Here is a 66634-nt window from a genome sequence, read left to right on the forward strand (position 1 = left end):
GGAGGAGGGTGGGAGCGGCGGCGGGGATGGGGGGGGGTGGTGCGTGCGATGTTCGTTTCCAGGCGGCAGCGTCCGACAGTGACTCCGACTCCGTTTCCCTCTCTGTTCCGCCCCCTGACGTCATCATGTCAATGCGAGGGCAGGACAGAGAGGGAAGTCTCTACTGCGCACTTGCAGGTGAGTCGGTCACTTGCCGTTTATATATTTGATATGATCAAATCCAGTTCAGCCTTATATGAGATATGCATAAAACTGTACACAGGCACAATAAAGTAGCACATCTCATATAGGATGAACTGCAATTGATCACACATCTTATAACTGGGATGAGCTGCTGATATTGTGCTTGTGTACATTTTTTTTTATATCAGCAGCTCACCCCAGTTATAAGATGTGTGATCAATTGCAGTTCATCCTATATGTGACAAGGCGGTGGCTGTAGCTAGAAGGTTGCTAGGCTGTATAGAGAGAGGTGTGACCAGCAGAAGAAAGGAAGTGTTGATGCCCCTATATAAGTCGTTGGTGAGGCCCCGCCTGGAGTATTGTGTTCAGTTTTGGAGGCCGTATCTTGCTAAGGATGTAAAAAGAATTGAAGCGGTGCACAGAAAAGCTACGAGAATGGAATGGGATTTGCGTTACAAGACGTATGAGGAGAGACTTGCTGACTTGAACGTGTATAACCTGGAGGAAAGGAGAAACAGGGGTGATATGATACAGACGTTCAAATATTTGAAAGGTATTAATCCGCAAACGAACCTTTTCCGGAAATGGGAAGGCGGTACAACTAGAGGACATGAAATGAGATTTAAGGGGGGCAGACTCAAGAAAAATGTCAGCAAGTATTTTTTTGACGGAGAGAGTGGTGAATTCTTGGAATGCCCTCCCGCGGGAGGTGGTGGAGATGAAAATGGTAACGGAATGTGTGGGATAAACATAAAGAAATCCTGTTCAGAAGGAATAGATCCTCAGAAGCTTAGCCGAGATTGGATGGCAGAGCTAGTGGTGGGAGGCAGGGCTAGTGGTGGGCAGGCTTCTACAGTCTGTGCAAGTCAGTTCCTCTTCACACCAGAGCAAGTCTGCCAGACCTGAGTTTTTAATACAAAAACAGGGAATTTACTTATGCAGTAGAGATGCACAACAGTGGATGGACACAGTTGAAAATAGCTCACTGCACACTAACAAAGAATTGCTTATGCTCTACTTCCGTACACAGTAGATGATGGCAGAAAAAGACTAATTCGCACCACCTGCCTGCCTGCTATTACTTTCTAACCCAGCTCCTAGTGGTAGAACCTTGCACACTGATAGGATTGAGCGTCTTCTAGTGTTTCAAATTGTGTCCACTCTCCACCCGAGGAGCGACGCTTTGTGTTTGTGCCCCAACCTAATGGTAGAGTTTGTATCGTTATTTACTTTGACGTATCACCTTTATCACAAAAATCAAGTTGATATACAAAGAGGTGTATTTTCAAAGCAAAGTAAGTCTTACAAAATTACATAGGGCCCCTTTTTCCAAGCTGTGGCAAAAGGAGGCCTGCACTGGTGCATGTTTTTGGTGCACGCTGAGGCCCCCTTTACCACAGCGGGTAAAAGGTAGGTCTTTATTTTTTTGAGGAAAAGGCTGTGAGGCAAGTGAAGCACTTGCCGCGTGGCCATTTCGGGGGGAGCCCTTACCGCCACCCATTGAGGTGGTGGTAAGGGCTCCTGCATTAACCCAATGGTAACCGACCAGGCACACACTGGCGCACTTGGGGGTAAGTACCTCCAGGCCCAGCCATACTTCCTGTTTAGCAAGCGGTAAGCCCGCATTGGGCTTAGCACCACTTTGTAAAAGGGGCCCATAGTATCTTATGTACCTTTGTAAGTCTAAGTGCTTTGAAAATGAGCCCCAAAGTGAATTTTACCTCCATTAATTGAAAAATGCCTTCCCTCAATGTGGCTTAACAGTTTCATGGTGTGAAACAGCATGCATAATTTTAGCTGCATGTTTAGGTAGGGGAGAAAATATATAAAATGTATGTTGATTACATTTCCAAATCTTTATGCATATTTTGAAGAAAAATTCAAATTGCTGACTGCATATTCTTCCACGTTCATATTTTTGCTCAGAGAAATATGTAATATCATCACCAAGTGACCATTTTTAAAGTGGGCAGGAGAGGGGTATTCCAAAGGTAGAGCCAAGAGTTACGCAGGTGCTGGCAATATTCAGTGCCAGTGCCCGCATTGCTAAATAGGCATGTAGGACTGCGTAAATAGGAGTCCTAATTTTGCCCAGTTAACTATGCACCTGATAGTTTCTGGGTAATGGCCAAAGGTGTCATTGATCTTCCTCCCTTCTACCTCCCCTAACAAAGTCTGACCACAGAAGACTATCACTAGAGCATGTGGTGGCCATTTTAAAGATGGAGCCACTTAAAGGGCGACCACAATAAATTTTGGCTGAAACTGAAACCAGTATGGCACAATTCCCTCCCCCCCCTTGTGAGAAAGCAGGCCCATTGGCTTTTTAATGTTTTATTAATAAATTCATGTTGATTTTCTACTGATCTGCTCTGTTGTTTTCCAACTGCTTAGATTTGCCTTGCAAATGAGGCGGTTTAGCAAGTTTGAATAAAACAAAAAACCAGTCACACTTGTAAAATAAAAAAAAACTGAGCAGAGTAAATGGGCCTGTTGGACCTTATCCCATGGTGGAGGGTTATTAATCATTTATTTATTAAAAATGTATAGTCCGCCCCTCTGGAAGGATCACCTCCTTGGATAAATACAATAGTATATATTGTTTGTCCCATATGTTACTAAGGCAAACAGCACAGCAACATAACAACATTCATAAGCAAAACCGACATCTGTAGAGAACTGTATCACCCTAACACAGCCACAGCTAACCAGCAGCCGTTTAATAAAAGTTCTGCCTTTGCAACTTGACTCATCCTGTAATTCTTTTGTGTTCCTCTGGTCTTCCGTATACACAGTAACATAGTAGATGACGGCAGAAAAAGACCTGCATGGTCCATCCAGTCTGCCCAAGACAAACTCATATGTGTATACCTTACCTTGAATTTGTACCTGTCCTTTTCAGGGCACAGACCATATAAGTCTGCCCAGCAGTATTTCCTGCCTCCCAACCACCAGTCCCGCCTCCCATCACCGGCTCTGGTACAGACCGTACAAGTCTGCCCTCCCCTATCCTCGCCTCCCAACCACCACCCCCTCTTCCCCCCAACTGCTCCGCCACCCAATTTCAGCTAAGCTTCTGAGGATCCATTCCTTCTGCACAGGATTCCTTTATGCCTATCCCACGCATGTTTGAATTCTGTTACCGTTTTCATCTCCACCACCTCCCCGCGGGAGGGCATTCCAAGCGTTCACCACCCTCTCTGTGAAGAAATACTTCCTGACATCTTTCCTGAGTCTGCCCCCCTTCAATCTCATTTCATGTCCTCTCGTTCTACCGCCTTCCCATCTCCGGAAAAGATTCGTTTGCGGATTAATACCTTTCAAATATTTGAACGTCTGTATCATATCACCCCTGTTCCTCCTTTCCTCCAGAGTATACATGTTCAGGTCAGCAAGTCTCTCTTCATACGTCTTGGAACGCAAATCCCATACCATCCTCGTAGCTTTTCTTTGCACCGCTTCCATTTTTTTTAACATCCTTCGCAAGATACGGCCTCCAAAACTGAACACAATACTCCAGGTGGGGCCTCACCAACGTCTTATACAGGGGCATTAAAACCTCCTTTCTTCTGCTGGTCACTCCTCTCTCTATACAGCCTAGCAATCTTCTAGCTACGGCCACCGCCTTGTCGCACTGTTTCGTCGCCTTCAGGTCCTCAGATACTATCACCCCAAGATCCCTCTCTCCGTCCGTACCTATCAGACTCTCCCCGCCTAACACATACGTCTCCCTTGGATTTCTACTCCCTAAGTGCATCACTTTGCATTTCTTCGCATTGAAGAGTATGAAGAGTAAGGAAGAGTAAGGAAAAAAAATCTTTATTTTTCTACCGTCCTTGAATCCTTTGGAGAGGCAAAAACATTTTACATTACCTTGGATTAAAACACCAGAGACTGATATTGAAAAACATGTGCGATTTGTGGCTTATAAACACCTAAGAACAAAAATCAATGGCAGTCCTGTGGACAAATTTGGTAAAAGGAGCATGTTTTTTGGAGGAACACGTGTAGGTCAAATAAGTTCAGTGGTGTAATTCAGCCACTGAATTTATGTTATATCTCTAAGCATTGACAGAATTTCACAGCGGCTATTCCACTGCATAGATATTCCCTAAGATTTTTAAGTGTTCCCTTTGGATTTATATTCATTAAACTAAACAAGTTAGTTCTGACATCATTCAAATTCTGTGTACATTACAAATGAAAGCCCTCTGAAAACCATAATGCAAATCGTTGGGCTCTGCTCCTTCTTGGTACCAGATATGATCACAGCAGGTACAAAAACAGATTGTGAGCCCACTAGGGACATAGAAAGTATCTCCATATAGGGCCAGATTCTATATAGCGCACCTGAAAAATCCACGCGGAACACATTTCCACCTAAGCTTATTCTATAAGAGGCGCTTAGATTTATACGTGCTATATAGAATACGCTTAAGCAAAATTGCAACGCCTAAAACTAAGCACATCCATTTACACCAATGAAAACGTGGTGTAAATCCCAGCGCGTAGATTTAGGCGCACTGGGCCATATTCTATAATTCCGTGCGTAAGTTTGGGGCACGCCCATGGAACTCCCATTTCCCCGCCCATAGCCACACTCCTTTTGAACTGCATGCATGAGAAATTAGGTGCAGTTCATATACACTTAGCGAGTTGTGCGCATAAATTCTAATTGCCAATTAGTGCGCATTATTGCTTATTAAGTGCTGTTAAAAACGGTGATTAACATGTTAAACCAATTAAGTTATGCGTGTAGTTACAGAATACACCTGGATTTCCGCCCAGATCTCTAGGCGCGCTATATAGAATCCAGCAGATAATGTGTACAGTGCTGCGCACGTCTTAGTAGCGCTATAGAAATGATTAGTAGTAGTAGTAGTAACATTCCAAAGTCCACAGAACTTTTAATTTTATTGTAAACCAATTTGACCTTCTTTTAGCTAAAGCGGTACAACTATGTAAGCCACATTGAGCCTACAATTAGGTGGGAAAATGTGGGATACAAATGTAACAAATAAAATAAATATCATTCCTAAATAATTTGCTACTAAGCCTAGACAATGATTGATAGTTATTTGGACAGGCTCTCTTGAAAAGCATGCAAACTCAATCCCTTTCGGCAATGCTATAGGTTCCAGCTTGACTAACATGATGTGTAAATAATTACGATGAAATGTACCCTCAAAATCACATATTTAATTAAGCAATTCCTAATTTACTGTTCTTGTTTCAGACTGCAAGAGGGCAGGCGTCTCAACAGGAATGGAAAATTGTCCATATTGTGGGAAGCCATTTAAAAGGCTCAAGTCCCACCTGCCCCACTGTAAAATGGCTGGTGATGTGAAAACTAACTCTGTAGTTAACGTACAGTCTCCAGTGTTAACAGCTGACTCTAGGACAGTAACGGCGCACTCCACGGGAAAATGGAAGAAGCAAAATAAAGACTTACCTCTAATAAAGAATACTTCAAAAGGAGAAAAAAAGAGAATAAATTCAGATAGCCCAAGTGTTGGGACTGAAGGAAGGCTGCAGCTTTTACAGGAAGTTCATACAGCTGGGTCTGAAAGAGAGGAAAGCAAGGGAAAACCTATGAAAGGGGAATATCAAAAAAGACAGACTGACAAAACAAAGCAGACGATGACCCAAAAAAAGACCAAGTCACTCACAGAAACCATCAAGGGAGTTCAAGAGATGAAACATGTGAAGGATAGAGCCAACTCCCATAAGAAGAAGGGTCAAGTCATTTCAAGCCAAACAAATGTTTTCCCTAAAAGCACTTTAACACTCAATAAAGGAAAATTCCCTGTAAAAGGTTTGTTGGTCCAGAATCCAACCCAACATGCTGTAAAGTCCAGAGAAGTTAGACTGAAATCTCCAAATCAAGAAAGCAAGGCAGAACCATTGGACGTGTCCATTAGCGTTTTACAGAGCCTTACCTGGAATCAGAATCATAAAGACAAAATGACTGATGGGCAGCAAAGACAAACAGCACGGACCAGCATGGATGAATGCACGGAACTGGAGTATGGAGGAGAGCCCCATGTCAGTGCAAGTCACCATGAAATAAAGGGATCAAACCTGAAACCGTGGGTAGAAGATAAAGCAAAACAGTGGGAAGACTGCAAGAAGGAAAACAACCCAACAGAAAGTAGCTGCAGGAATGAAGGACAAGCAGAAGGCTTGGGGGATGCAGTGTGTAAAAACAGCAGGGGGAAGAAGCAGGGGGCTGTGGAAGAAGATAAGCACCCACCTTCCCACCCAAACTGCATTACGGTGTCAGCCAAACCACTCCCTGATTTCACAAGCACCCAGCCTTCACTTTTGACTAGTGAAAAGGAAGAGAAAGAAGGCGTTGACACAATACATGCAAAGGTGATGCAGACTCCGAGGAGTGAAGAGGATTCTTCATGGTCCATTCTAAGGAATTTAGAACTGAAAGTACCCGAGGAACATCCTGTGAAACAGAGTTCAAGTCTCACTTTGAATGATAAACAGACTTGTGCAGTTCTGCCTTCAGGCGGTAACACAATTCATTCTAGGTCCCTGGGGCTCCAGTACTTTCCAGAATTCTATGACAGTTATCTTAGACTGCGTGTCAGCTCAGAAAGACCTTTATGTCAGAACAAAATCGTCAGTGGGAGATGGCAAGGTATAAGGGGGCTGCCATTTCTGAGGGCAGCCATAGCTAGATTACTGAAAACAGATTTGTCCCCCACTGTATCATCTGTACCGTTTTTCACTAATGGCTTATTTTTAATTGCCTGAACACTCAAAAAGCTGCCTGATGCCTATGAGTTGTGTCAGGAAAAGCTGGCTGGTAGAACTGCTTGTGGGTGGAGACAAGTTGGGAGAGAAACCTTAATGTACTTCTAATAAATGTGTGATAAATTGCATATTCCTTAGCATCCATCCAGACCGGCCCAGAATCTGACTGATGGGTTGTGCACACCTTCCAGCAAGTGGAGACTGAAAGTTCTGACTCTAGAGAGAGCCAATAAGTGCCCTGGATAGCTAGAGATAGATTCAGTATTCTCAGTCTCCAGCAGGTGGAAGGTGATGAGACCTTTTGTCTCTTTTCACGTTACTCTTTGTAGTTAAAAAAAAAATACGGTGGACAGTGTCTTTTACAGACTAAGGGAATTATTTTTAGGTTGTCTTCACTGGTGTCTCTTGCATTTCTCTGGCGGCTGAGGCCTGCGCAGGTCTCTATATACCTCGGGGGTGTCACACTGGAGTGGCTGGGTCCCTCCCCCCCAATTCCTCCCGTTTTCCTCCTTGTAGTGCTGGACGCTGCCATGTATGTGGGAGCTTGCCTCAGCCTCTTCGAGGGAAGAGTGTTTTCAGTCCTGGGAGAGGTAGCAGCATTTGTTAAAAAAACTAAACTAAAGTGCTTGAAGCAGTTAGAGGTGCGAACGAGCAGGGCAGCTCTGTTTTCGCCTTTATTTGCGGCTGTGTCACTTCTCTTTTCCGTGGCCGTCAGTGCGCAGGTTCCCGCTGGAAAAAAAAAAAGAAAAGGAGAACCGCTCCGGTGCAGCAGAGGACCACGCAATGGCAGAGAAACTCTGCTGTTGTGCAGTCTGTCAGCAGTGGGAGCTGGCGGCAAGTTGTGCCTGCAAGTACTGCATGGTGGTGGAAATTTTAGCAGCGGCAGTAGGCCTCTCACTCTGCTTCCTCTTCTGCAACCAAGGTCCAGCAGGATTCGGGAGACAATAAGGAACAGGCACCAGCCTCAGTTTTGGCGGGAAACTCCACCATTTTATCCTCAGCCTGTGTCAGTGGAGCAGCCTGCTCCCCTACTGCTCCACTCTTCGGAGCAGTCTGCCACAGCTTTGCCTGAGCATTCAGGGGTCCTGGAGGAGGGTTTCCCCGCCTGTATTTGTCCTTCAAATGTACAAGGCCTTCTTATTACAAAAGTCGGGTCCAGCTTTGGCCCCTTTAGGCGGCTGTGTAGAGAGGCAGGTGGCCTCAAAAAAACGTCCTAGGAGGTCCTGGGATCTAGAGGAGGACCTGGTTTCTGAGCCAAATCATGAGATGCCCTTGCTAGAGGAGGCCGGATAGGTGAGGTACAGTTTTCTGAGGACTTTGGGCCAGAGAACCCAGATGCAGAGACTTTGCCCCCAGGGGAGGATCCTTCTGTGGTTAGAATTTTTCATAAAGAGGATTTACGGGAGCTTATTTCATTGGTGGCTACTACCTTGCATTTTGAAGAAGAGGAACCTGCTGCTGTGGAGGGCCATAAGGTGGATCTCCTGGTGAAAGGCATTAGAAGACCAGATAAGTCCTTCCCTGTGCACCGGGATATCAGAGCTATCATTCAGGCACAGTGGGATGTGCCAGATTCTCCGTTTTGGCTCGCTAGATCTATGTTCCGTTTCTATCCAATTCCTGATTCCAAGTCCTTTTTCAAGCCTCCAGTCATTGACGTGGTAGCCTCAGTGGTTACTAAGAGGAATACTGTCCCAGTGGATGGAGGTACAGCACTTAAGGATGTTTAGGATTGTTGTATGGAGGCTCTGTTAAAGAGTAGTTTTGATGTTTCTGCTTTAGCGGTTCAGGCACCCATCTGTGGTTCCTTGGTGGCTAGGGCTTGTTTCCATTGGTCTGAGAGAGTCTTGGATAGACCTTCGGATGATTTGGCTTTGATAGACACTGAAGTGGCTAAGATTGAGATGTGTTCTGCTTTCTTGGCAGATGCTTTACAGTGGGGGAAATAAGTATTTGATCCCTTGCTGATTTTGTAAGTTTGCCCACTGACAAAGACATGAGCAGCCCATAATTGAAGGGTAGGTTATTGGTAACAGTGAGAGATAGCACATCACAAATTAAATCCGGAAAATCACATTGTGGAAAGTATATGAATTTATTTGCATTCTGCAGAGGGAAATAAGTATTTGATCCCCCACCAACCAGTAAGAGATCTGGCCCCTACAGACCAGGTAGATGCTCCAAATCAACTCGTTACCTGCATGACAGACAGCTGTCGGCAATGGTCACCTGTATGAAAGACACCTGTCCACAGACTCAGTGAATCAGTCAGACTCTAACCTCTACAAAATGGCCAAGAGCAAGGAGCTGTCTAAGGATGTCAGGGACAAGATCATACACCTGCACAAGGCTGGAATGGGCTACAAAACCATCAGTAAGACGCTGGGCGAGAAGGAGACAACTGTTGGTGCCATAGTAAGAAAATGGAAGAAGTACAAAATGACTGTCAATCGACAAAGATCTGGGGCTCCACGCAAAATCTCACCTCGTGGGGTATCCTTGATCATGAGGAAGGTTAGAAATCAGCCTACAACTACAAGGGGGGAACTTGTCAATGATCTCAAGGCAGCTGGGACCACTGTCACCACGAAAACCATTGGTAACACATTACGACATAACGGATTGCAATCCTGCAGTGCCCGCAAGGTCCCCCTGCTCCGGAAGGCACATGTGACGGCCCGTCTGAAGTTTGCCAGTGAACACCTGGATGATGCCGAGAGTGATTGGGAGAAGGTGCTGTGGTCAGATGAGACAAAAATTGAGCTCTTTGGCATGAACTCAACTCGCCGTGTTTGGAGGAAGAGAAATGCTGCCTATGACCCAAAGAACACCGTCCCCACTGTCAAGCATGGAGGTGGAAATGTTATGTTTTGGGGGTGTTTCTCTGCTAAGGGCACAGGACTACTTCACCGCATCAATGGGAGAATGGATGGGGCCATGTACCGTACAATTCTGAGTGACAACCTCCTTCCCTCCGCCAGGGCCTTAAAAATGGGTCGTGGCTGGGTCTTCCAGCACGACAATGACCCAAAACATACAGCCAAGGCAACAAAGGAGTGGCTCAGGAAGAAGCACATTAGGGTCATGGAGTGGCCTAGCCAGTCACCAGACCTTAATCCCATTGAAAACTTATGGAGGGAGCTGAAGCTGCGAGTTGCCAAGCGACAGCCCAGAACTCTTAATGATTTAGAGATGATCTGCAAAGAGGAGTGGACCAAAATTCCTCCTGACATGTGTGCAAACCTCATCATCAACTACAGAAGACGTCTGACCGCTGTGCTTGCCAACAAGGGTTTTGCCACCAAGTATTAGGTCTTGTTTGCCAGAGGGATCAAATACTTATTTCCCTCTGCAGAATGCAAATAAATTCATATACTTTCCACAATGTGATTTTCCGGATTTAATTTGTGATGTGCTATCTCTCACTGTTACCAATAACCTACCCTTCAATTATGGGCTGCTCATGTCTTTGTCAGTGGGCAAACTTACAAAATCAGCAAGGGATCAAATACTTATTTCCCCCACTGTATATGATTTGCTGAGGGCCTCTTCTAAGTCTGTGGTCTTGAGTGCGACCACGAGGCGCTCTCTTTGGCTGTGAGGTTGGTCAACGGATACAGTTTCTAAATCTAAGCTGAGTCAATTCTCTTTTAAGGAATCCTTTCTGTTTGGGGAAGAGTTAGACAAGTTAGTCTGCAGTCTAGGAGATACTAAAGTGCCTCGACTTCCTAAAGATTGACCTAGGGCGTTGGGTCACGTTCTGCCTTCTGGGAGACCTCGGGGACAAGATTTTCATCAGTTTACAGCAAGTAGAGTGACTCTGGTTCAGCGGTCCTGGTTTTTTCAGAGGAATCAGTCCTTTCGAGGGGCTCAGTGGGGAGGCAGAGATGCAGGACCCTTTTTCCAGTTGGCAGCCCATCCTGCCAAATGAGCGTCTCTGGTGGGAGCTTGCTTAACACAGTTCTGTTGGAGGTGGGCCCGAATTACCTCCAATCAGTGGGTGTTAGTGGTTATTCGCAACAGGTACGCCTTAGAATTTGCACGGCATCTTCCAGACGCCTTCCTGGAATCTCCCTGTCATTCTTGCCTCAAGGCAGGCACTGTCCAGGATACTCTGAAAGGCTTCTCGATCTGTGGTGCATTTGCCCATTTCCCTCCTCAAAGTTAAGGCAAGGCCGTTATTCTATTTGCTTTGTCGTCCTGAAGAAAGAAGGTTCTTTCAGACCAATTTTGGAGCTCAAGGCTGTCAATCAGGCACTCAAAGTCTCTAGTTTTCGTATGGAGACTCTCCGCTCGGTCATAGTGGCTGTCCAGTCAGGAGAGCTTTTGACTGCGCTGGATTTAATGGAGGCCTATCTACACATTCCAATTTTGCTCATGCATCAGTGTTTTCTTCGCTTTGCAGTTTGAGCAAGCATTATCAGTTTCGAGCTTTGCCTTTCGGACTCACCAGAGCTCCTTGCACGTTCACAAAGGTGAGGGTTTTAGGTGGCAGTGGCTCTCAGGAAAGATGGTATTGTAGTTCAGCCTTACCTTAATGATTGGCTGATCAAGGCAAAGTCATATCAGGAAAGTCTAGAAGTCACGATTCGAGTGGTTCAGTCCCTTGGTTGGGTGATTAATTCTCTCAAGAGTCGTCTAGTATCATCTCAGACACTCATCGATCTAGGAGTGTCCTTCAGTACCGTTCAGGGTCACATGTTTCATCTGCAGAACAGGATTCTGAAGTGCGTGCTCAGATTCAGGCATTTCTGCAGTGGTCGGTGCCAACTGCAAGGGATTATCTGCAAGCTTTGGGCTCCATGGCAGCGACTGTAGAAGTGGTGCCTTGGACCAGGGCACACATGAGATCTCTGCAGAAGTCCCTCCTGTCCAGGTGGTCGCCACAGAAGAATTCTTTGTTTGTAAAATTGCCACTGTGAGCTCAGGAGCGCTGCAGTGCTCGTTGGTGACTTTGAACAACCAACCTGACCAAGGGATGCCTCTGGATCCACCTCCGTGGATAGTAGTCACAACAGATGCCAGCCTCAGGGGCTGGGGAGCTCACTGTCTTGGTCAGTTTGCTTAGGGCCTTTGGTCTTGACCGCAGACGTGCTGCTCGATCAACTTCTTGGAAACTACAGCAATTTGGTTGGTTCTAGAAGTGTTCTGGTCTCTGCTCATAGGCGACACGCATCCTGTCAGACAACACCACAGCAGTGGCTTATGTCAATCGCCGATGGGAACGAGGAGTCGCTAGGTGGAACAGGAAGCAGCGCCACTCATGAGTTGAGCAGAGCTTCACCTGGCTCCCTCTCAGCGTCTCATGTAGCAGGAAAGGCAAACGTTCAGGTGGACTTTCTCAGTCAAAACATTCTAGACCTGGGAGAATGGACTCTCAGTGCGAAAGCATTTCAGGCAGTTGTAGATCGCTGGGGGCTTCCAATCATGGATCTATTAGCCACAAATTTCAGTGCAAAGGTGCCACGATACTTCAGTCAAAGAAGGATTTGTAAAGTAATGGGCGTGGATGCACTTCTGTAGCCTTGGCCATCAGGGCTTCTTTATGCATTTCCTCTGTGGCCCCTTCTGAGGTGCCTAATTCAAAGGATAGAGGCGCGCAGAGGTCTCGTAATCTTGATAGCGCTTGATTGGCCCCACAGGCCTTGGTTTGAAGATTTCATGTGTCTCCTCATCAGCCCTCTGTTCAGGTTTTCAGAATCTCACAATCTCCTAGTCCAGGGCCCAGTGGTTCATCCAGACCCAGCTTGATTTTGTCTTAAGCTTGGCCCTTGAGCAGGCTCAGTTGACAAAGAGAGGTTACTCTGGCAATGTGATTGCCATGATGCTTTGGTCGCTGTGTTTGACTTCTCTGAATTATGTTAGAACTTTGCAAGTTTTTGAGGCATGGCATGCAGATCAGGGACTTTTCTCCACTTCGTGTTTCGGTGGTGGACAACCTGGATTTTTTTACAACATGGTTTTGATAAAGGCCTGACACTAGTTTCTCTTAAGGTGCAAACTGCGACGTCTTGTTTTTGAGGGCGCATTCAAGGAACGTCCTTAGCTAGTCATCCAGATGTATCTTGGTTCCTTCGTGGAGCGGGTCTTATTCGTCCTCTCTCTAGGGCCATCTTGCCAGCTTGGGACCTTAATTTGGTTCTCTTGGTTCTTACTAGATCTCCTTTTGAGCCCTTGTCATCCTGTTCTTTAAAAGATTTGACGCTCAAGAGTTTTTTTTTTAGTGGCCATTGCCTTGGCTAGGAGAATGTTGGAGTTGCAGGTGCTTTTCTGTTGGTTTCCATATTTGGAGTTTTCTAAAGAGCAGGTAGTTTTATGTCCTGACCCTTCATTTTGTGGTTTCATTTGTTCCATTCGGTAGTTTTGCCTTTGTTAGCTTCACCTCCGGTTCGGAGGATCAACGGTGTTCACGGTATCTAGATGTCAGGAGAGTTCTTAAGCACTATTTGAAGACTACGGAGAAATTTAGATGTACGAATCGTCTGTTCCTGTTGATTGGAGGTTCCCGTAAAGGGCTGGCGACATCTAAGCCCACTATTTCTAGGTGGCTTAAAGAGATGATTACTTCCGCTTATCTTCTTTCCGGGAAACCTATTCCAGAAGAAGTAAGTCCATTCTACCAGGGGGTAAGCTGCATCATGAGCAGAGCGCTTCCTAGTGCCTCCTTTGGACATCTGTAAAGCAGCAACATGGTCCTCCTTGCATTCATTTTCTAAACATTACAGATTGGATGTTCAGTGTCATCAGGATGCAGTTTTTGGTGCGAATGTTCTCAAGGTGGGTTTACTAGGGTCCCTCCCATAAAGGTACTGCTTTGTTACTTCCCATCAGTCAGATTCTGGGCCGGAGGGACGCTAAGGAAGGAGAAATTAGTCCTTACCTGCTAATTTGCTTTCCTTTAGTCCCTCCGGACCAGCCCAGATCCCTCTCTCTAATTGCTTGAAGATTTGAAGTTCGATTTTCGGTTCGTGGATTTCGGATAAGAGTTGCTTTGTGTGTTTGCAGTTTCTTTGTTTTTTTGTTTTTTTTTTAAAAGAAGACAAGAAAAGTGCAACAAGTATATTTACGGAAGGGGTGCATACTGATTGACAGTCAAGCTCATTTTCAAAGCACTTAGCCTCCCAAAGTTCCATAGAAACCTATGGAACTTAGCCTCCCAAAGTGCTTTGAAAATATGCCTCAGTATGTCATTGGTGGCTGCTCAAGTTTCCCAGCTGCACAGAATATGGTTCTTCACTTTTCTACTTCTGCTTTGTTATGATAATACTGAATCTATCTCTAGCTAGCCAGGGCTCTTATTGGTTCTCTCTACAGTCAGAGTTCTCAGTCTCTACCTGCTGGAAGGCGTGCACAACCCATCAGATTCTGGGCCAGTCCAGAGGGACTAAAGGAAAGCAACTTAGCAGGTAAGGACTAATTTCTCCTTACACAAGTGTTTTCTAATATGTGAGAAATCTATAAATAAGAAATTTGGACCTCAGGTTGTTTGTTGTAATAAATAGAAATCAAACAAAATAAAACATGGAAAAGAAAATAAGATGATACCTTTTTTATTGGACATAACTTAATACATTTCTTGATTAGCTTTCGAAGGTTGCCCTTCTTCGTCAGATCGGAAATAAGCAAATGTGCTAGCTGACAGTGTATATAAGTGAAAACATTCAAGCATTACTATGACAGTCTGACAGGGTGGGAGGATGGGGGTGGGTCGGAGGTATGCATGGGGACATCAAAGCATATCATTGATATTCTAACAGGATGGGTGTGGATAGGTGAGGGGAGGGTGATCAACAGAGACATACAGCTTTATGGTTTATAATGGGTTAGGAACCCCAGATCCTTGTTAAGTCCTTTCTGTTGGGTGTTAAAATATTCAATCATTCTGACTTCAAAGGTCTTACGTTCTTGTATGGTTTTAAAGTTACCTTTCAGGATTCTCACTGTGAAGTCACTGGTACAGTGTCCTGGTCCTGTAAAATGCTGACCCAACAGGCGTGGGAGCCCTACTGGCACCAGTATTGTTCATGTGATGTCTATGTAAATTGAATCTTGTCTTAAGCATCTGGCCTGTTTCTCCAATATAGCATCCTTCATTACATTTTTTACACTGAATGATATATACCACATTGGAAGATGAGCAAGTGAAAGATCCCTTTATGTTGAATATCTTTCCCCATGCATACCTCCTACCCACCCCCATCCTCCCACCCTGTCAGACTGTCATAGTAATGCTTGAATGTTTTCACTTATATACACTGTCAGCTAGAACATTTGCTTATTTCCGATCTGACGAAGAAGGGCAACCTTCGAAAGCTAATCAAGAAATGTATTAAGTTATGCCCAATAAAAAAGGTATTATCTTATTTTCTTTTCCATGTTTTATTTGGTTTGATTTCTATTGATAACCTTAAGAGTGGACTAACACGGCTACCACACTCCTCTACTTGTTGTAATAAGAAATCAGCTTTGGTCACAGCTATCCTTAGCTATCATTTTTCAGCTGTATAAAGGCTGGTGTAACATAGTTTTTGCCAGGGCTACGTTAGTATCAATAACCTGGTTTCATTGGGATTTAGTCCTGAACTGGTATATTGAATATGGTAGATATAAACATGGTTTAACCAGAAATAGCATCTACTGTTATTTACTCAGGTAACAATAACAAGGGCAGGAGACATGGGAGGACAGTATCAAAAGAGACATTTAATATCTAATTTCAGCTAGGGACGTTAAAGAGAGACTTGGAAGCAATAGGTGTTGTCCTTCTTTCACTTTTCCTAGTGTTGCACTATACCAGGGGTAGGCAACTCCGGTCCTCGAGAGCCGCAGGCAGGTCATGTTTTCAGGATACGTGCAGGACGTCAGACTCACAGAAACAGAAGCCTGCGCGGCCGCATTGCTGATCTACAAGGGCAGGCTTCTACATGGAATGTTGCCAGTGGAATAGCAACATTCCATGTAGAATCTCCAATAGTAGCAACATTCCAGAATCTCAAATAGTAGCAACAGCAACATTCCATGTAGAATCTCAAATAGTGGCAACAGAATCTCCAACAGTAGCTAACATTCCATGTTCCACTGCACTAACCCCTAGGCCAGGGGTAGGCAACTCCGGTCCTCGAGAGCCGCAGGCAGGTCAGGTTTTCAGGATATCCACAATGAATATGCATGAGATAGATTTGCATACCATGGAGGCAGTGCTTGCAAATCTATCTATCTCCTGCATATTCATTGTGGATATCCTGAAAACCTGACCTGGCCTGCAGCTCTCGAGGACTGGAATTGCCTACCTCTGCACTAGGCTACTCCTCCACTGGCAACATTCCATGTGGAGGCAATGCGGCTGCGCAGGCTTCTGTTTCTGTGAGTCTGTCAGACTCACAGAAACAGAAGCCTGCGCGGCCGCATTGCTGATCTACAAGGGCAGGCTTCTACATGGAATGTTGCCAGTGGAATAGCAACATTCCATGTAGAATCTCCAATAGTAGCAATATTCCAGAATCTCAAATAGTAGCAACAGCAACATTCCATGTAGAATCTCAAATAGTGGCAACAGAATCTCCAACAGTAGCTAACATTCCATGTTCCACTGCACTAACCACTAGGCCAGGGGTAGGCAACTCCGGTCCTCGAGAGCCGCAGGCAGGTCAGGTTTTCAGGATATCCACAATGAATATGCAGGAGATAGATTTGCATACCATGGAGGCAGTGCTTGCAAATCTATCTATCTCCTGCATATTCATTGTGGATATCCTGAAAACCTGACCTGCCTGCGGCTCTCGAGGACCGGAGTTGCCTACCCCTTCACTATACCACAGAAAAACCGGAGACTCCGGCAAAGAGGAGAAAACATTGACAGACTCTCAAAAGGCTTAAACTCTTTCAGGTTTTTCAGGTTCCAGGGAAAGTACAGCAGAAAGCTAAAATGAGAAAAATAATTCCAGGATCCTTTCTTGCAGCAACTTTGAGTGAAGTTTCCCTGTCGGAAGGGCGAGTGCTGGACGTTAAACTTCGTGAGCTCCTGTCCTGGCCAGCATCTAGGGGCATTTCTGCAACTAAGTTTCCAGCAGCAGTGTACAAAGGTAAAAGCAGGACCTGGCTGGGATTATTAGTGTATTAACTGTTGCAGGTAGCTCTCTTTTGGGAAATCTAGATAATAGCATCTGTGCATCCAGACAGAGAAAATCTTAAACTTGTAACAATCCTAGGCTGCCCTTTTATCAACCATAGAGTTAGTGGGCCAGGTTACAAATCTGCAAGGCTAAATTACAGGGTTGAAGAACTCTTAACCACTCCCGAGATCTGATTAGATGAAAGGTCCTGCCTGTCTGCAAGCAATTCTGGTTGACACAGGACATCTTCTGTTTCTCTCTCAGCCTGGGACAGACGCTGCAACAAGTTCCTGAACACCAGGAAGGTCGGAGCGGGAGGAATAACCGTGCTGGTGGCAGGCTGCTGTGTTCTCAGCTTTGCATGCTACTATGAGCTCATTAGTAAGTGGTTTGTTGTTTCTGTGGCCGAATGTTCTCTGCATAAGTTTAAAACAAAGACAAAGGAGGAGGAAGCCTCACGTAAACGTGAGCGATGATACAAAAGAGCGAGGTGAATCCAGGGAGGATATCAAGGAGTCTTTATTATAAATCAAGCTGAAAAACGACCCGGCACGGCCGTGTTTCGGCATAAAAGCCTGCTTCAAGGGTCTGGTAAATCTCTACTGTTGTGGCTAAACATCTAACAAAAGATGCACCCTTTGCACTACAAACGTTGCCAGTCGGACAGTTATTGCAGTTTGGATTTTCATATTATTAAGGATTCAACAGACAGAATATTTATATCTCTTATTTGTTAGATGTTTATATCCACAACACTAGAGATTTACCAGACCCCTGAAGCAGGCTTTTATGCTGAAACATGGCCATGTCAGGTCGTTTTTCAGCTTGATTTATAATAAAGACTCCTTGATATCCTCCCTAGTTTGTATCATCGCTCTGCGTAAATTTAATCATTTTTCAGGGAGACAGAGATCAGTTGGGGCCTATGGCAATGCAGTGGAGGAGTGGCCTAGTGGTTAGGGTGGTGGACTTTGGTCCTGGGGAACTGAGGAACTGAGTTTGATTCCCACTTCAGGCACAGGCAGCTCCTTGTGACTCTGGGCAAGTCACTTAACCCTCCATTGCCCCATGTAAGCCGCATTGAGCCTGCCATGAGTGGGAAAGTGCGGGGTACAAATGTAACAAAAATAAAATAGATACTATTGGAGATTCTATATGGAATGTTGCTACTATTGGAGATTCTACATGGAATGTTGCTATTCCACTAGCAACATTCCATGTAGAAGGCTGCGCAGGCTTCTGTTTCTCTGTGAGTCTGACGTCCTGCACGTACGTGCAGGACGTCAGACTCACAGAAGCAGAAGCCTGCGCGGCCACATTGGTGATCTGCAAGGGCCGACTTCTACATGGAATGTTGCTAGTGGAATAGCAACATTCCATGTAGAATCTCAAATAGTAGCAACAGTGGAGGAGTGGCCTAGTGGTTAGGGTGGTGGACTTTGGTCCTGGGGAACTGAGGAACTGAGTTTGATTCCCACTTCAGGCACAGGCAGCTCCTTGTGACTCTGGGCAAGTCACTTAACCCTCCATTGCCCCATGTAAGCCGCATTGAGCCTGCCATGAGTGGGAAAGCGCAGGGGACAAATGTAACAAAACATAAAAAAAATAAATTGAGCAGACTGGACAGGCCTTGTCTGTAGTCACCGACGCCAAAGATATGCCAAGAGCAAATGCTGTCCCTCGACAGGCTTTGAGAGGTCAGAGGATGCTCATTATATCCTGTCGTTTATAGGGCAATCATAGCAACCCCCACTGTAGTACAAGGGCACTAACATGTCCAATAGCATTAAGCACCGATCGGATTGCACAGGTGATAGTGGATGAAGCGTATTTGAGCTACAGTAGTTAAATCCCAGCTCATCCACTGTTAAGACTGTTCCCTTGGACACTGAGTTACCCTGACAAAAGAACTCATTTCCTGGAATTTACACTTCAACACGATCACCCCCTTTCTCTTCCATTTTCTACTTTTTCATGTTGAGTCACTTCAGCCTGGCACTATTTTGCATTAATACACTATACCCCTCCCCCCCCCCCCCCCCCCCCCCCCCAGAGCGACTCAGGGCTTCTACAACACCTCACTTCAGTGCGGCATGCTCTGCTTTTCATTTAACGTTCCGCTGCAGTATGATCCTTTAGTTCAGATAGCACAGAGACAATATAAGCTCCACAGTTTCAGTTCTTATTTTTTAATTTGTTTTGTCTCATTTTACATAAAGAACTTGACCGCTGGAGAAAGGATCCCTAGAGATGGCTGTTGATTAGGAATGTGCGTTCCCACCAGAGCCATAGGAGATTCAACTCTTTGCACCTGGCATGCAAATCAGCATAGCCTACAGTGGGCAACATGATCTAAAAGACCATCAACAGAACTGGGGAACTTTATCTCCTTGCTTTAAGCATTTCTCAAAAAAAAAAAAAATACCCAGGTGTGAAGCATGGCACAAAGATGTGTGTGTGGACAAATTTGATTGACTTTTGCTAAGCGAACAGAAATCTAATTACATGTCTGTTCTCACATCTGAGCCAAATCCATCTAGGAAGAAGGACCTTGGATACGTGGAATCAGCCAGACACACCAATGGCAAGAGATGCTTCCCACTGCTGAAATGTGCCCAGAAATGGTGGCCTGAAACGATTGCTCTGCTACATATCATGTTAAATAACGTTATCAAAGTTGTGAAAGTAGTCTAGCACGTTACCGCCTGCGTGAATAAAAATCACGTGCAGCCCTGGCTATTTTATTTTAATGTAATTCTGAATCATGTTTGATTTTATGGTTTTCTAATTACTGTGAAGCTAGAAGTTTGTTTGTTTTTTTTCTGAATGGAGGGGGGAGGGCAGTAAAACCAGACTTGTGCTGCAGTTAACCGGCAGTAGATGAGGAAATCCAGTGCAGAAGGCTTTAATGTTAATTTCAGTTTCTAGTTCAATAAAATGTTTTTCTAGTATACAAATTGGTGATTTTGTATCTGTGACATGCAGACTACTGATTTGGAAAAAACACACAAATCTAAAAATCCTATACCACAATAGTACGGCTCCCCCAGTACACCCACATCCGTCCCATCATACACACCTGTGCTCCCGTCCACTCTTCCCCAGAAGTCACAGGCTGATGACACCATAGTTTCAGTCAAAATCCAGTGCAAAAGCATGAATGTTGCCATTCGCACAGAAACAGACGGATGGTCAGTTGCCTGATTTAAGTCTACCCAGCGTTTTCCCCCCCCCCCCCCCTTTTGGTCCCAGCTATTTGGAAGAATTTACTACAAGACCTTTGACTGGAGTCCAATTATAAGAAATTCAAATCCATACAATGTCTTGTGTTTGCAGTTTTGTGTCTAGATCATTACTTAAGGAATAGGAGTCTGCGCCTGAGACACTGAGGAACAATTACGCCCCTTCCAACTAAGACTATTGTAGTACAGTGATACCTCGGTTTTTGTCGATAATCCGAAACCGAGGCAATTATTTCCATATGAATCAACACTGGAAAGCAATGGAATTGTTTGGCTAGACGCGGGGGGGGGGGGGGGGGTGATGCTCACAGAACGAGAAACAACGCCACACAGAGCAGGAGAACGTGTGGGTCGCCCTTTGTTTTCGCAAAATTAGCAGCGAGGTCACGTGGGCACGCTGACGAAATACAAGACAAATTTTTCGCAGAAAAAAAAGTTGACGAAACCTGAAAACGACGATAACCGAGGTACTACTGTATTTCTCTATTCTTAACTCATTTTCTATTTCGTATATTGTATAAACCAATTGATCCATATCTGCGAGGTATCTGAATGCTGGATCACATTCCCTCCCCCAGCATGTACCTACTGAGGTCCTTAAGACTTATTTAATAGGACGTGTCCACTCTGTCAATGTCTATTAGGAGGCATCACCTCTACTGTTACCTTTCACCAATGACCTATTCAGGAGCATTATCTCTTTGCTTCTGCTGATTATGCCTTCAACTGTGTACTTCAGCATCCTTTTAGCACTGGTCACAGTATTTTGTTACTGTGAGCTCATGTTGCTCAGGGTAACCCTCTCTAGACTGGAATGAGCCTTACTTGTAGGCTAGAACACACGGGATTTGATTTCACTTTCGAAATGTACTGCCAGTGCTCTACTTCATATTTGCATTGTGCTGAAGAGAGCTTCCTGCTAATGGGGTTTATGAGGTACAGGCAACACATAAAAGGTGTGTGGGAAAGGACTTTTTTTTTTTAATTAAGCCAATAGTGCCCAGTAGACTTGGAACAGTTTTTGCTATCTTTCAATTAAAGTTTCTTAAGCTCTGATTGCATTGTTCAGTTTTATCTTTATTCAGAAGTTGCTTTGACCTGGCTGTTCTGTTAATGTTATGTTTCTGGAGGAAAAGTCCATAGTCTGCTATTGAGAAAGTCATAGGGAAGCCACTGCTTGCCCTGGGATTAGTAGCATGGAATGTTGGTACTCTTTGGGATTCTGGAATCTTGTTATTGTTTGGGATTCTGGAATGTTGCTGTTATTTGAGATTCTACATGGAATGTTGCTACTATTTGAGTTTCTGCATGGAATCTTGTCATTCTTTAGGATTCCAGAATCTTGCTGTTCTTTGGAGTTCTACATGGAATGTTGCTACTATTTGAGTTTCTGCATGGAATCTTGTCATTCTTTAGGATTCCAGAATCTTGCTATTCTTTGGGGTTCCACATAGAATGTTGCTACTATTTGGGTTTCTGCCAGGTACTTGTGACCTGGCTTGACCACTGTTGGGAACAGGATACTGGTCTGACCCAATATGGCTAGTCTTTGCTCTTATTCTTGTACCAACCACATGGTCAGAGTTCAGCTTTTTAGCAGATGGAATGGGAATGGCCCAGGTGCTCATAACTTTTTCCTTTTCTACAGTGCCATTAGGGTCATGGCCCCAGTGTTTTTCTGGTCTAGAGATATTATAGTGTTTACACAGTTTTCCAGTGGATAAGAGGTGCTACTTTGTAATGCCCTTTCTGGGTACAGGAAATTACAACACATTGCAACCAGTGGCAACTCTTTCCAATTCTACATGTATCTGCTTTACAGTTTTTCTGTGCTAGTCATAGATCCTTGTGTATAGCTCAGTGGAATAACCAGCCAGCAAAATTGAGGGGGGCAGGGGGCAAAACGTAAAATAGGTGGGCCCAATGTATTTCATCTCTGCCCACCACCTGTCCCTTCTTCCTATCCCCCCTCCCCAATTGAATAAAACTTTAAATTTAACTCCAAGCCTGCCATAATTCTCCTCAGACAAGCTCTGCCAGCTTCTGAAACTGGCACCCTGCGCATGTGTAGCCCGCTGTCCTGCGAGGTGAATTGGATAGCGCCTCTCCTTAACCATTCCCGTGTCAGAATTGAATGTACTTGCAGTTTCTGAAGTAAATCACAGGTCATTCTGCTCCTCTTCAGTAAATGCTACTGTCAGGCATAAATAGCCAAACTTTCCCTTCTAACTGCTGCACAAGACAAATGAATTTTTAATAGAAATCAGCTCCAGGTCTGATCCCCGAGGCACGCCACTCATCACTCTCCATCGTCCTCTGTTTTCTATTCCATAACCTGATAACCGCAACATTCAGCAGGTACTCTGTGCATAAGGCTCTGCAAAGTTTTATGCATGGAATTACGCTACAAGTGAAGTTTTAAACATTTGCATACCGTGTAGAAAAGTCTGGATCATTTCTAGTTCACGGATTCCTCTGCTGCACACGACAGCTACAAATGTGATAATTGGCTTCTTAACAAAATTCCAAATTATATGCGGTAAGAAATTTTATTGTCAATAAATTCCACTGTAGCACTATAAACAGCAGTCATTGTACAATACATGACTGAATTTGGCAATTACTCATCTCCCCGTCACATACTCTGTGGTAGCTCCCCACCCCACCCCCAATAAGATCCTGGTGAACTACCTATAAAATATATCCTAAACGTTACTACTAGTTTGACATAGTGGTAAGCAAATAAAGTCAGTCCTGGGTTTTTTTTTTCCTTTCTAGTCCCGTAAAACCAAACTACGTAACAAATGAGAAGAGATTTTCTTTTGGCTGGTTTTCAGAGAACTCTGGGTCCCAGATACAGTGTGCCTTCTGGCATGGGAAGGAGCTATGTCACGGACCACTTCAGATACTGCCAAGATTTTTCTGTTGTTCACTGGTGATCAATTGGTGACATGATTGGAATGCATGTAAAACACACAGAAGAGGTTCATACACAAGCGATGGAGGCTTATGAACTGCAACGGAGAAGGCATTCGTGGACAACAGCCAGGTGTCCGATAAAGTCTAACCTCGTTTCTTAATTAAATTAACACTGTTTACAAAACACCTGATGTGATCCAACAACCGACCCTACTTAGTCCCTTTTCCTCTTTCCGAGAATAACACGTTTAAAGCCAACACAGTGTAGAGCAGCCTGACGCCAGGCTACATTTCCAGTCCCGTTACGAATAACCCGTGTTTAGTTGTAGTCTGAATGCAGGCTCCTCACACGATCTTACACTCCAATCTCAACCATTTCACCTGATTTCCGTCAGCCCAAGAACATCAGCACCATGACGTGATGTACAAAAAGGTTCTCTCTGTTGAATCTTGTTTTCCAGTTTCGTTGAACACCCACCCAGGAAGTTATCTTCTCATGAGGCAGGCAGCTCTACTCTTGCTGCACTTATTAGCGTAATGGCCTTTGTCTCCACACTGCAACATAAAAACAATGTCACAATTAGGAAATGTATCGGCATGGCCTAGTTGGTTTAGTAGTACGTGTTCTGTCCTCCGACAGCCTCGCACTAGTTTATAACGTGATCCTAAAATGTGTGTAATGCCTTTACTGTTATTCTCAGTCCCAAGGACTATCATTGCTGCAGTTTCCCCACTGGAAAAATACATGAGCAATGCACTGTGGGTAATGTAGTTCACAGGCAGTGCAACCACACTTGTTTGGCTGTGTAAGAACTGCTATCACTGGTTGTGAGGCTGCTCAGACCTTCTCTCTCTCCCTCTCCCTCTGCCAAGCTTGGCTCTTTTGTCTTCCTGTTCAGTCTTACTATCAGAGGTCAGCCAGGTATGACCTTTCCCTCCTATCTCTAGGACTAGCCCTTGCTATCCGATAGCAGGCTCTGTCCCCCATTGGTCTCTATCTGCTCCTCCCTGTGTGAAGCCCCACCACTTCCTTGTCCTTTCAGCCACGTGGGGCTTCTTCCTCCATTATAGCCAGGGCATGGAGCCAACACCATCTCGCTCCAGACAGCTCTGTCCTGCTGAAAATCCCTGTAACGTCTAAGCCCTCGCACTCCCTGTAACGAACCTGGATTTTTTACCCTGTAAATATCTTCTTCCAAATGAGATATCGCACATTGCAGTCACCCAGCTTTGGACTATTTCTACCTGTTCAACTACTTTCCCCTCCCCCTGCAATACAACTACCTCTCTTCAGATCTCCACCTCCCACAGCCTCCAGATTAAGAAGTCTCTGTATCCTGAACATCTACCTGTGAGTAAATTATCTGTGATTTATTCAATAAAAGAGACTTTATAAAATAATAGAGACTTCAGGTGATTGCTGTGCCAAGGTTATGCTCCATGATATTGGGGCTTCTTAGTACCAAGCCCCAAGAGTCATGACAGTACGTGCTGGGCAATACCCTACCAAGAACCTGGGGTTGAGTCCAAGTTCAGCTGTTCTGCTTCATGCCAGAGTTGCAGAGGTTAAGGGTGAAAAGTCTGGAACCCACAATGGAAGGGAGTAATAGAGCTACGGGCAAGCTGCAGGCTTACATATAAGTCTTGGCCAGGAATTTGACAGGGGTTATATCTGCATTACCCTCCCTCCCCGCCACATCTCTCTCTTTCCTTCTCAGCTCTGCAAAGATCTGCCTCCCTCCCTCCATCCCACCTTCAAATCATCTCCAGTCTTCGCCCAGGCAGCACCAGGGGCACTTGTAGGCAGCCAGCTTTCTCTCTGAACCATCCCGCCCTTCAGAAAACAGGAAGTTGTGTCAGAAGGGGTGGAGTGGTTCCAAGAGAAAGCCCCGATGCAGGCAGTCTATGAGTGCCGCTGCTGGCTCTGCCTGGGGAAAGTAATTTTACGGCATTGGGAGGGGGAGGGGGGGGAATTGCAGACTTTTGTGGAGCCGGGCTGGGCCAGAAAAGGAGAAAAAAAGATGGGGGGGGGGGGTTCACAAGCAATACATGCACCTTGATTAGATATGCCACTGGTCTTGGCCAGGGATGGCTGGGGGGAGTGTGAAGGGGATATGAAGGCTCACAATGCCAGAACCTAGCCTTGGATGCAAGTGAGCTAAAAGCAGGAAAAATCTGCCAAGCCAAAAAGTTTAAAATGTGGCAGGGAGGAGGAGGAGGAGGAGGAGGAGTGGGAGTCAGCCAGGCACAGGTGGGGAGGAAAGAAAAGGGATGCCCTATTCTCCCCATCTAACTGAAACAAACCATCATTCAACACATCGAGGCCGGATTCAGAAAAATGGTGCAAAAGGTAGGTGCCAGGAAATGTTTGCACTCGGCACTACTCTTTAAAGGACACTCCAGCTTTTAGCTTAGCGCATACTCCAGTGCCCAACTGAAACTAGTGTAAATCCTGCTGCCCCACTTCGGCGTAAACTCTGTAACACTGTGTGTAGTTCTTTGCAACACCCATGATCCGTCCCTCCCATAGCCACATCCCCCCTTGGGTTGCACACGAGAAGATTTGGACACACAGCCAGATTCGCGTACAAATCCAAATTAGAGCCAATTGCCAATTAGCAGCTCATTATTAACAGCTCAATTTATTTGCACGTGGATCACGGGATCTTGCACAATTTTGGGCACCATTTATAGAATCCAGGGGCTAACGAGTAAAATCCACCACCCTGGCTGGCTGTGATATTTCTACTCCCCAAAATGGCCCATAAGATCCTCACCTTAAAACAGGTGACCTGCTCGAGTGGGCGGAGCATTCCACAAGGATAAGCTGCTGGTCCCTGGGGCTTCTGCAAGCGGCTCTGCACCAGAATGTTGCTAGAGAGAAGAGGGAAGTCTTGCAACCTCGGGGGATGAACTGTGGTCTAAGGTACAAAGCGATAAAACTCTCTGTCATGTATAAAGACGAATAATAGGCAGCCAGCTGTCAAGTGCAGGAGTAGCAGGCTGAGAATCAGAGAGTACAAACAAGGAAAATTGTCTTCCACAAAAGGAACCAAACAAACCACAAAATTGGAAGAAGCCCAGCCAAGCCACAACTGTCAAGTGAATCACCAATTCATTTATTCATTCAGATTCCAAAGACTGAGTATTCCCAATTTCTGACAAATTGAACTCCTGTATACCAGTTATGCACGCTTTACAATAATCCCACTGGCTTAGAAGAAGGCCTGTTGTGCCGAAACACAGGCTGTGTAGAGTTCAATTTGTCAGAAATTGGGAATATTCAGTCTTTGGAATCTGAATGAATAAATGACTAGCAGCGGCATAATCGAAAGAGAAGGACGCCCATCTACCAACACAAATCGGGAGATGGGCGTCCTTCTCTCAAGGTCGCACAAATCGTCATAATGGAAAGCCGATTTTGGGCGTCCTCAACTGCTTTCCGTCGCGGGGACGACCAAAGTTCCTGGGGACGGGGCGGCAGTGTACCAAAGGTGGGACGGGGGCGTGGTTAAGAGATGGGCGTCCTCGGCCGATAATGGAAAAAAGAAGGGCGTCCCTGACGAGCATTTGGCCGACTTGGTCCAATTTTTATCACAACCAAGCCTCGAAAAGGTGCCTGAACTGACCAGATGACCACCGGAGGGAATCGGGGATCACCTCCCCTTACTCCCCCAGTGGTCACCAACCCCCTCCCACCCAAAAAAAAAAAAAAAATTAAAAACATTTTTTGCCAGCCTCAAATGTCATATCCAGCTCCATCACAGCAGTATGCAGGTCCCTGGAGCAGTTTTTAGTGTGTACTGCAGTGCACTTCAGGCAGGCGGAACCAAGCCCATCCCCCCTACCTGTTACACTTGTGCTGGTAAATGGGAGCCCTCCAAAACCCACTGTACCCACATCTAGGTGCCCCCCTTTACCCTTTAAGGGCTATGGTAGTGTTGTACAGTTGTGAGGAGTGGGGTTTGTGGGGGGGGGGGGGGGGGTTTGGGCTCAGCACCCAAGGTAAGGGAGCTATGCACCATGGGAGCAATTTATGAAGTCCATGCAGTGGCCGCTAGGGCATGTGAGGGGGACCAGTGCACTACGAATGCTGGCTCCTCCCATGACCAAAGGGCTTGGATTTGGTCGTTTTTGAGATGGGCGTCCTCGGTTTCCATTATGGCCGAAAACCGGGGACGACCATCTCTAAGGCCGACCTAAATGTTGAGATTTGGGCGTCCCTGACCGTAGTATCGAAACGAAAGATGGATGCCCATCTTGGTTCGATAATATGGGATGCCCCACCCCTTCGCGGGGACATCCTCAGAGATGGGCGTCCCCATTTGAAAATGCCCCTGTAGGTGATCCATTTGACAGTTGTAGTTTGGCTTCTTCCACTTTTGTGGTTTGTGATAATCAGTGAGGTCAGATTTCAAGTCCTGCTTTTCCCATAGCCACTTCATGCCTTCCACTACTTCAGGTAAAGAAAATTAATATTTAATGCGATTTAACAAGCCTTAAATGACTCCTGGCCGGTTAAAGCGCCTGTTCGGAGCTAACTAGTCACTTCCAGAAGCACAACTGTTAGTGCCACTGAAAATAAGCAGCACTGAACTCAAAACCAGCTATTTGAGGGACATTCTGGGGGCGGAGTCATCACTTAACCGGCCAGGTTAACTGCCTAAAACTCAGTTCTAGCTTTATGTCAATATTCAGCACTTAACTGGTTATGTGTTAGCCAGATCTGCAAACCTGGAAATTCCATCCCGGTGCTCGTACGTGGCCCAGTATTGAATTTCTGGGTTTAGCCGATTGCAGCCAGTTGAACATCAACCCCTTAGATTGTAAGCCATCTCTGGCACAGGGAAATACCTACTGTAGTAGGTGCCAGCTTTTCAGAATGATTGGGGGGAGGGGGTTTAAGCCCATTATTTACCCCTCTTGGACAATGTGAAGGCAGTTGCTTAATATTGGGAGTGCTCAAGTACCCACAGAGCTATCAATCTGTGCCTACTGTAGCTGAATGTAACACACCCTGAGCTCAGAATTGGGAAGGTGCATAGCTAAAATTCTAGGCAATCGCAAGTCGTTACAACAAAGAACAGCAGCACATTGACCAGGAACTGATTTCTGGAAACTTTATATATTAATAGAACCTCCTTTATTCCTTCTATAAGTTTTCAAGCAGGCTAGATGCCAGACCATGCACCCGAGCTGACTGATTTTTAGGAAGAGACTACATAAATTTGGCAGTTATTAAAAGTATATGCAGCTTTCCAGAACTATCATTCCTTATCATCCCAACAGACCAGTCCAGATGCTTGTGCTGTCCTGTCAGTAGGTAGACACTAAGAACTACTGAGCTGCGATGTCATCCCTTAATGCTGTGCAACATTCTAGCCAGTATTTCTCAGTCTCCAGCAAGTGGTAGGCTTCCTGTGCAACTTCTGGTGGTCTGGTAGGACTTTATTTCTCCATCAAACCCTGAGAGCAATGTGTAACAGTGAAGGTTGTGTGAAAATTAGAATATTGTGTTTCTTTAGAATTTATCCTCTCTGGCTTCCTCCTCAACTCCTCCCCCCCCCCCCCCCAAAAAAAAAAAAATGGTGTTTGGTTATTGTACCAATAGAAGTCCTCTCATACATTTTCCACAAGGATGAAAACAACAACAACAAAAAAATCAGAAAGGAAAAGGAACATTAAAAACATAATTGCAATAATATTCAGTTTTAAGGAATCCTTCATTTTTTTATGTCTTACCTTCATATGGTCTGAAATGCACAACATATCAAATTTGGGGCTACAAAGCAAGATGAGAAAGTGATTTCTAGCTGAGGAAGGAAATTCATACTCAGATCCCCAGGATAATTCTGCGTAATGCGAGAAGAGAAAGTATGGTAACTCCCCTTGAAAATGAACAATTGTCAGAACTGGATAAACAGGAACTAAAAACAATCCAAACCTACAGATACGTGACTACAATTGCAAAGTAACAGCAGCGAGGACACGCAAAATTAAGCCACAGGCAGAGCCTATCCTATGGAAGTTATTTCTAGCCACACTGCGCCTGTGCCTCTGCGGCTTAAAATTAACCGAATATCACTGCGCACAGGTTCAGCCCCTGAGAATCACACACTGCTCATTTTCTGGTTCCTGCAGTGAAAATGGGCTAATGGTGATGTTCCTAAACATTAAGATACAGTAGCAGAAACACAAATTGTGTCAGCCAGCTCCTCCCCCCCCCCCCCCCTTTAGCAGTTCCAAACAGAGAAAGACTTTGCTTACTGTACAAACTTGCATTTGGGTCCTTCTGGGCAGAATCCAGCTAAGTAGTTCACACACATGACTCTCCTGGTATGTCTGTGTTTGCAAGCGGGACCTGGGGTAAGGAAAGAACCAGAACATCAGCCCATCCCTGGAGAAATCTCCTGGGCACAGAAATTCCCTTTCTCGCGTGTAGAAAGGGCTCACCGTGCTTGCAGAAACCTCGGTCATACCAGGGGCAGTCTTTAATTTTCGATGCTGGATCGATATGGAGGAATGGGCACTCTTTGTTACTGCACTCACCTGAAATGTAAAATTCAAACCATTGACCAGTGAAATGAGAGCTCTAAAGGTCTCAAAACAGCTCAAATATTGGGAATCCATCAGGGTGTAACTCACTTTATGGACAGCAGGGTGCGCTACATGTGCACTTTCAAATGTAGTTCATATACTCTGTGACCGGTCTTGGCACAAAGTCCTGCAGGTCTGTCCTACCTGCGCATTTTCTCAGGGTGCAGATTCTACTTGGTCTTTGCATTACCTTCATTTTACCAGTCCTAAACATCTCGTGTGTACGCTTAAATCTTTCTGAACTCAGGGTGGTGGGTGTGTGGTATCTATCTGTGACAAAATATTTTCTTACTGGCTCCCAGTGGCGTAGGAAGGGGGGGGCGGTGGGGCGGTCCGCCCCGGGTGCATGCCGCTGTGGGGTGTCGGCACCTCGCTGGTTCCTTGCTCTCTCTGCCCCGAAACAGGTTACTTCCTGTTCCAGGGCAGAGAGAGCAAGGAACCAGCGAGGCGCCGACACCCCCCAGCGGCGTGCACTCGGCGGATTGGCTCTCCCACCCACCCCTCACCGCATTCCGGGTATGTTCTCGCGGGGGGGGGGGGGGGTGCGCAGCAGCGACCCGCCCCAGGTGTCAGCTGCCCTCGCGACGCCACTGCTGACTCCCAAGTCTACCATTCTCTAAGCTGCTGCTTCACTGAAGACTTCTTTATTTCTGTGCACTGTTTTCTTTTTGGTCCAGCACACTCCTTCTGCACCTTTGGGTTTCCAGCACACTCAGAACCAGCCTACTACTACTACTATTTAGCATTTTTATAGCGCTACAAAGCGTACGCAGCGCTGCACAACATAGAAGAAAGACAGTCTCTGCTCAAAGAGCTTACAATCTAGTAGACAAAAAATAAAGCAAATCAAATCAATTAATGTGTACAGGAAGGAGGAGAGGAGGGTAGGTGGAGGCGAGTGGTTACAAGTGGTTATGAGTCAAAAGCAATGTTAAAGAGGTGGGCTTTCGATCTAGATTTAAAGATGGTCAAGGATGGGGCAAGACGTAGGGGGGCTCAGGAAGTCTATTCCAGGCGTAGGGTGCAGCGAGACAGAAGGAGCGAAGTCTGGAGTTGGTAGTAGCGGAGAAGAGAACAGATAAGAAGGATTTATCCAGGAAACGGAGTGCACGGGAAGGGGTGTAGGGAAGGACGAGTGTGGAGAGATACTGGGGAGCAGCTTACACACGTGAGCCTATATTCAGAACTACCTGGGGATTTTTCTTAGATTTTACATCCTACCCCCACTCATCAACTCACTTATGAAGGGCCATGCATGATTAGGGCACTTTCTGGAACCCTGTGAGCCCTCAATTCAGCCACTAGATGTCACTATACAGCAATGACTGGGATTCCCCCAAGAATTCTGAGCAGTGCCTCTGCAGCATCTCCAGCCCTAAGTGACCTAGTAAATGGAACACCTGATTGGAGAAATAAACCCAGGTCCTATACATGGCAGTGCACAGTACAGTCACTGAGACTGAGGTATTTGAACATCTCTATCCTATCCCCCTCTATCTCCTCTTGCATAATTAACAGACCATCTATACAGCCTTCAATCTAGAAACATGTTGCCCCAGTTTTGGGTACTGATGATACAGAGCAAAGGGGCCGGCCTACGAGTTGAACAAAGAGCTAGGAATTCAAATCCTGCCACTGACCCTTGGTGTGACCTGCAGTTTCCTCAGTTATAACTGGGTTACAACAGCTCCACCTCTTCTCTCCTTAGGGAATTCTCATGCAGAGTAAACACCAAAAGCAATACCAGACATTCCACGCCAGAGATGCCTGCACCTACATTCCTGAAATATTACATTGAGCAGCATGGACTGTTGCTACTCTTTGGGTTTCTGCCAGGTACTTGTGACCTGGATTGGCCACTGTTGGAAACAGGATGTTGGACTTGATGGACCATCGTTCTGTCCCAGTACGGCAACACTTATGTACTTGGGATTCTGAATGGAATCTTGCTACTCTTTGGGATTCTACATGGAATGTTGCTACACTTTGAAATTCTGCATGGAATCCTATTATTCTTTAGAATTCTAGAATCTTGCTATTCTTTGGGGTTCTACACGGAATGTTGCTACTCTTTGAGATTCTGCATGGAATCTTGTCACTCTTTAGGATTCCAGAATCTTACTATTCTTTGGGGTTCTACATGGAATGTTGCTACTATTTGGGTTTCTGCCAGGTACTTGTGACCTGGATTGGCCACTGTTGGAAACAGGATGCTGGGCTTGATGGACCTTTGGTCTGTCCCAGTATGGCAACACTTATGTACTTGGGATTCTGAATGGAATCTTGCTACTCTTTGTGGTTCTACATGGAACGTTGCTACACTTTGAAATTCTGCATGGAATTTTGTTATTCTATAGAATTCTAGAATCTTGCTACTCTTTGGGGTTCTACATGGAATGTTGCTACTCTTTGGATTTCTGCCAGGTACTTGTGACCTGGATTGGCCACTGTTGGAAACAGGATGCTGGGCTTGATGGACCTTTGGTCTGTCCCAGTATGGCAACACTTATGTACTTGGGATTCTGAATGGAATCTTGCTACTCTTTGGGATTCTACATGGAATGTTGTGGGTTTACATGGAATGTTGCTACTCTTTGGGTTTCTGCCAGGTACTTGTGACCTGGATTAGCCACTGCTGGAAACAGGATACTAGACTAGATGGACCATTGGTCTGACCCAGTATGGCTATTCTTATATTCACACTGGGATACAATTTGTAGGAAAGGCACTATTATAAATCGAAATTATTTTACACCAATAATCTCAACAGAAATCTACAATGACAGGGTCTAGTAGTGACAGACTAAAACTAGGATTTACCAAATTTGGAGTAGAAAAAGCATTCGGGCATCTTGGTCATGTCATATTCATGCAGAAACTCACACTGATCACCCTTCTTACACAGCCCACGGAGCCAGTGCTTACAAACCACCGTCTTTTCCCCAGTCACGTGCCGGAAAGGACACATCAGCCCTAAAAAAAAGAAGGAAAACCTTCAATAATGGTACCGTACCAAGTGGTCGCATTTTTTTACGGCATTATATGCGTTTAGAGTAGGTGCAAGAGAGGGAAGCTGGGAGAGATAAGTTGGAGAGAAAAGGGTGGAAATTAGGAGGGTGGAGCAAATAGCACAAGGTCACATAGTGAGGGAGGTAGAGATGGGTCTCTATCAGAATCCGGATGGGGTTTCAGAAGTTTGTGTTCTAATCATAAGGCAGCAGAACTGAATGCCCACATTCCAGCAAGACCTGTGCAGATGTGACACAGCAGCAGTAAGACCATCCCTGGCATCACGGTTGATCTTACCATATCTGCAGTACCCCTTGATGAAAAATTCACACACAGCTGCTCCAGATTCTGTGGAACAAAACATAGTAATGTCACACATAAAGAATGCAGAAACCTGCAAAAGAACCGACACCTGATGGTTACAGCAGTGGACCGAGAACCAGGTAAGACACGGTCAAATCCAACTGCAATGGGTAAACGACTTCCTTTTCCATTGCCTTTGACTGTGGCCCAGATGCATGAAAGACATTGGTAATTCCCGTTCCCTACCGATTCCATAGCGAATCGGTAGGGAACGGGAATGCAAATGAGCTACTCGTTGTAGCTCACTTGCATTCTCTAGTCCTTCGGTACCTGAGTCGGAGAATCAGGACATCCCTTTAGATTAGGCTCCTCTTCCTGGTCTCTTCAGCCAATCAAAGCGGGCTTAGCTGGCTGTTGTCAGCGAAACGCGATCTGATTGGCTGAAGAGACCAGGAAGAGGAGCCTAATCTAAAGGGATGTCCCGATTCTCTGGCAACCAGGAAAATAGAAAAATTTCGCTGTGGAGGGGTAAGTGGCGCGGCGAAGACTCAAGAAGGGGGAAAAAAAACACGTGCGCTGGCAGAACAAAAAACTGCAAAAAAAAAAAAAAAAAGACGTCTCTCAGAAGCGCAGGGAGAGTACGTCCTTAAAGGACGCCCCTCACATGCGCTCCCTGCTTTTTTTTTTTTTCTTTTTTACCTTTTTTGGGGGCCCTTTTCCTTTCCGATTCCCTCACAGGAGCCCTAATAAGAGGTCAGACATCTCGTTAGGGTTCCTACGGTAAGGGAATTGGAAAAACGGTAGTGCATCTGATTATAATGGGCTGCAACGGTAGTGCAGCTCATTATAATAGCTTTTCAATCATTTGCATTCCGTTTTCGTTGCCTGCTACCGTGGCAGGGAAAATGCCCTTAGTGCATGCCCGGGGTGAACTACTTGAGTTTTAAACTGGCTGGAACCAGTTTAAAACGCAAGTTGTGGGCTCGTTAGGTTTTGTGCATCTGGGCCTGTGAGCCCTCCAGGGGCAGGAAAATGCCTCGTGTACCTGAATGTAACTCACCTTGAGCTATTACTGAAAAAGGCCTGAACTAAATCCCAAATCCCTTCTTATCAACCCCTGGCAATTAATAAGTCTAACTTTCCTGCTGCTGGGCTGCTGCAACACACATTCAACTGTGCAGTTACCCAGTCCTAGGAGGGCAATTTTGGGCAAGTCCTGGATACTGAAAGCCCCGTCCAAACGCATTATGGGACCTCTGGTACTGATTTTAGTGGGTCGAATTGGACTACAAATACCATACAGCTTTGGGATGCGTATTCAAATGAAGACCCGTCAAAAACGTCTCCCTCCTGGAACAGCTCTTAAGCAGGGGCTACGCAGATGGAAGCCAGTGTGAAAATTGGAACTGGTCAAAATGGGCTCACCCTTTCTCGAGAGAAGGAAAGTGGGAAGTGGGCCGATGGCTGAAGAGACCAGGACAACTGGCTTCAATTCACAATGATTTATTGTAGACTCAACACAGATCTGCGTTTCGGCCGTAGGCCTGCTTCAGGAGTCTTCGTATGTTGCGTAATCAAATAAAGCGCGACGAGCTGTCACACACTTTTTGCTATCTCTGTTTGTCACTACCAAAGGTCTTTCTAAAGACCACCAGTGTTAACTCCTTCCCGGAGCTTTATTTCATTACGCAATTTACGAAGACTCCTGAGAACACAGATCTGTGTCGGGTCTACAATAAATCACTGCGAATTGAAGCCAGTTGTCCTGGTCTCTTCAGCCACTGGCCCACTTTCCATTTTCCTTCTCTCTTGGTATCTTCATAAGTACACAAGTACATAAGTAATGCCATACTGGGAAAAGACCAAGGGTCCATCGAGCCCAGCATCCTGTCCACGACAGCGGCCAATCCAGGCCAAGGGCACCTGGCAAGCTTCCCAAATGTACAAACATTCTATACATGTTATTCCTGGAATTTTGGAGTTTTCCAAGTCCGTTTAGTAGCGGTTTATGGACTTGTCCTTTAGGAAACCGTCCAACCCCTTTTTAAACTCTGCTAAGCTATCTGCCTTCACCACTTTCTCCGGCAACGAATTCCAGAGTTTAATTACACGTTGGGTGAAGAAAAATTTTCTCTGATTTGTTTTAAATTTACTACACTGGGATTTTTGTTGTTCGCCCGCTTCGGTGGACCTTTCTCCTTATTCTTCTCACCCTTCCACGTCCAGGCGTAGAAAGAACTAGACTTCAGGACACTGCAAGTCTTTCGCAGTGCTGTGCAGCAGTCGGGCTGGCATGTGGGCATGGACAATGCAGGCCACTACTGCGGGTACCAAATACTTGCTCAGAAGCTTTATTTTATAGTTTTACTTTATTGTTTGCAATACATTCATTTGATTTACATCGCTAGTGAAGAGAAGTGACTTGTCAGATATTAGATAACTGGACTTTTAAAAACTATTTTACCTTGTTTCAAGATTTAAAAGCACAAAATATAGACAGAATAAGCAGTTCTACAGGGCTGACTCTCCACATGGAGAAGCTCAACTTCCCAAGAAGCAGACACTTCAAAGGGACTCAGACTCCCATCAATCATAATTAACACTCCACTGTTAATTGCTGCTTAAGACAAACTGGCTTTTTGTTCTCCTGAATAGCTAGAGAGCTGGGTCATTTTATGTACTTTAAAACCTGGGCTCTGCGCTTCGTCGTCCTCATCCGACGAAGAGGAAGATGAGGACGACGAACTCGAGCTGCTCTCTGTGTCGGAGTCTCCTCGTCTACTCTTTTTCTTTCCTTTCCCTTTCTTTTTCTTCTTCGGTTTTTTGTCAGTTGTATTCTTAACCACGCTAGCAAGCGCAACTTGTCCTGTGTTGTAGCCCTCTCTTTCGTTGTGTGCGCCCTGCTCCCCTACCATCGCTGCCTTGCTCCCTCCAGACAAACCCGCTCTATCCCCAGCATTCACCTCAATAGTTACATTCTCATGTGTGCTACCGGACGTACCTGCAGCGTCCGGTATCTGCGTTTCGTCTCTCCTAGCTGGTTCCTGTATCGGGTTACCCGATTTAGTGTCCTCGTGAATAGGGTCTGGTTTGCCCGAGGCTGCTGTGTGTCGGGCAGCACCTGTCGCCTGCCATGGCTGGTATGGGGGGGGGGCCACAACCTGGCCACGCCCCATAGTATGGTGGCTGTTGGGGGTAGCCCCATCCCGTCCCATACGGCCATGGGGGCGCGATCGTGTGCTGCCCGTGCCCCGAGCTCCCCTTCGCCTGATCCGCTAAGTTCTGGGGCATTGCCCATCCAGGGAATGCTGGTGGGAACGGCCACATTCCTGAAGCGGCTGCCTCTTGTCTCGCCTTGGCTTTCTTTTTCTTGTCTTTCTTGGCCGCTATGGCGTCTTCGGTGGCGGCTGCTTTCTTGTTCGCTTGCTTCTTTTTGTCTGTAGTGCTCGGTGGTGGCGTCTCTGGTGCATCGTACCCCGTCTGCTCGTCTTCCCACGTGGGTGACGCGCTGTGTCCATCCTCCGCTTTGCCTTCCTGTGCGGGACGGGTTTCAGTCGCTTCTATACCTGCTTCCATTCTGATGGGGGAGGGAATGCAAGGTGTCGACAGACAATGATCTAGATGGACTTAAAAGATAAAAGTTAATATCTGCCTCACTGGGGAATTACATAATTGCCTAGAGCCCCTGGCAAATCTTCGGCCAATGTCCTACGCCACCATTATCTGCCATACTTACGGCCAATGTCCTACGCCACCATTAGCTGCGTACCATACTTATAGGTTCTTATATCTTTATATTATTATTTTATTTTATATTACTTTATTTATTTATTTTTTTTTTTTTTATATATGTATTTTTTATATTCCCACTTCTGTTTTCTCTCATTAGGATTATCTGCCCTCACCAAGATGGCCGCCCTCTAATAATACTATAGACTCTCTGCTCTGCCCTATCAAAGATGGCCACCCCCAGTAGGAAAGCATGCTCTATCTAATATGGCTGCCCCCTGACAGCAGCATGCAGTACCTTAGATGGAAGTCTACCTTCTGCTCTAATGGCCCCGGACCTTCGAAAAGCAGCACAAGGTGCTGTAAATACGCCTCTTTTTTTTTTTTTTTTTTACTTACGATTTCGCAGGTCGCCCGGCTCTCTCCTCTCTGCGCTTTGGGGGGGGGGGGGGTTGGCGGTTCAAAACTTGCCGCTTCTCCGATCCACGCTGCAGGTTCTTTGGAGCGGTGCGAGGGCCTGGATCGCCGGTGCCTGGGATGGACGGTCGCAGAGCCTCACTCTTCCTCCGCGTCTTCTTGGGGCGGTACGAAGCGACTTCTATGGGCTGTCCGGGGCCTGAATCGCCGATCCCGGAAGTGAAAGCAACGCGGCAGAATTCACCGAGGTAGGCAGGCTCTTACAGTTGAACGCCGCCGCTGTCCGAAGGTCTGCACCTGCAACCTGGACGCACCTGAAGCCCGGACGCTAAAGAGGCTGTCCGGGCTCCTCCCCGGGGCTTTTAAGCCCCGTTTCCTCTCCTCCCTCTCGCAGCGGGGTGCCCCTCTTACGACGGGATCGAGCACACCTTGCTCCTCCCAGGGCGCCCCGCTGGCATGAACGCGCGTACCCCCTCGGTGCACGGCGCCATGTTATCTTCGGCTCCGTGCACCCGAGGGGGCACTACGCCTCTCTTTAATTGCTGCTTAAGACAAACTGGCTTTTTGTTCTCCTGAATAGCTAGAGAGCTGGGTCATTTTATGTACTTTAAAACCTGGGCTGTGAGCCCATCAGGCACAGTGCAAAGTACCTGCAATAGAAACTGTAAACCGCATAATCCCTCAGGAATCACTTGTGGTATATCAAAGGCTGAAATAAAAACAAGAATGTGCTTTGGCCCTAGTAAACAAAAGATCATGCAACCCAGGTACAGATGCACTAAAAAATCGTTAGTGCCCATCCCTTAACAATTCCCTTAGCGAATCCCGTAAGGAACGGGCATGCATCAAGGAAAGGGAATGCAAATGAAGTGCTCCTTGTAGCTCACTTGCATTCTCTATTCCATAGTTAAACAGTCTGCCAGTCGAGCATGCGCAGAGCAGCCAAGCCTTATGCTGGCTGCTCTGCGCATGCCAAGGACGTCCTTTATGGCCGTCCTTCACTATATATATATATATATATATGTAAAGACGAGCTGTGCCTATGGATGTCCTTTATGGACATCTCCCCCCCCCCCCCCCCCCGGAGGTCGCCGCCGCTCCCCCCTGCATTGAAATGACAGCTTCCCGCAGCCCCGGCCTCCCCGCCATCCTCCGCACCCCCGTGGCCCTGCCCCCGCCGCCCCACCTAAGGTCATCGCCGCCACCGCCGCTCCCCGCTCCACCTGCCCCCCCTCCGTCTACCATCGGGCTGGGCCCTCACAGCGCCTCTCACCTCTGTGAAGGCGCTGCAGCAAGCAACAGCTGATCGCTTCCCTCCCTGGCCCGCCCTCCTCTGACGCAAGTTACTTATAAGTTACTTACGTCAGAAGAGGGTGGGCCAGGGAGGAAAGGAGGGAAGTCCGAAGGGAGGCGATCAGCTGTTGCCTGCTGCAGCGCCTTCACATGGAGGTGAGAGGCGCTGTGAGGGCCAGGCCCGGCCTGGTGGCAGACGGAGGAGGGTGGGTGGAGGGGGGAGAGCGGCAGCGGCGGCGACCTCAAGGGGGGTGGCGGGGGCGGGGCTGCGGGAAGCTGTCATTTCAATGCAGGGGGCGGGCGGCGGCAGTGATCTCGGGGAGGGGGGGAGGCGTCGGCGTCGGAAGGGAAAAAAGAAATCCAAGTGCTCATCATGGACGTCCCTGAAGGACGTCCCTGACGAGCACTTGGGACATGCAGCTTGTTCTTTTTTTTTTATTTTTTACATGGGTGTTAGGCGCTTTTCCCACTGGTCTCCATGGGTCCGTTCACAGCAGCCCCAGCCTAACGAGAGGTGCAGACCTCACGTCAGGTTTTCCACGGTAAGGGGAATCGGTAAACGTTGGTGCATCTCATTATAATAGCCTTGCAACGGTAGTGCAGCTCATTATAATCATCTGCATTCCGTTTTCGTTAGCTGCTACCGTGATAGGAAAATGGCCTTTAGTGCGTGCCAGGGTTTACTACTTGCTCGTTAATGGCTCGTTAAGTTTAGTGCATCTGGCCCTTAAATACAAATCAACTTACGCATCCAGTTTTTCCTACATAAGCACACAACTGTGGAACGCACTACCAAAAGCCTTGAAAACGACGTACGACCACCTAAACTTCCGGAAATCACTAAAAACCAACCCAACCGATCCAACCTAAATGCCTGATCTCTGCAACACAACAAAACTAAAGCACGTAATGGACACAACACAACTGTTCCGTTCTCTGATTCCCTAATGTGGCTGTTCCACATGAACTTGATCTTACCATAACATCACCCTGTATTTGTTCACACTGGAGCCTGCAAAGGCCTCTCTGGTACTATGTAAGCCACATTGAGCCTACAAATAGGTGGGAAAATGTGGGATACAAATGTAACAAATAAATAAAATACATTTTATTTATTTTATTTATTGTTTGCATTTGTATCCCACATTTTCCCACCTCTTTGCGGGCTCAGTGTGGCTTACAATAAGATATGAATAATGAGAATACAGTTGTTACACATTGGTTATGGGTTACATTGTAAAAGTTATGCGAGATAATCGAATTATCATTAGGAATATCACAATGGGACATCAACAGGGAGACTTTGGGAGGAGACAATGGGAAGCTTAAGGGCAGTGTTAAGACACAGAGGCGCATGGTGTACATATTCCTGTAAGTATATGTATGAGTAATGTGGAATTAGGGGGGATGAGCGATCATAAGTGGATGTGTGATGCATTGATGTAAGTGAGTGTGGACTCTATGTGTTTTGGTTTTTTCCGTAAATTGTCTCAAACAGATGAGTCTTCAGTAATCTGCGGAAGGATGCTTGTTCGTGGATCGCTCTTAAGTTGCATGGCAGTGAGTTCCAACGTTGCGTGCTCGTGTGAGAAAAGGTTGAGAAAAGGTTGACAGATCTACCAATAAAAATGTCCTATGACCCATGATGTCATCAGTGACTACCACCTAGACCAGGAGTTTTCAACCCAGTGCTCAGGGCACACCTAGCCAGTCAGGTTTTCAGGATATTCAGAATAAATTTGCATGACAGATTTGCATGCACTGCCTCCTTTGTATGCAAATCTATCTCATGCATATTCATTGCAGATATCCTGAAAACCTGACTGACTAGGTGGGCCCCAAGGACTAGGCTGAAAATCCCTGACCTAGACATCCTAGGAATAACCGAGACCTGGCTGGATGAAAGTAGAGGAGTCCCACTGACTGAACTATGCCCCACAGGACTCACTATCTTGCACCAAGACAAGGGAAGTGGGGTGGAGGGGTATGCAGAGTCTCCATCCTAGTGGTTAGTGCAGTGGACTTTGATCCTGGGGAACTGGGTTCAATTCCCACTGCAGCTCCTTGTGACTCTGGGCAAGTCACCTAACCCTCCATTGCCCCTGGTACAAAATAAGTACGCTTTGAATATAGTTGCAAAAACCTCAGAAAGGAGGTATATCAAGTCCCATTTCTCTTTCCATCCTCCACCTGCCCGAGTCAGAATGCCTCCTAATCCAGTTTGAGATAAGGAACCACTGTGGCTGCTCATGGTCTAACAGAGTACTTCGTGCAAGAACTGCTGAATCTGGGGACTGAGGTGACCCTGAGCTACCCTAGGTTGCTGATCATGGGATGCTTTAAACTTACATATCGAAACTCCAGACACCACCACTGCTGCCTTCCTTGATATGATGGCAACTCTAGGATTCACTCAGGTGATCGAATCTCCAACCCAAGAAAAGGGTCATATGCTATAAACACAAGGCCGGCGGCATCAAGATAAAACCCCTATCATGGACAGACCATTTTCTAACCACATTTTCTATTAAGGCTCAACCAGCGTTTGGAAGAAATTTCAAGACTTCAAAAATCTGACTCCTGATAACTTTCTAAAGACCTTGTCCTACCCCCATACAGATGAAAAGAAGGTTGATATTTGGAATGCACACTTAGCAATGGCATTCGAAAAAACAGCCCCCCTAAAGAAGGTCCTATGCTCTATGAGCAAACATTCCCATGGTTCTCCCCAGAACTACGGGTTCTTAAGCGTCAAGGATGCCAACTTGAAAGAAAATGGCGCAAACTTCACCTAGATGAAGACAGGCTTAACTGTACGAAACACATGACAATGTACCACCCGGCCTTAACTACAGCAAAAAAAACCAGTATTTCTCTCAACACAATGAACAAGCTACAAATTCAACCAAGCATCTATTTAAATAGTACAGAAAACCCCACAACACAACCAGCCTTCCCAGTCACAGCTAACCAGCAATGATTTTGCCACATACTTTGCCAACAAAGGTCTCCATCAGGACCTACAGACAGTCCCATCAAAGTTCCTAGCAGCTAATGAAGAGAACGCTCCCTCTCCCCCACCATGTGCAGCCATCTAGGACTCATTCAACCAGGTAACAATGGAAGCTCTTGAAAAAAAATTCTGAAAGGCTTACAACCGACACCTGCCTCTTGACCCCTACCAGGCACAGGCCTCATTGAAGGGCCACAAATACTGCTGTTAACGCCTCTCTTGTGGAAGAGCAGCTGCCAACAACACTAAAAACAGCTGTGGTGCCCCCCCACCCTACTGAAAAAGAGCTCCACTGACCAGGACAAGCTTGAAAACTACCAACCAGTCTCTTAACATTCTTTTCTTGACAAAACATATAGACCAGTCTGCATTCAACTCAACCACTGGTTAAATTAAAGTAATTGGCTAGACCCACGTCAATCTGGCTTCAGACCTGGGTATGGAACAGAGACCGTTCTTGTGTCCCTTCTCGATGACCTGCACAGAAACCGTGACAGGGGGATCTGCCTCAATAATAGTGATGATGGATTTCTCAGTAGCTTTGACATTGTGGATCATATCATCATGCTTACGAGGCTGGCAAAAAAACAGATATTAGTGGCACTGTATTTACTTGTTTAAAGTCTATCTGTCAGACAGACAACAATCAGTTCTGTTCAGCAACAGCACATCATTACCTCGGGCACTGAACTGGGATCCATACTGTCTCCCATTTTATTTAATATCTACAAGCCTCTGGCTGAGCTTCTGTCAATTTGCATAAAATGGTACAGTATATCTATGCCAATGGGAGTGGAGTGGTGGCCTAGTGGTTAGAGCACCGGTCTTGCAATCCAGAGGTGGCCGGTTCAAATCCAACTGCTGCTCCCTGTGTTCTTTGGGAAGTCACTTAACCCTCCATTGCCTCAGGTACAAACTTAGGTCCTGAGCACTCCTGGGACAGAGAAATATCCAGAGTACATGAATGTAACTCACCTTGAGCTACTACTGAAAAAGGTCTGAGCAAAATCTAAATAAATAAAGATTCTAGAATTCTAAAGAATAACAAGATTCCATGCAGAATGTCAAAGTGTAGCAACATTCCATGTAGAACCCCAAAGAGTAACAAGATTCTTTGGGGTGGAGGAGTGGCCTAGTGGTTAGAGCACCGGTCTTGCAATCCAGAGGTGGCCGGTTCAAATCCCACTTCTCCTTGTGATCTCAGGCAAGTCACTTAACCCTCCATTGCCTCAGGTACAAACGTAGATTGTGAGCCCTCCTGGGACAGAGAAATATCCAGAATACCTAAATGTAACTCACCTTGAGCTACTACTGAAATAGGTGTGAGCAAAATCTTAAATGATATGCAACTACTCATGCCCACTGAACCAGATCTATTCACAGCTTTGAATAAACTGACTGCCTGTCTTACTTGCTACTCAGGAATGGGGAAAAAAATAAACTCTGCCTGGACCCAAGCAAAACAGAGATTCTTCGGGTACCTAACACAAGTGGACAAATACCCAACTTCAAAATACCTTTTGTGAAGTATGAATTCCCCCTAAAATCACAGATCAGGAATCTTGGGATGCTGCTGGTCTCATCACTTTCTCTGATCCCGCAAATTCAAACAACCTTTAAAAACTGTCTCCATCGCCTGCGACAAGTACAAAATCTTTCTCCATAGATTGTAAAGATGAGTCTGACCACAGTGGTCCATGTCATGATAACATCTTGAGACCAGACTGCTGTAATGCAGTGGCATAGCCATGGGGCAGGTACCCCAAAGTCTGCTGGTTTGGCTAGCGGGGGTCCCCAATTGCTGTCAATAGAACCTTTCCTCTGGCGGTATTCGCCACTGTGTTGCCTGCCCTGCTTCCCCTCCCTCCTGCGTATACCAGTGGTGTAGCTATGTGGGGCCACAGGGGCCTGGGCCCCTGTAGATTTGGCCCTGGGCCCCCCTGCCGATGACCCTCTCAACCCTCCCTCCCACCGCCAACCCTCCCCCGCCGTCACCGTCGGCTACCTTTGCTGGCGGGGAACCCCAACCCCCGCCAGCCGAGGTCCTCTTCTTCCGGCACAAGGCTTCGTTCTGCTTCAGAGTCTGAGGACGTCAGACTCACAGAAACAGAATGAAGCCTTGCACCAGAAGAAGAGGACCTCAGCTGGCGGGGGTTGGGGTCCCCCACCAGCAAAGGTAGCCGATGGCGGGGGAGGGTTGGCGGCGGGAGGGGGGGGTCGAGAGGGTCGTCGGCAGGTGGGAGGTCAAAGTTGGTGGTGGTGGCGGGGGGGGGAGGTCAAAAATTGCAGGGGGGGTCGGCAGCGCTGGGGGGGGCTAAAATGTGCCACCTCACCTCGGGCACTGGATCCCCCCTCCCGACAAAGTCTGGCTACACCCCTGGCGTATACTCACTTTTAATTAAATTGCGCATGCTCAATTTCACTAAAACCATGCATGTGCGCAGGGGTGGGAAAGCAAGGCAGGCAGCACGGCATCGAGCATCACCACAGGACGGCTTCTGCTGGCGGGGCTTGGGAACCCCCAGCAGCCCAGGTATGTAGGGTTACGGTGGAAGCGAAGAGCTAAATGTAAAACATTATGTTTGATTTTCATGGTCCTCAGACAAAATGGACCAGAGCATCACTATTTGTACCCTCATCAAAAGAAATTGTATGATGCGATACCCGCCAGCGAGCCTTTTCAGGAGTAGCCCCCACACTCTGGAACTTACTCCCAGAGGGTCTACGTCTAATTCGAGACTACCTCTACTTCAGGGAGCAGGTGAAAGCCTGGCTCCTTTCACAAGCCTTTAATACATGTGGTGATAAAGTAAGATATAAGGAACTGGTCTAAGTGTACAAAGGTTTTGCCTTTGGTTTAGCCACCCATCTTGTCCCCATCTATATATCTGCACTTGGCCCCTCAGCTACACAGAAAACCATTAGCATCATCTATTTTATTTTTGTTACATTTGTACCCCGTGCTTTCCCACTCATGGCAGGCTCAATGCGGCTTACATGGGGCAATGGAGGGTTAAGTAACTTGCCCAGAGTCACAAGGAGCTGCCTGTGCCGGGAATCGAACTCAGTTCCTCAGGACCAAAGTCCACCACCCTAACCACTAGGCCACTCCTCCACTGTTGCTACTGTTTGAGATTCTACATGGAATGTTGCTATTCCACTAGCAACATTCCATGTAGAAGTCGGCCCTTGCAGATCACCAATGTGGCCGCGCAGGCTTCTGACGTCCACCACCCTAACCACTAGGCCACTCCTCCACTCCTCTATTTGAATGTTCTATTGAGTTGCTTCTTAGCTGTTTCATTGGTATTATGCCAACATTGTATTATATCTATGTTATTTGAACATTCTTCCATGCTCTCTATTATGACATCAGTATAATACAAACAATACCATAATTCCCTCATGTTTAGATTTGATTATATTAAACTGGACCTGCTGTACACTGCCTTGGGGGAATCAGTTCATAAAGGCGGTTAACAAATCCCAATAAATAAAAATAAAATTGTTTTTTTGTTTGTTTTGTTGATTATATTATGAATGTTTTTTTTTTTGTAACCCACCTAGAGTGGTAGAATAGAGCGGGCTATAAATGTTAATAAACACTTTGGCTAGAATTGCTTCGGTCAACCCCCCCCCCCCCCCCCCCCCAATCTGCTGCACAGTAGAAGCCATATAACATACGTATTGCCATACTGGGTCAGACCAAAGGTCCATCAAGCCCAGCATCCAGTTTCCAACAGTGCCCAATCCAGGTCAGAAGTGCCTGGCAAGATCCCAAAACAGTACAATATATTTTATGCTGCTTAAATAAGCAGAGGAGTTTCCCCAAGTCCATTTTAATAATGGTCTATGGACTTTTTCTTTAGGAAGCCATCCAAACCCTTTTTTTTAAACCCCGCTAAGCTAACCGCTTTTACTGTATTCTCTGGCAACGAATTCCAAAGTTTAATTACATGTTGTGTGAAGAAATATTTTCTCCAATTTGTTTTAAAATTTACTACTTTGTAGCTTCATCGCATGCCCCCTAGTTCTAGTATTTTTGGAACGCGTAACCAGACGCTTCACGTCTACCCATTCCACTCCACTCACTATTTTATAGACCTCTATCATATCTCTCCTCAGTCATCTTTTCTCTAGCCGCTTCAGCCTTTCCTCTTAGGGTAGTCATCCCATCCACTTTATCATTTTCCTGTCCTCATCTCAGAAGCTCTTTAAGTCACTCCCTGGGAGCAGCTGTTTGCAAGAAGGTCACAGATGACCTCAAACTCACAGCTTCCTATTGGTCCATAGGACTACATGTCATATTCAGAATCTGAGGCTATTAGACTGCGCTCCATGAGAATGATTTTTTGTCATACTGATTCCTGCCTGACCGCTTCCAGAGCTCAGGAGACACATTCAAAGCCCTGGCTTGACAGCGCTGCTTCCTGTAAGGTTTGGAGCACTGCAGCTATGTACAGGGTGTGTCCTTAAGGCTGAATGTTATGGTATGGCTCTAGTTAATTGAAGGAGTGAAGAGCTGCCAAGTTACCTAGGTAGATTTTAAGGCAGGCCTGGAATTCTGACAGCCCCATCGTGATACAAGTTGGGACTAGTATGGGCGGAATCAGGGACTACAAATAACACACCGCAGTAGGGTCTAAGTTCAAAGCCAGGACTGGCCCAAGAGTCTATTCCTGGAGCTGGGTAACTCAGCGCCTCTAGAAACCGAGTTTGCTGTACCACCCTACTGCAGATCCTCCCAGGTCTATAAGCAGTGGCAACCCTAAGGCTGAAAGGCAGGGTCCCCTGTGTCGCCTGAGATTTCCCAGCAGATGGGGGGAGGGGGGGGGCAAGCCTCGGTTTGCCTACTTACTGTCCATGCCCTGGAAGGGAAGCAACACGGTTCCTCTCTGCTCCAGCACATCAGTCTCCAGCTGGAAAGTGATCTTCTCTACTCCGGCTATCAGGTCCTGCATGCTGGCCAAGCGAGCCAGGCCAGATCCGGGGACTGTCTGGAACTTCTTCTGGGCTGGGGTCAAGCTGCGTAATCTGCAAAGAAGCTCTGCACCAAATTTCACCTTCTTCCCTTCAAATCGCAGGCATCGGCTTTACTTCCTGATTTACAAACGGAATAGCACAGAAATTAGCGCGCACTAGCTTGGATCAGGCACGTGGAAGAGGACAGAAAAGCTTAGCCGCCCAGAGAAATCCAGTTGAGATCTGGACCCTCAAAACGGTCCTCCTATTTGACTCTTAAAGAGACAGCGTTCAGGAGGCCACTTAAAGCTACGTCTGTATTTCTGTGCCTAGTAGGAAGAATAAAAAAAAAAGAGAGTGTGTGTGTTTTAATAAAAATAAACCCCTAGAAATCCTCCCTTTCTTTTTTTTTTAACCTGTCCGAAATAATAAAGTGCTTCCCAAATCTGTCCTAACACCAGTTGGGTTTTAGAAGATCCAATACTAATATGCATGCGACGAATTTGCATATATTGAATCCTGAAAGGTCCAGGAGGAGGGAGACATTTGGCAGTCCTGCTTTTCAATTCAAAATACTTTATTGACTTTTTATAACAAACAAAGTACAACTGAGGAGAACGATATAAAATATAATTATAAAACAGAATTATATCATTCTCAGGACGGGGAGAAATACTACAATCGTAACCCGTTTATAATTAACAGAAAAACAATCGTTTGAGAAGTCCTGCTTTTAAACTCACATCCTAAAGACAAGTGGAATGTAGTCCCTGATAATGTCTATCGACGTCAGTGCTGCAGCTGTCAGAAATCCAGGACTGGCCTAAGATCTCCCTCTTGGAAGTGGGCAACTTGGTGGTGGTTGTGGTAAATGCATATTTCCTATGTATATTCATGATGTTTATCCTAAAAACCACCCAGCCGTGGCCAACATTGGCCATAGTGTTAAAAAAAAAACCCCCACATAAATTATTCCACCCTGCAAGCATGTGGGGTCCATTGCAGTGTTTCCCCAAGTCTGATCCTGGAGTACCTACCTACCCCCCCACCCCTTACCAGTTAGGTTTTCAGGATATCCACTATGAATATGCATGAACTTGATTTGCATGCACTCCCTCCATTATATGCAAATCTCTTCGTGCATATTGTGGATATCCTGAAACCTGACTGGCAAGGAGTACTGCAGGACCAGACTTTGGCCACACTGCCTAAGGGCAGGCTGGGCAAGCAGATGCCCTGGCTCAGTGGTTCCCAAACCTGGTTCTGGAGGCACCCCAGCCGGTCAGGTTTTCAGGATATCCATGAGACTATCCATGAGAAAGATTTGCATGCAGGGGAGGCACTGCGGCTACGTGCAAATCTCTCTCATCTCCTGAAAACCTGACCGGCTGCGGTGCCTCCAGAACCAGGTTTGGGAACCACTTGCTTTACAGGATGTGCAGGCCCCTACACTCTGCTGATATTTGGGGCTTTTAACTAAAAATGTAACAAAAACAAGCCTTTCCAGCTGCCCATTTGAACACATGCGTCCAGCTTTTCATACACGGGCATGCAGTTCTGGAATGCATTACCACATAATTTAAAAACAATTTACCATCTAACTTTCGCAACCACAATGATCAATACCTGTTACTACAAACATCACTCACCACTCCACCTCATACACTGAATGACTTCTTTCTATACCTGTTTGCTTAACTTTAGGATGTTATACTATTCTCTATGTAACACCAATTGTAATTTCTACTCTAGAATGGTGAATGCCATAATGGAGCGTTGTAAGCCACATTGAGCCTGCAAATAGGTGGGAAAATGTGGGATACAAATGCAATAAATAAATAATACAATGGAGGTGATGAGATCACAGGGCAAACACCTGGGGCACAGATCCACCTGTGAGCAAGGACTTGAGTAACCAACAATTCTGTCATAAGGGACAGGCTAATCCATTCCTGGTTTTACTCACAGCATGTAGAGCAGAGTCCTGTATCAATATCAAGACTGCAGGTCCCTGTATGCATCAGAATACACACAGACTGTCTCTTGTGACGGGGAATGAGGAAATCATGACTGCAGTTACACTTTCCAGGAGGGAGACGTTTTGGTCAGTCCTGGTTTCAAACTTACATTCCAGTGCAGTTTATTTATTTACTAGTAAAAAAGGCCCATTTCTGAGACCAATGAAACAAGCGCTAGCAAGGTTTTCAGCGGAGTGTGTATGTTTGAGAGAGTGTGTGTGAGAGAGACGGAGTGAATGTGCGAGTGTGGGTGTGTGTGACATAGTTTGAGGCTGTCTGTGTGAGAGTGTGTGTGTGTGAGAAAGAATGAGAGTGTGCGGCAGGGCCCCCCCACTCCATCAAGGTGTTTTGGAAAAGAAGCAGGAGATCCCAAGGGGTCACGTTGTGACGCGAGGGCGGGGCAGACACTCATGGAGAAAGAGCGATCTACACCATGACACATTTAGAATGTTGGGAAACTTGAGGCTTCATTAGAATGTTGGAGGTGCATTTTATATAGAGAGATTCTATCCACTGAAATCAGTGCTGAAGGTCCCATAATGCACGAGGATGAGGGTTGTCAGAAATCCAGGACCGACCAAAAAGCCTCCCTCCTGGAATGGGTGACTTGGCAGCTCTGATGAAGTGGGGAGGACGCTGCTAAGATAAGACTTGATACAGGGTGCCTCAGCAGAGTCACTCTCATATCAGCTCCCATCTTTCTTTGTCCTGCAAAATATGTTGGGGAAAAATAAGACCAGATCATCATAATCTCATGTTGAAATGCACTTTGAGAATACTGCAAATTCCTTTTAAGTCCAACCACCAAATAAGCCGATTTCAAAATGTCTCCCATGCAGTGGCGTAGCCAAGGGTGGGCCCGGGTGGGCCCAGGCCCACCCACTTTGGGCTCAAGCCCACCCAGTAGCAGCACAACTGTGATGTGGCTGGCAGGGATCCCCAAGCCCCACCAGCCAAGAACTCCCAACAACTGCCCCTCCTGCATACCTTGTAAATAGCAGATCTTCACCTGCAGCAAACAGCGACTGATACATACTGTTCGCACCAAGCCTACAGCCTTCCCTCTGATGTATTCCCGCCTATGAGGAAACAGGAAGTTGCATCAGGAGGAAGGCTGTGGGACCAACATGAGCTGTGTGTATTAGTTGCTGCTCGCTGCTGGTGAAAATCTGCTACTTAAAAGGTTTGCAGGGGAGGGGGGATGTTTGAAACCATATGGCATGCAGGCGAGAGAGGGAGAGACAAAATCACTTGTGGGACAGGGTGGAGTTCTTCTGCCCACCCATCTTAGGCCCAGGCCCACCCAAAATTGGGTGTCTGGCTACGCCCCTGCTCCCATGAATAGTGATCAGATGCGTTTGCATAGATGTTGCAGGGTAATCTTTATATTTTGTTATGGTGAAAACCATAGCCCTGCCCCCCCCCCCCCCCCCCCCGTATTAGCATAATGACTTTGATCTAGTCTCCCTATTCCTTACAAAGGGTGGATTCAGAAACACACTGCAGCATGATTTGGGGCTGCTGAAAATACTGAACTACAGAGAGCGGAAAGGAGGAAGTTTACTAAACAAAAAAAGGAGAACCCAAGGCATGAACAATTTACTGAAATGGGCTTTTCCCCAGAGTCAGTTCTGGAAAATCTTTGTATTACAATTTCAAATATAGCACAATCTGGAGCTAGATCTTATGCTTTAATAGAAGCAAATGACACCACCCATGAATCACTTCAAACTTGTAAGAAGGGTGTTTTTGCATCCTTTCCAATAGTACAAATACCAGGGAACTTCCATGAAAGTAGCAGGTTTAAAACAAATCAAAGAAAGGAATTTTTCGTACAGTGCACAGTTTTATTGCCAGAAGATGTAGTGAAACTAGTTAGCATGGCAGCTTTTACACAGAGTTTTGACAAAGTTCTTGGAAGTAAAGTCTATAAATCATTATTAGGTAGATTAGGGCAACCACTGCCACATCAGACACAAGATGGTGGGTTGGATGGACCTTTGATCTGACCTAATGTGGGATATCTTATGCTCTTATTTGAAATCAGTTTGTATCTCTGGGCAGATATATAAGGAAACTCACTCTTCACCACGTTGCAGAGAATGTGGTAAAGGTGGTGAGCTTAGCGGGGTTTTAAAAAGGTCTGGACAGCTTCCTAATGGAAAAGTCCATAGACCATTATTAAATTGACTTGGGAAAATCCACTGCTTATTTCTGGGATAAGCAGCATAAAATGTATTGAGCTTTTTTGGGATCTTGCCAGGTATTTGTGACCTGGATTGGCCACTGTTGGAAACAGGATGCTGGGCTTGATGGACCTTTGGTCTGTCCCAGTGTGGCAATACTTATGTATCTATGCATGTGCTTTCTTAGCTTAAAAAAATATTTAAGAACATAAGAATAGCCATACTGGGTCATACTGAAGGTCCATCTACCCCAGTGTTCTGCTTCCAACAGTGGCCAATTCAGAATCCCAAAGAGTAGAAAGATTCCAGAATCCCAAACCGTAACAAGATTCTGGAATCCCAAATAACAAGATTGTATGCTACCAATCCCATAGATAAAACTAATTTTGAATTGATCTCAAATTCATGTTTATTGATGGAAGGGAAGGGCAGCTCTAAACCATGGCTGGCTGGAATTATTCAGAACTAATAACTGATTATTTTCATATTTTGCAAAATAAGGGGCTTTTTTTACTAAAGTGTGGTAATATTTGGGTTTAGCGCTTTTTAACTCAAGACTTTCCCATGTGCTAAGCTCAGATTTAACATGGCATATTTTAGGGCTTTTTCTTTAAATTTTTTTATTTGCAGGTTGTGCGCTAATAATGTTCCTATTATGTTTACGTTTATTAAAAGTTTTGATTAATCGCAAAATTTTGGACAGGGCAAGTCTAAGCGATTTACAAACATGAGCTAGTCTCTAGCACGAAAGACCTGCAAAATAATGCAAAAATCCTTACTGCCTACTATTTGGAAGGCACTAAGTATTTCCGCATTAAGGGAAGGGAAAGGGAAATGGATATACTGCCTTTCTGAGGGTTTTTTTTATCAATAGAAATCAAACAAAAATAAAACATGGAAAAGAAAATAAGATGATACCTTTTTTATTGGACATAACTTAATACATTTCTTGATTAGCTTTCGAAGGTTGCCCTTCTTCGTCAGATCGGAAATAAGCAAATGTGCTAGCTGACAGTGTATATAAGTGAAAACATTCAAGCATTACTATGACAGTCTGACAGGGTGGGAGGGTGGGGGTGGGTAGGAGGTATGCATGGGGACATCAAGCATATCATTGATATTCTAACAGGTGGGTGTGGATAGGTGAGGGGTGGGGTGATCAACAGAGACATACAGCTTTATGGTTTATAATGGGCTAGGAACCCCAGATCCTTGTTAAGTCCTTTCTGTTGGGTGTTAAAATAGGACGGATCTGGGGTTCCTAGCCCATTATAAACCATAAAGCTGTATGTCTCTGTTGATCACCCACCCCTCACCTATCCGCACCCATCCTGTTAGAATATCAATGACATGCTTTGATGTCCCCATGTATACCTCCTACCCACCCCATCCTCCCACCCTGTCAGACTGTCATAGTAATGCTTGAATGTTTTCACTTATATACACTGTCAGCTAGCACATTTGCTTATTTCCAATCTGACGAAGAAGGGCAACCTTCGAAAGCTAATCAAGAAATGTATTAAGTTATGTCCAATAAAAAGGTATCATCTTATTTTGTTTGATTTCTATTGATAACCTTAAGAGTGGACTAACATGGCTACCACACTCCTCTACTTAAGACTGAGGTTTTTTTGCAACTACATTCAAAGTGGTTTACATATATTCAGGTACTTATTTTGTACCAGGGGCAATGGAGGGTTAAGTGACTTGCCCCTGAGTCACAAGGAGCTGCAGTGGGAATTGAACTCAGTTCCCCAGGATCAAAGTCCTCTGCACTAACCACTAGGCTACTCCTGCACTGGCAACATTCCATGGAGGGTTAAGTGACTTGCCCAGTCACAAGGAGCTGCAGTGGGAATTGAACTCAGTTCTCCAGGATCAAAGTCCTCTGCACTAACCACTAGGCTACTCCTCCACTCCTGACATTGATCCTGCATTTTCTAATTAGCACACACTCATCCTAACACCCTAGCTGGATAACGTGGGAATGCCCACTTTCTATGACATGCTCCCTTCAAGAAATATTTTTAAACAGATGTAACACACAGGTTACCATATACTAACAGGCAAAATACTGCAACACGCTGTAATGCATTTTGTGGTAGCCTGTTCTCACAAGTCTTTTGGGCTTAGCACCCTTTAGTAAAAGGGCTCCTAAATGTGGAATTACTACTCATTTCTATAGTGCCACTAGGCTTATGCAGCACTGTACACATATGCAGAACTTTCTCTGTCCCTACAGAGCTAAATCTTTTTTGTTGTTGTTTTGTTTTCTTCAATACCTGGAGCAATGGAAGGTGATTGCCCAAGGTCACAAGGAACTGCAGTGGGAATCAAACTGAGGTTGCCAGGATTAAAGCCATTGCACTAACCATTAGGCTGCGCCTCCACACATTAAGACTTGCTTACCCTTTGAAATACTTGCACAGTGAGATCAAATTACTTCTAGATTTTGTCTAAAATGTTGTGTCCAAAATAATCCAGTTGCTACAGGACACAGATAGCTAGACCTGAAAACCTTGGTTTCTAGCCCACTTTTACCAAATTTGTGTCTGGCCGGTTAAACAATTCTGCTAACCATCTGTGCTCTCCTTTATGTGTGTAAATTGTCTTTCATGTGACTTGCCCTGCTGGTGATGAAATAGTGGGCTGCCCCTTTAAGAAGGAACAGAGGGGCCTAACCATGTCAGGATTGGAAAGCCTGCTCTGGTCTTTCTTTTATATACATGGGCCTATGTCTGCCCTTTCTCACCATGTCTCTCTGCTCCTGGCTTTGGGGAGATGTTGTATTTCATTAACAGACATCTGTGCTGACAGTTGCATTGAAAACCCCAGTTGCTTTAATCCATAACTCTGATGAGCGGATCTCTGGCTAAGTCCCTCATACTTCATGGCATATGTGGTACAGCCACACTCGGTCCTTTTGTAAGCCACCTAACCTTGAAATACATGGGTGAACATTTGTAACACAAGCACACTGGTTACCTATGACTGCTCTCATTCTCCCATCTTACACCTATGAATGAAAAGTCCTCTCACCATATATGGAGAAGAGGAGGAGCCTAATGGTTACATCGGTGGATTGACACCCAAGGAAGCCCACTTCAAATCCCACTGCTGCTCCTTGTGACCTTGGGCCAGTCACTTAACCCTCCATTGCCTCAGGTACAAACTTACTGCAGCATAAAATGGCGTACCATGGGGTGCGCTCCAGCATCCCGCTACCCATGCACTGAAAAATAACATTTCTTTTTTAGCAACAAGGGTGGGTCTGGGAACAGAGAGTGGGTGTGTTCAGTGCTAATCGGTTAGCGCATGGGCATTGCTGCATGCTGATTAGCGCAGGTTTAGCGCACGAGTCCCTACCACCTACAAAATAGGTGACAGTCGGGGCTTATGCACTAATAGGAAAATTAGCACATGGCCATTTTACCCCGGCAGTAAAAATGGCCTTAGTGCCTGGGAATGACCCAAGTAAGGATGCACTAAGGCCACTTTTTACTGCAGTTGTAAAAGGGACCCTTAGACTGTAAGTCCCCCCCCCCCCCCCCAGGACAGGGGGGGTTAGCATATCTGGGTTTAAAACATTTGGACATGTTTCTGGAGGAAAGGGTCCATAGTTTGCTATTGAGACAAACATGGGGAAGCCATTGCTTGCCCTGGGATTGGTAGCATGGAATGTTGCTACTCTGGGGTTCCGGAATGTTTGTTACTCTTTGGGATTCCGGAATGTTGCTAGTCTTTAGATTCTGGAATGTTGCTACTATTTGGGTTTCTTCCAGGTACTTGTGACCTGGATTGGCCACTGTTGGAAACGGGATACTGGGCTAGATGGACCATTGGTCTGATCCAGTATGGCTATTCTTATGTAGCTCACCTTGAGCTACTGAGAAAAATGTGAGCTACATCCAAAATAATAAATAAATGCATGCATGCCAGACACTGAAGTCTCACATCCCTTCCCAGAGAGGATTGGTGTAAGAAATGCAGGGCACGGCACCTCCAGTATATTTGGTCTAAGTGCAACATAGTATTCAGAAAGCCCCAGCAGTAGAGCATGGAAAAGGCCAGCTCTGCTCAGTCTGGCGGTAACAAAGCCATCTCGCTCTGTCCTTTCCAACTCAGAGGTCCATATTTCACAACAGAAAGAAGATCAGCCGGTAATTCACAGGTGACAGATTAAGTTGGTCTAATAAAAATGTACCATGCACAGTTTAACACATCACCGGAAGTTATTGGTTGACTTTTATTTCTGCATAGCCCAACACGACAACCACACACCACTGTATTCAAAGGTACTACAAAGTCGAACTGCAATACAAAGTCCAGGCTGTGTTTTCTGTGCAGGTGATACCAAAAGGCACTAAGCCAGTGACTATGTAAAGATGATGGATCAATCAAAAATTGCAGTGTGAGCTTTTTGTTTCAGGGGTCCTTTTACTAAGGTGCGCTGAAAAATGGCTTGCGGTAGTGTAGGCGCGGGTTTTGGGCGCACACCGATCCATTTTTCAGCGCGCCTGTAAAAAAAGACCTTTTGTAAAATTTTTGCCGAAAATGGACAGGCAGCAAAATCAAAACTTGCCGCACATCCATTTTGGGGTCTGCGACCTTACCGCCAGCCATTGACCTAGCGGTAAAGTCTCACGCAGGTAACCGGGCGGCAAAGACCTACACATGTCAAATGTCACTTGGCGTGGATCCGACACGCACATCCGAAAAGTATTTTTTGCCGCGTGCGTATTGGCCTCACGACAAAAACTAAATTTCCGCAAGGTAGCCGGGTGGTAACTCCATTTTGGTGCGTGTTGGATGCGCGTAAACGCTTACGTGGATTAGTAAAACAGCCCCTCAAATGCTTGTGGTGATACATTTCAAACTGTTGATGACCCTCAGTAATTTGCTTGAGATCTGCTCACGAGAGAACAGAGTTCTACGTGTTAAGCCATGAGAACACATGACAGGCCAATACGAGAGGCACATGAAGTGAGTGGAATTACAGAAAGAATTCATTCCTCACAAAGTCACTATTCGCTCTGTTTATTTAGTGTTTACAATTCATATGTACATTGTACAAAAAAGAGAATCTACAGTCTGTGTTTCATGCCAGTGTCTGCAAAGGGCAGGTCTTAGAGAGCCTCTGGACATCACTTTTGCCATTTGTACCTTGGCAGAGTTACAAAATCAAAAAAACAACAAAAAAAAAACCTTTGCTACATTACATTACGTTAGAAAAATAGTGTTATAAAATTATGTGGCACTAGATTGAAGAAAGCCAGGCTCAGCTATAACAGAGGCACTTAGCAATACTTAACTCTCACCTACCTAGGCACCATGTCATAAATATCAGGGTATTTGTTCTCACCGCTGCATTCAGTTCATTCTCCTGATCTTGGAGCACCAGCTTTCATGCAATTCCTGGCGGAGCTCCTCCACCATCCTTTTCAAATACAGAACCGGGAAAGGAATGTTGGGAAACTGGAGACCGAAGATCTCAAGGCCCAAATGGAGAGGGAAGGCAAGGGGGCGAGTGGTGAAAATGGGATTGGGGGTGTGATGGCACCATACTGGGAATTCCACTGGTTGGCCTGTGTGTTGGGTGGGGAGAGGGAAAGGTTTTTGTTGGGTTAGGTTTCCATTCTTGATCTCCCTACTGTTGAGTCTGGAACTTCCTGGGCTTAAGCACAAGGACCCAAATTGCCTTTCAGTTCTGCACACATTCCCCTCATTCTATAATCTTGCAGGCATATTTTTGTGCTTTTAGTGCATCAAATTACACAGAGGAGTGCCAGTTACATGTGTAAGTTAACTGGCAAATTAGGTGTTAACTGGTACTAACGACCAATAATCACCAATAATTGGAGTTAATTGATGGGAAAATTAGCACTCAACAGCAGTTATGCATGTAACTAATTTAGAACTTTAGAGTGCATAACTGCGAGAGGTGTGGCCATGGGAGGGGCACGGACAGGTCAGGGGCGTGTCCAACCCGGGCATCAGTTATGCAAAATGCAGCCCAGGTCATTTGCAGCAGCTGTTGACATTGAATGACTGCAAAACACCTCCATGTTGGCACGTAAATGCAGACTTACGCTGGTGTTTTATGACAGCAATTATACTGTATAATTGCCGATACAGAATTTGTGCTAAGCAAGCAGCATCCTAGTACCTACATTTGGCGTCCTTTTCAGAATTACCCCCATCGTTTTCAAAGAAGTGGATATAAATGTACATATGTTTGTGCAGCGCTGCGTACACCTTGTAGCGCTATAAAATGCTAAATAGTAGTAGTATGGATATGTCCAAGTGAAAATCCACGCGGAGCTTTTCCTTTGAAAATTGGTGCAAAGTCCACAGGTATAAACACCTGTGGACTATGTCCCAATGTGGCCAGTTTGAAAAATTGGCCAGAAGCTGTGCAAGATACATCTTTAGGAGACATGTAACCAGTGTGTGATGGTAAGTTTTTAACAATGTCCGTGAGAAGGAGACTGTTGTGGACTGGGGTGGAGGGGGCAACGCATGCCTCTTGCCCCCCTCCCCCCATGTGGGCACGCTAGGTATACCTTTGCTGGCACGGATGCCAAGCCCCACCAGCCAAATAGACTGCCACTACTCCCCACAGCTTGTTTCTGGCTCTGAGCATAATGCCGGAAACTTCTCACCCCACGGTCAGAGCATACGCAAAAAGTTCTGACCTGCTGCTTAGAGCCGTAAACAAACAGAGGGAAGCAATGGCAGTGTATTTATTTGGCTGGTGGGGCTCGGCATCCCTGCTAGCAAAGTAAAAGGGAGTTCTGGAAGGGGCCCGAGCATACATTTTGGGAGCTGGCTCTTAAAGTAGCCACAGGGGGGCATACTTTAACAACCGACTACCAAAATTCTTCAAAATTTAAGAAACGGCTCTCGCGAGCATGGCGAGAGCCCCTTCAGATTTCTGCACCCAACTTTGGGCAGGAGAACATACGCCAGCTGAAACTGGTGTAAATCCTGGAAGGCAAGTTGGGCACATAACGTTTGGAACACCCCTGACATGCACATGCCCCTCCCATAGCCCACACCCCCTTTTGGGTTGCACATGAGACACTTGGGCACACAGCGTTATAAATAGGCAGATGCACATGTAAAGCCAAATTTGTGGCAATTAACATAATAATTGTTGTTAACACCCTACTGATGAATTAATTTATGTGCACATCTGGGCTCCGAGCTCACCTTTAGGTGACCCTATATAGAATCCAGGGGATATGCTTAACCTCACTGCTATTACCCATCTGTATCAGCATCCTACGAGAATGAATTTACCTCTGTGTATGCAGAATTCAAACTGTTATGTCCAATATTAAAAAATAGAAGTGTAAAGACTTCAAATGCTTGGAAAAATATGCAGCTCTGGGGTCCCAGAGCTTATACCCATCTGTCATTTCACCAAATACTGCTTCATTGGAGCAGCTAACAACGCTGACATCTGGAAACGCTGTGGGGAGCCATTATCCCTGCAAAGTCACAGCCAAAATGAAAATGTTATACACTCCATAAGCAACTGTTCAACAGAAACCATCAGCTCGTGTCTTCCAGACCAGTCCTGGGTGAAAGGCTATGGTGGGCTCTAATGTCCGAAAGGTTTTGTGACATCCAAAGGACTTTTCTATATGTGGTTACTGTGAACCAGGTCCAAATCCCACGTTTCCCATTGATACTCCTTGTAACCTCGGGCAAGTCACTTCCCCTCTGTGGTCTCAGTTATAAACTTCGATGGCAGGGCGTTAGCTTGTGTACCTGTAAGTAACTCATCTTGAGCTCAGGTTTGGTATATCCACATTCCAGGAGTATAGGGAGCTCAAGAAATGATGTAAGATCCCTGTAGTTTAGAGAGGAGGGCTCTGGACTGTTGCTCACATATCACACTTGTTGGATAATTCTGATTTCCATTATTGTAAGCGGTAGGTCATCCTTCGTTCACTTACTGGTCCAAGAAACAAAGTATTAAGGAGAGAAATCAAAGCCTGATAATGTTCACTTTCTCACCTTTTTAGATCTGGTCTACACTCGGATTTCATCATCCTCCTCATCCATGAAGGAGAAGTCTTTGTCGTGCAGTTGGTTGGATCCAGATGTGCTGCTGAGCATGTGCCTCACGCTTCGTACCTCATGCCTTCCTCCAGAGACCCAGATGTGCAGCTGGACACAGAGCTACTGTCCTTGGTCAAGTGACTTCCAGTGCTGCGTCCAGAGCCTGGACTGTAAGTAGCTGCTTGCATCTCTTCCCCAAATATGCCATTACCGGTGCTACAGAAGGTTTGTGATCAGTGTACGGCTGATGGGCCGGTGTTGTGGTCCTGCTGGACAGCTCTCTCTCAAAGCCTCTTTCATATGCAGGGCAGCCCAGGTCCATCTCATCTTGGTCCCACTGGGTTTTGTCCATGATGCTCAAATGTCTCCAAGCATGGAAGGTCCCAAGTCAACGTGAAATGACATGATGGATTCGGCATGCTTCATACCATAGCTGTTCTTAGGGACAGTGTAAGGCAACTCTGTCAGTTCCCCGAAGTCCTGCTCAGTCACGATTGGGTCCAGACTGGTGTTGCCCCATGGCTGATGCACCGTTCATGTGCTTTTCCTCCACTTCTCATCACCAGTTTTCTTGACCGGACTTGAGGACAAGCTTTTAGGCAACTTGCGGGAACCTTTCTCCGCCTCTTTCTCAGTGAGCTGTGGAAGAGAACTGCATTCTTCACAAAAAGAGCCGAGTCCCTCAGGGACCCCAGCATGTCTCTTATCACTGCGAGTGACTGACTGAGACCGCTTGCTGCTGCGAAATGTTGGGACAGCAAGCCGGGCTTGGAACCCAGCTCTTCAGGCTCCGCTTCCTCTGGCTTGGTGGTGAGGAAGGATGTGTCCCCGAAGGCATCTCCTGACCTCCCTATGTGCATAGTGTGGCGGAAGTCCCCTAGGGGGGCACTGATCATCGCTGCTGTCAGGTCTGCCCTTGAGCGGCGTTTGGCACTTGCCGAATTTGTCACCAGCTGCTTTAGAATTGGCATGGTTTTGCTGTGTTCAAGATTTGCTTAGCAAATATCGAATGGCCCTTGAGGTTTTGTATGTTTTCTTCCGACAGTCTGGAGCCTTTTGGTGTCTGAAAATCCTCAGGACGCTTGGAGTCGTTCGTTTCCAGTGATCTTTATATAGCTTTCATTCAAAGCATCAACCCTGCAGAGGGAAAAGAACAGAACAGGAATTGTATCATTGTATAAAGACCCAAATTTCTGAAACATGGCAATCAAGGAAGGAGCAAAACAGGTGGTTTATGAACAATAAAATAACAGAATTTACAAGCACAAGAAGCCTTTATGATCCATGTCATGGTGCCTATATGAAATTAAACTCTTCCAAAACCAAACCAATTGTTTAAAACAGTGGTTCCCGGAGGCACCCCAGTCAGTCAGGTTTTCAGGATATCCACAATGAATATTCAGGAGAGAGATCTGCATGCACTGCCTCCACTGCATGCAAATCTTCCTCATGAATATTCATTGTGAATATCCTGAAAACCTGACTGACTGGGGTGCCTCCGGGACCAGGTTTGGGAACCCTTGGTTTTAAAAGTTCACATTTCTCCTGCTCCCATCATCCGCTTGTCCTTTTTAGCCGTTGGTAGCAACCTGATCCACCCTTCATAAACACAAACCTTCCACGCTAAAGAGATGAGCTTTGAGAAAGGACAAGGCACTGGCTCTTTCCTTAGGGGTCCTTTTACGAAGCCACGCTGAAAGGTGGCCAGCGGTAGCTGTAGTTTTCCCGGGCGTTCCAGCCACCTCTTAGCACCAGTGGCGTAGCTATGTGGGGCCTGGGTCCCCGTAGATTTGGCCCTGGACCCCCCTGCCGATGACCTGCCCGACCCCCTCCCACCGCCAACCCGCAGTCGCCTGCCTTTGCTGGCGGGGGACTCCAACCCCCACCAGCCGAGCCCTCTTCTTCTCGCAAAAGGCTTCCTTCTGTTTCTGACGTCCTCGAAAGAGAAGGAAGCCTTTTGCGAGAAGAAGAGGGCCTCGGCTGGCGGGGGTTGGGGTCCCCTGCCAGCAAAGGTAGGCAACAGCAGGTTGGCGGTGGGAGGGGGGGGGGTCAAGAGGGCAATGGTGGGGGGGGGCTAAAATGTGCCCCCTCACCTCGGGCTCTGGACCCCCCTCCCACCGAAGTCTGGCTATGCCCCTGCTTAGCACAGCTGCAAAAAAGCTGATTTTTCCATTTACGGCAATAATGGCCAGGCACTAAGTTCCAAATTAATGCATGGCCACTTACCGTGTCAGCCCTTACCGCCTCCAATTTAGTAGGTGGTAAAGGACACGCGCTAACCCGGCTGTAATCGGGAAGCGCAAGCCAAATTATTTTCTATGGTGGGAAACGGTGCACGCCAAAAATCAGAACAACCATCTGGCCACCTGGGCGGGTCCAGCGGTAGTGCTGTTTTGGGGTCATACCCACACAGTAGCCTTACCATGCCTTTCAAAGGGCCCCTTAATCAGACGGATAGCGCAGGATTAGGGGTAAAAGTGCAGCAGAGCTCGCAAGGCTGAAGAGTTTCTGGTAGCATAGGTGTCAGTCACTGTTCCCGCTAAGCTGAGCGGGAGTCCTCCATCTACATTTCTGCCACTGGGTGGTGCTGTTTCACTATCACATTTTCAGTAGTGAAGGACATACAGGCTCTGCAGGACTCCAGGGAACCTGTCTGTCCTTAAAGACAGAAAACACAATATTGAAGCACTGCCCCCTACTGGTAGCAATGCAGTTGGAGGGCCCCCACTCAGCTTAGAAGGCACAGTGGTGCCAGCGCTGTGGGTACTTGAACACCCCCATTATTCAGCAAATGCCTTCACTTCATCCAAGGAGGGATAATTTGGGATGGGTTCAGCACCCCCAATTATTTAAAAAAGTTGACTCCTATGTCTAGGAGCACTATGGCCCCGATGATCAAAGGTAAATGCGGGCGCTAGGGGCCACTAGCACCAGAGGGGACTACAGCACCTGCGCCTAACATAGGGAAGCCCCGCCCAGTACATCCCAGGATGCACTGGTCAAGGCAGGGTGCTGCCATTTTGGAGGCGGTGCTGGAAGGAGGAGGGAGTGCTGCTTTGTCACTACGAGGTCCGGGGGTGGGGGAGATGAAGGGGCAACTAGAACCATCAGGATGGATGTATGTTATGCAATGGGCCACCAGGGAGTTATTTTTGTGTCAGGGGAATTAGGGGGGGCCAGAGGTCCACTGAACCTCAGCCCCCCTGCACCCCCATGTTGGGGGGGGTGGGGGTAGGGGAAAGGAGAAGGCTACTGGGCCTGTCTGGGGGGGAGGAGGTTAGGGTGGCTGGAGGTCCACTGGATCTTCAGTCCCTTGCGTGCTGGGGGGAGACGGGGGGTTTTTTTTTTGACAGCTCGACCTATCAAACAACTTCTGCAGGAGGATTGTGCCTTTGGGGGGCATGCCCAGGCATAATCCTCCCACAGAATTACCCCCATGACCAAAATTAATAGCATACATGAATTTTCATGCTATTAATTTTGATCATGAGGGCTTTAATCTCCCGCGCTGTTCCAGCGCTAATTTTCTAGCACTTCGGAACAGCACGGGGGGGGGGGGGGGATTTGATCATGGGGGGGGGCTATGGCTTTTGACCAGCTGTTGCAAGCCCCACCCTCATCACTCCTCTTTGTTCAGTAAGTGTTTGCATGTGTGTTAGTCAAGTCTCTTTGAAGCTTTTTAAAAGGGGAGTAAACCAGTCATGAGAGACATTAAACTCATTCATCACCCCATCAAAAGTGAGAACAGAGACACTGTAGCCTTTCCTCCCTCCCCTGGTATAGGAATGGGTCTGAACTTTTACCTGTTGAAGTATATCTCAGAAACAGATAGTCCACATTGTAACCATTTTTTACGCAAAGGAGAACTTTATTATTTCAACTCTTAATTTTTGGGAAATTTAATAAGTTCCTAAAAGAGAAAAGAATGACAAAAGTATTAATAAATACTAAGCTTGGATTATATAAGATTGTTTAGTACATTCCGAAGTAGGATAAGATATTTCGATGTGCTGTCATACTAGTGTATTAAATAGTAGTAGTATTACAAAGGCAGGATGTTGCATTTTCGTGAATGGCTGCAGTTTTGTCTTTCCTTTACGGAATGGAATGCTGAGCATAATGACGCACCCCCTAACTGCCATCATGGGAAGCATTTCAAGAAGCCGAGTGCCACATGGTTTTGATTTTCAGTGCTCCGGTCGGTTCTCCCACACTAAGCATAGTATTATTTTTACATCCTATTTAGTTGAAGAGAAACGTTTCAGCTATTTTCACACTGGCATTCATTAAAGGTATATATTTTAATGACTTTGTATAAAGCAATTCATTATTTTTTTTTGTAATCTATGGTATAATGAAGTTGTTTATACTTATTTTAAATTTTGTGTCAGATTTCAAATCCCTGATACAGGAATAAGCTGCACATATTTTAAATGGATATCCTTGCTGTAATGAATTGGTTTTATTAATAAAATTGTATTATGTTGTTTAATTATTATTTTGACTCCTCCCTCTCCTTCTCTGCGCATATCCAGCAGATAGCCAAGACCTGCCGCTTCTTCCTCTTTAACATCAGCAAATTCGCCCTTTCCTCACTGAGCACACCACCCGAACTCTCGTCCACGCTCTCATTACCTCTCGCCTTGACTACTGCAACTTACTCCTCACCGGCCTCCCACTTAGCCATCTATCCCCCCTTCAATCTGTTCAGAACTCTGCTGCACGTCTCATATTCCGCCAGAACCGATATACTCATATCACCCCTCTCCTCAAGTCACTTCACTGGCTTCCGATCGGATACCGCATTCAATTCAGGCTTCTCTTACTACAAATGCACTCAGTCTGCTGCCCCTCACTACCTCTCTACCCTCATCTCCCCTTATGTTCCCGCCCGTAACCTCCGTTCACAGGATAAATCCCCCCTCTCAGTACCCTTCTCCACCACCGCCAACTCCAGGCTCCGCTCATTCTGCCTCGCCTCACCCTAAGCTTGGAACAACCTTCCTGGACCCTTACGCCAAGCCCCCTCCCTGCCCGTCTTCAAGTCTTTGCTTAAAGCCCATCTTCAATGCTGCGTTCGGCACCTAACTCTTACCTTTCAGTAAATCCAGACTGCCCCAAATTGACCGCCCCTATCGGACTGACCGTTCACTTGTCTCTTAGATTGTAAGCTCTTTGAGCAGGGACCGTCCCTCTTTGTTAAATTGTACAGCGCTGCGTAACCCTAGTAGCGCTCTAGAAATGTTAAGTAGTAGTATTACATATAGCAGTGATTTAACCAGAGCTGAGATTGTGATGTCATAATGCCTCATTCCACCAATGCCTAAGAGCCAACCTCATCAGTGATGTCACAATGGCTTGATTGTCCTATATTTGTCTCACTCTTATCTATTAGATTGTAAGCTCTTTGAGCAGGGACTGTCCTTTTATGTTAAATTGTACAGCGCTGCGTAACCCTAGTAGCGCTTTAGAAATGTTAAGTAGTAGTAGTAGTATTATTTTATTGTTGTTGTTGTTTTGGGTTGTGCCCACTTAGTCCAGGAGACCAGAAAAAGAGGACAATGTGCCTGTTCATCACCTCCTCACTGATGAGAGTATCGCCCAGCTGCTAGCCTTTCAGCAGTGTTTGTTGCCATATCTGGGGGGGGGGGGGACACTCTGCTGGACGTGATGGCTTGTGATGAATGGGATGTCCTGAGAGCTGAGTCCTCTACCCACAGGCTCTACAGCTGACAGCAGGAAATGTTCCTACAGAGGGCCCAAGCAATAATGCTGCCCAGCAGAAACGGCCCATAGAACCAAACCTACATCCCATTTAAACAAGATCAAAACGAAATTTCCAATGACATCAACCAAAGTCTACATACATGTGGACAAAGGGGAGTCGGTTGATATTGTGTATCTGGATTTTCAAAAGGCGTTTGACAAGATACCTCATGAAAGGCTACAGAGGAAATTGGAGGGTCATGGGATAGGAGGAAATGTCCTATTGTGGATTAAAAACTGGTTGGAGGATAGGAAACAGAGAGTGGGGTTAAATGGGCAGTATTCACAATGGAGAAGGGTAGTTAGTGGGGTTCCTCAGGGGACCACTGCTTTTTAATATATTTATAAATGATTTAGAGATAGGAGTAACTAGCGAGGTAATTAAATTTGCTGATGACACAAAGTTATTCAAAGTCGTTAAATCACGACAGGATTGTGAAAAATTACAAGAGGACCTTACGAGACTGGGAGACTGGGCGGCTAAATGGCAGATGATGTTTAATGTGAGCAAGTGCAAGGTGATGCATGTGGGAAAAAAGAACCCGAATTATAGCTACGTCATGCAAGGTTCCACATTAGGAGTTACGGACCAAGAAAGGGATCTGGGTGTCGTCGTCGATAACACACTGAAACCTTCTGCTCAGTGTGCTGCTGCGGCTAAGAAAGCGAATAGAATGTTGGGTATTATTAGGAAAGGTATGGAAAACAGGTGTGAGGATGTTATAATGCCGTTGTATCGCTCCATGGTGCGACCGCACCTTGAGTATTGTGTTCAATTCTGGTCGCCGCATCTCAAGAAAGATATAGTAGAATTGGAAAAGGTGCAGCGAAGGGCGACTAAAATGATAGCGGGGATGGGACGACTTCCCTATGAAGAAAGATTAAGGAGGCTAGGGCTATACAGCTTGGAGAAGAGACGGCTGAGGGGAGACATGATAGAGGTATATAAAATAATGAGTGGAGTGGAACAGGTGGATGTGAAGCTTCTGTTCACGGTTTCCAAAAATACTAGGACTAGGAGGCATGCGATGAAACTACAGTGTAGTAAATTTAAAACAAATCGGAGAAAATTTTTCTTCACCCAACGTGTAATTAAACTCTGGAATTCGTTGCCGGAGGAAGTGGTGAAGGCGGTTAGCTTAGCAGAGTTTAAAAAGGGGTTGGACGGTTTCCTAAAGGACAAGTCCATAAACCGCTACTAAACGGACTTGGAAAAATCCAAAATTCCAGGAATAACATGTATAGAATGTTTGTACGTTTGGGAAGCTTGCCCGGTGCCCTTGGCCTGGATTGGCCGCTGTCGTGGACCGGATGCTGGGCTCGATGGCCCCTTGGTCTTTTCCCAGTATGGCATTACTTATGTACGTATGTACTTATGATGCATTTCAGCTGAAACGTAATGCAGAAAAAACCCAATGCCTAATACTTACCTCTCAACACAACACAAACAAATTTACCACCATCAACACACCAAAATTAAATCTACCAATTTCGGACACCCTAAAAATTCTTGGAGTTACCACAGATCGGCACCTAACACTTGAGAGTCACGTGAAAAACACAACCCAAAAGATGTTCCACTCAATGTGGAAATTAAAAAGAGTAAGACCATTCTTCCCAAGGACCGTTTCCGCAATCTGGTACAATCATTGGAACTCAGTCATTTAGACTATTGCAACTCACTCTACGCTGGATGCAAAGAGCAAATACTCAAAAAACTCCAGACAGCCCAGAATACTGCAGCCAGACTCATATTGGAGGAGTGGCCTAGTGGTTAGGGTGGTGGACTCTGGTCCTGAGGAACTGAGTTTGATTCCCACTTCAGGCACAGGCAGCTCCTTGTGACTCTGGGCAAGTCACTAAACCCTCCATTGCCCCATGTAAGCCGCATTGAGCCTGCCATGAGTGGGAAAGCGTGGGGTACAAATGTAACAAAACATATTCGGAAAATCAAAATATGAAAGTGCAAAACCCTACGTGAGAAGCTACACTGGCTCCCACTCAAAGAACGCATCACGTTCAAAATATGTACCCTAGTTCACAAAAT

General features: G+C 46.0%; 1 protein-coding gene and 1 pseudogene across 6 annotated transcripts; both read right to left on the reverse strand.

Annotated features, from left to right (window-relative positions):
• Positions 1–22888: 22888 nt before the first annotated feature.
• LOC115459207 (putative cleavage and polyadenylation specificity factor subunit 4-like protein) lies at positions 22889–49573 on the reverse strand. 6 transcript variants are annotated; one of them, XM_030189067.1, is made up of 9 exons: positions 46964–47053; positions 46444–46685; positions 33128–33178; positions 32642–32794; positions 29678–29773; positions 29492–29585; positions 28967–29006; positions 26002–26145; positions 22889–23779 (listed from the first exon to the last, which is right to left on the reverse strand). In XM_030189067.1, the coding sequence occupies exons 2-9, from the start codon at positions 46544–46546 to the stop codon at positions 23711–23713; spliced, it is 750 nt and encodes a 249-aa protein (XP_030044927.1). In that variant the 5' UTR covers positions 46547–46685; positions 46964–47053; the 3' UTR covers positions 22889–23710. The 6 variants fall into 6 exon arrangements, 5 of the variants coding, with proteins under 5 accessions (XP_030044927.1, XP_030044930.1, XP_030044931.1 ...); XM_030189070.1 differs by lacking the exon at positions 46964–47053 and having other exon boundaries at positions 32705–32794; positions 46444–46757; XM_030189072.1 differs by lacking the exons at positions 46444–46685; positions 46964–47053 and adding an exon at positions 49553–49573 and having other exon boundaries at positions 22890–23779.
• A 9044-nt stretch (positions 49574–58617) lies between these two features.
• Positions 58618–59998, reverse strand: LOC115459208 (annotated as a pseudogene).
• Between the last annotated feature and the right edge of the window lie 6636 nt (positions 59999–66634).

The sequence above is a fragment of the Microcaecilia unicolor genome, unplaced genomic scaffold (genome assembly GCF_901765095.1).
Source record: "Microcaecilia unicolor unplaced genomic scaffold, aMicUni1.1, whole genome shotgun sequence".
NCBI lineage: Eukaryota > Metazoa > Chordata > Amphibia > Gymnophiona > Siphonopidae > Microcaecilia > Microcaecilia unicolor.

Coding starts and splice junctions, on each gene's coding strand:
- LOC115459207 (XM_030189067.1), bottom strand. CDS start 46,546: ATGCAGGACCTGATAGCCGGAGTAGAGAAGATCACTTTCCAGCTGGAG. Junction 29,774..32,641: donor CTTTTTCTACTCCAAATTTG/GTAAATCCTAGT, acceptor TTTACATTTCAG/GTGAGTGCAGTAACAAAGAG. Junction 26,146..28,966: donor GCATTTCAGACCATATGAAG/GTAAGACATAAA, acceptor TTTGTACCTTAG/ACCACAGTTCATCCCCCGAG.